This window comes from Scardinius erythrophthalmus (assembly GCF_964197995.2).
Source record: "Scardinius erythrophthalmus genome assembly, chromosome: 2".
In the NCBI taxonomy this organism is placed as follows: Eukaryota; Metazoa; Chordata; class Actinopteri; order Cypriniformes; family Leuciscidae; genus Scardinius; species Scardinius erythrophthalmus.
In genome coordinates this window covers 69,293,188-69,365,276 of record NC_138222.1, presented here as the reverse complement: position 1 = coordinate 69,365,276, position 72,089 = coordinate 69,293,188, and the positions used below count along the sequence as shown (strand labels likewise).

General features: G+C 39.8%; 3 protein-coding genes across 4 annotated transcripts in view; 1 reads left to right on the top strand and 2 right to left on the bottom strand.

Moving 5' to 3' along the window:
- LOC308706007 (dynactin subunit 1-like) overlaps positions 1-7,606 on the top strand; it is a gene marked incomplete at its 5' end in the record, with an annotated part of 12,652 nt that extends 5,046 nt beyond the window's left edge. Inside the window, 13 exons of the mRNA XM_081391378.1 lie at positions 117-285; positions 362-430; positions 842-1,054; positions 1,777-1,938; positions 2,153-2,284; positions 3,415-3,540; positions 4,169-4,311; positions 4,395-4,558; positions 5,133-5,263; positions 5,336-5,513; positions 5,991-6,064; positions 6,155-6,244; positions 6,332-7,606. Of these exons, the coding sequence (XP_081247504.1) occupies positions 117-285; positions 362-430; positions 842-1,054; positions 1,777-1,938; positions 2,153-2,284; positions 3,415-3,540; positions 4,169-4,311; positions 4,395-4,558; positions 5,133-5,263; positions 5,336-5,513; positions 5,991-6,064; positions 6,155-6,244; positions 6,332-6,469 (1,789 nt within the window). The 3' untranslated portion in view covers positions 6,470-7,606. The remainder of the gene's footprint in view (positions 1-116; positions 286-361; positions 431-841; positions 1,055-1,776; positions 1,939-2,152; positions 2,285-3,414; positions 3,541-4,168; positions 4,312-4,394; positions 4,559-5,132; positions 5,264-5,335; positions 5,514-5,990; positions 6,065-6,154; positions 6,245-6,331) is intronic.
- Positions 7,607-23,514: 15,908 nt separating this feature from the next.
- Positions 23,515-37,409, bottom strand: LOC308686885 (ependymin-like). Its single transcript, XM_081358959.1, has 6 exons — positions 37,203-37,409; positions 28,842-28,876; positions 28,036-28,170; positions 26,049-26,235; positions 24,648-24,735; positions 23,515-23,821 (listed from the first exon to the last, which is right to left on the bottom strand). Exons 1-6 carry the CDS (start codon positions 37,291-37,293, stop codon positions 23,701-23,703), a joined length of 657 nt encoding a protein of 218 aa, XP_081215085.1. The 5' UTR covers positions 37,294-37,409; the 3' UTR covers positions 23,515-23,700.
- Positions 37,410-38,170: 761 nt separating this feature from the next.
- LOC308682174 (alpha-protein kinase 1-like) lies at positions 38,171-56,435 on the bottom strand. 2 transcript variants are annotated; one of them, XM_081351683.1, is made up of 14 exons: positions 56,222-56,417; positions 55,534-55,631; positions 54,802-54,956; positions 54,515-54,713; positions 52,599-52,658; positions 52,432-52,518; positions 52,165-52,241; positions 51,966-52,061; positions 48,087-48,191; positions 41,854-43,873; positions 41,425-41,572; positions 40,103-40,265; positions 39,362-39,545; positions 38,171-38,832 (listed from the first exon to the last, which is right to left on the bottom strand). In XM_081351683.1, exons 2-14 carry the CDS (start codon positions 55,628-55,630, stop codon positions 38,642-38,644), a joined length of 3,582 nt encoding a protein of 1,193 aa, XP_081207809.1. In that variant the 5' UTR covers position 55,631; positions 56,222-56,417; the 3' UTR covers positions 38,171-38,641. The 2 variants fall into 2 exon arrangements, 1 of the variants encoding a protein (XP_081207809.1); XR_014029114.1 differs by having other exon boundaries at positions 38,513-38,832; positions 39,362-39,505; positions 56,222-56,435.
- Between the last annotated feature and the right edge of the window lie 15,654 nt (positions 56,436-72,089).

Genomic DNA, 72,089 nt, shown 5'->3' with positions numbered 1-72,089 from the left:
CAGTGATTACTGGGTTTTAAATCTTATTGTGAAGTGTTACCCGATATCTTCTGCTCTGAAGAAGACCCGTGACCATAAAGGATGCAGTTGCTCATGTGTGTGTGTGTGTTTGTCAGCGCTCTGGGCCAGTGCGGGGTGGAGGTGTACAAGCGCTTGGGCACGCTGTACTCGGAGATGAGCGTTCACGAGCGCTCGCTGGACTTCCTCATCGACCTGCTTCACAAAGACCAGCTCGACGAGACCGTGCAGGTGGAGCCGCTCACCAAAGCCATCAGATTCTACCAGGTGCGCACACACACACATATATTACACATGTGATCAGTGTAGTGTGTGTTTCAGTGCTGAATGTTTGTTCTTGCAGCAACTGTACAGCGTTCACCTGTCCGAACAGCCTGAGGACTGCAGCACACAGCTGGCCGACCACATCAAGGTGCGTCACTGACATCATCACCTGCATCAGCCAATCACTGAGTCAGAACCACCTGCATCATCACCTGCATCAGAATTGCTCTGCTCTAGTTGCTCTAGTGAACATATTTTTATGTATATTATAATTTTAGTTTTTTTTTTTTCAATTTCAAATGCCTATAAAGTTCTTATTCATTTTTATTTCAGCTTTAGTTTTGGCAATTTTGTTACTTCGTCAAACTAAAACTAGCTTATTTTATTTCAAGAAGCAAAATATATTTATCCTGTTCAGAACTTTTTTCAACTTTTTCATCTCATATTCATGTTTTATTCTATTTCAGGTTTATCCTAGTAATAGTTTCAGTTTTAATAACGATAAGACCTCTGCTAAAAGTGAAGGTTTGTGAGTGTGTGTGATCATCTGTGCCTGTAGTTCACCCAGAGCGCGCTGGACTGCGTGGGGTCAGAGGTCGGGCGTCTGCGGGCGTTCCTGCAGGCGGGACAGGAAGGGGCGGGGCTTACGGTGCTCCTGAGGGACCTGGACACTTCCTGCGGGGACATTCGCCAGTTCTGCAAGAAGATCCGGCGGCGAATGCCTGGAACCGACGCCCCTGGGATCCCCGCCGCGCTCAGCTTCCAGCCTCAGGTACGCCAGGGCACAGAAACATCATCGAAAAAACTAAAAAAACGTGTGTAATGGTGTATAAAGACCTTATATAAAGCGTTGTGTGTTTATTAGCTTAGAACGAGGCATTTCTCTCTACACACACCGCGGGTCCGCTTACATCGACATGTTTCTACGGTGGCCCTGAACGGACAAACGCGTTTCGTCACTGTGTTGTTCTTCGTGTAAAGAAGCGAGCTAAAGTCAGCGAATAAAACACTGACACAATGATGAACAAGTGACAATAATATTTGCAATAACATCGTTTTACTGAATAATTAAGTACACATCATTTCTTGATTGATCTTTGTAAAGAAACCTCACTTCCTGTCGGCCACCGTAACGTCTGTTGGGTGTAATTCACAACCTCACCACTAGATGCCGCTAAAATCCACACAGTGCACCTTTAAGAACAGTTGTTTCAAAAGTTTAAAAAGTGAATGTCATTTCATTTCAATAAAAGATGCGATGCTTGATTTGGTTATATTTGCTTATCGCTCGCTTGCGCCCTCTTGTGGACAGAGGAGACAACACAGCACTTTATTCCTGGAACATTACGTATTGCCTTTAGAATTCGAATATTGATTAGAATTTTGCCAATATTTACAAAAGAAATTTTAATTGAGCTTTTCAGCTGTTTTGACAGCCCTACCGCACACCGGTGTCCTCAGAGCGGCGCTCCTCATGGTGAGTGTGTGTTGCAGGTGTGTGAGGCGCTGGCGGACTGCAGGAAGCACCTGACCCGCGTGGTGGCCGTCCTGCAGGAGGTGGCGGCGGCCGGGGCTCAGATGATCGCGCCAATGCCCGAGACCGAGGGACTGGCGGCTCTCACACTCGAGGACGTGACGTTTAAAGCAGTGGAGCAGGTACACGACCCGCATCATCACCGTCTCACGCTCGCCGTTAAAAATGCAATTACATGTTTACAATAAGACTAAATGTGAATGATATCTAAGTTGTTGTTTTTTCCTCACCTTATTGGAATCGGAATTAGAAAGGATAATCGATAAGCAGAATCAGAATCATTAAATTTCCCACGATCCCCAGCCCGAGTAACAGTGTGTGTGTGTGTGACGGCAGGTGTACGGCTCTCACGGGCTCGACGCGTACGAGTGTTTACGCCAGTCCTGCAGCGCCGTCATCGCCACCATGAACAAGATGGCCACCGCCATGCAGGAGGGAGAGTACGACGCAGAGAGACCACAGCGCCCGGTACACACACACACACACTCACTCTTACACACTCACACACTCTCTCACACACTCGCACACACACACACCATCACACTCACACTCTCACTCACTCACTCTCACACACACACACACACACACTCACACACTCTCTCACTCACTCACACTCTCTCACACACTCGCACACACACACACTCACACACTCTCACACTCTCTCACACACTCTCACACTCTCTCACACACTCGCACACACTCGCACGCACACACACTCACTCTCACACAAACACACACACCATCACACACACTCTCACTCACTCACACACACAAGCGCACACACACCATCACACTCTCACACACTCTCATACACACACACACACACACACACACACACACACACACACACACACACTCACCATCACACACATACACCATCACACACACTCACACACACACACACCATCACACTCTCACTCACTCTCACACACTCACACTCTCACTCACTCTCACACACTCTCACACACTCACACTCTCACACACACACACACACACATTCACACACTCTCTCACACACTCTCACACTCTTTCACACACTCGCACACACTCGCACGCACACACACACCATCACACTCTCACACTCTCACACACTCACTCTCACTCACTCTCACACAAACACACACACCATCACACACACTCACACACTCTCACTCACTCACACACACACGCACACACACACCAACACACTCTCACACACTCTCATACACACACACCAACACACACATACACCATCACACACACTCACACACACACACACACACACACACACACACACCATCACACCATCACACTCTCACTCACTCTCACACATTCACACTCTCACTCACTCTCTCACACTCTCACTCTCACTCACACTCACACACACACACGCACACACACACCATCACACTCTCACTCACTCTCACACACTCACACTCACACTCTCACTCACTCTCACACACTCACACACACGCACACTCTCACACACACACACTCTCTCTCTCTCTCACTCACTCACACACACACACACACACACACACACACACACACACGCACTAACCCGACCCCTAAACCTACCCATCTCATCTGGTGTGTGTGTGTGTGTGTGTGTGTGTCAGCCTCCGCCGGTGGAGCTGCGTGCGGCTGCGGTGAGAGCCGAGATGACGGACGCCGAGGGTTTGGGAAATAAACTGGAGGACCGAGAGACCGTCATCAAAGAGCTGAAGAAATCCCTCAAGATCAAGGTCAGGGGTCACTCTGTGTTCGGCTCTCTGTCTTTAATATACGCGAGAAATGTTATAAAATGTTATTCAGACACCTTCAACATTTCTCACACTGATAGTTAGTTACACCAGACACCAGATATCATGTCTGATATTGTTTCACTAGTGTGTGCAGGACACTATAGTTCATTAGTGTGAGAGAGGAGAGCAGAGTAAAGTAAACTGAGACATATTACACCCAAACACTCTTCATACAGTGACTACCTGTGACATTTCAGACCAATAATGATTCAGACACTTTGAGCTGATCATGTTCTGCTGAAGTGTGTTGTCTTTAATTGCTAATGCTCTTTTCACACACAGACTGAACACAATGAAGCATTGCTTGGTGATTGGTTGAGCTAAACTGGTATTATCTAATTGTGTAGTTAAATTTACCAGCTGGGTAAATAACAGAAGGATAACAGAAGGACGGACTAAACCAGTCAAATATCAGCTGAGTTCTGCTCATATTTTATTACCATTCTCTAAACTATAGCGAATAAACTGAGATAATGTGAGGATTGAGGAATGTTGAAGGAGTCTGAATACATGTAGGTTTGACTGTATATAACAGTGTGTGAGTGTGTGTGTGTGTTGTCTGGCTCAGGGCGAGGAGTTGAGCGAGGCCAGTGTTCGTCTGAGTCTGCTGGAGAAGAAGCTGGACACGTCCACCAGAGACGCAGACGAGCGCGTGGAGAAGATCCAGACAAAACTGGACGAGGCGCTCAGTCTCCTGAAGAAGAAGGAGAAGTGCGAGTTCGCCATCGGATATATCACATGATCATCTCACAGCGAATGAGCTGAACCGCATTAATGCATGTCTGCTTCTGCAGGGAGTTTGAGGAGACCATGGACGCGCTACAGGCGGATATCGATCAGCTGGAGTCAGAGAAGGCGGAGCTAAAGCAGAGGATCAGCAGCCAATCACGAGCTGGCGAAGGCGTGCGTGGGCCGCCGGCGTCTGGCATCGCCTCCATCGTCACTGGAACCGTCGCAGGTGCCACACTTTTACACTTTTACAGGTTTACAGGTTTACACTTTTACAGGTTTTTTTGTTGTAGTTTTTACTTTTTACAGTTTTTACTTCTTTTCTTTTTTACAGTTGTTACTTTTTTTTGTCTTTATATTTTTTTGTAGTTTGTACTTTTTTTTAAACAGTTTTTACTTTGTTTTTAAAAATATTTACAGTTTTTAAACTTTGTAAATTCAAATTTTAACAGTTTTTACTTTTTTTACAGTTTGTACCTTTTTTACATTGTTTTAAGTGTTTAATTTTTTTTGCAGTTTTTACTTTTTTTTGTTAGTTTTTACATCAGCTTTATAGACCAAAACCACTTTTTGTAAGCATGTTTGTCTCTGCTGTAAAGCTGGGTATATTAACACAGGGGTTTATGGGATTGAGTCTCTTCTGCTGCCGGCCTCTAGTGGCCAGTGGATGAACTGCAGTTTAATCACTTCAGTGTTGGACTCAAGAGAGAGACGGGAAGGTCACACAGATTCCCATCGCTCTGAGCCACTGAAACCTGCTTTACAAACACTGCGATGTGGAACCGTTGTGTGTTGTGTTGCAGGGGGCGTGTCTTCCGGTGTGGGCGGAGTCTCGGGTGCGGTTCAGGTCGTGGACTCTCCTCTCCTCAAACAGCAGATCGACGTGCAGCGACTCGCAATCAAGCAGCTGAAGAGCGAGAACTACAGGCTGAAGGTCATTATAACCCTCCATTACAGCGCGAACACAGGTGCGGCATGACCTCTGACCTCTGACCTCCGCCCTCAGGCTGAGAAGATGCGTGTGCAGCTGTCGTCGCTGCCGCCGCTGACGGTGCCGAACATGACGGGAGAGGCGGGAGAGGGGGCTTCAGGGTCTCTGTGCCGTCGGACGGATCTGATGCTGGTGAACCTGCTGAAGATGAGCGCCGGACTCAGAGTGGTGGACATCAGCGGCAAGAGCTCAGGTCGTCCGTCACACTAGCTTTTACTGCTTTTACTGTTTTATACTTTATACTTGTACTATTTTTACAGTTTTTATTTTTTTGTACTGTTAAAAAAAAAAAAAAGATTTCATTTTTTGTACAATTGTAGGTTTTTTTTAAACAGTTTTTGCAATTGTAAATTTTGTTACATTTACTTTTTTTTACAGTTTCAATGTTTGCTTTTTTAGTTTTTACTTTTTTTACAGTTTCTATATTTTTTAAATTAAAAACAAATTACTTTTCTTTTTACAGTTTGTACATTTTATGTTTTGTTTACACTTTTTACATTTTTTGATGTTATTTATATTATTACAGTTTAAAATAGCTGTTTTCTATGGAAGTCAAAAGAACAGCATTTATTTGACATAGAATCTTCTGTAACATTATAAATGTCTTTCCTCTTGCTGATCCTCACATTTAAATGAGTCTCTGTGTGTGTGTGTGTGTGTGTGTGTGCAGCGAGTGCGAGCGCTCAGTTGCTGGAACAGACGGCCAGGCTGAATTCTCTCAGTGACGCGCTGGATAAGCTGAAGGTCAGTGTGTTGGTGTGTGTGATGATCACTCACAGGTGTGTGTCAGCGCTTCCCTCATCGTGTGTGTGTGTGTGTGTGTGTGTGTTTCAGGCTGAAGTGTCGCAGCACGTGGTGTCTCAGCGGCCCGGAGCGCGTGTGCCGTCAGACTTCGCCACCTTCCCGTCACCCTCGTTTGTCAAGGTCAGAGCACTCACACACACCACACACATCAGTGTGTGAACCTTCCCATGATCCTCTCTCATTAACCTTCCCATGATCCTCTCTCAGGCGAAAGAGGAGCAGAAGAGCGGCTCGCTGCTGGTGGGGAAGGTGATGATCCCCTGCGCTCGCGGTCAGGAGCAAACACACTCCCTCGTGCTGTCCCAGCATCAGCTGCAGTGTGTGCACCGCCTCCTCATGACATAAACACACACACACACACACACACACACACACACACACACACACACACTCCCTCGTGCTGTCCCAGCATCAGCTGCAGTGTGTGCACCGCCTCCTCATGACATAAACACACACACACACACACTCCCTCGTGCTGTCCCTGCATCAGCTGCAGTGTGTGCACCGCCTCCTCATGACATACACACACACACACACACACACACACTCCCTCGTGCTGTCCCTGCATCAGCTGCAGTGTGTGCACCGCCTCCTCATGACATACACACACACACACACACACACACACTCCCTCGTGCTGTCCCAGCATCAGCTGCAGTGTGTGCACCGCCTCCTCATGACATAAACACACACACACACACACACACACACACTCCCTCGTGCTGTCCCTGCATCAGCTGCAGTGTGTGCACCGCCTCCTCATGACATAAACACACACACACACACACACACACACACACACACACTGCCTCCTCATGACATAAACACAGGCTCAGCCAATCAAACGCTCACGCCGCCTCAGGAACCAATCAGGCTCTCAGACTGACCGAGCCAAAGATCGTCTCCTCCAGAAGCCATTCAGACCAGAGCTGCGTTTCTCCTGTGTTTCTCATTAAGGAAGCCAGAGGAGTACATTAAAAATGTCTCCCATGGAATAAAATTTAAAAAGTAATAGCGACTTTTTATCTCACAAGATAAAATATAGTTTTTTGAGTGGCAGAAAGGCTTCCACATGAATTCCTGTCATCAAACACCCTGAACTTAAAGCTTGCGATATTTTTTTGCATCTATGCTTCGTTTTCCTATTTAGTCTAATGTTTTAGAAACTGGTCTCACATTTCACGTGTGTGTTTGTCATGTTTAGAACGAAGGCTTGCTTGGGTGAAGAGGTTAATGTACTCACACTAGCAAAGCCCACTCCTAATACTGTAGGAAACCAGGAGTCTCTGAGAAGGCAGTGCTAGTTTAGTAACACTCCTGTATCAGCGCTTGGCTAGAGATCCACTCAGAAGTGTGTTCTTCACTATAACATGATCTCTGGTGGATTTACATTTATTCACTTGCTTCAATGTTTTTAATAGTTTATGCATATTTCACATGTTTCTTGATGGAGACGACTGCAATAAAGATGGGAAAATTGTATTTTAGTGTTTGACTCTTTTTCCACACTCGTTATCTCTTCCCGTGGGCTCACCACCTGCAGGAGGGACCGTAAGGGGCCGGTGCTGAGAGGATCGGGCGGCAGTCGAAGGTGGGGGCCTCGACAACCCGATCCCTGGACACGGAAACTAGCTCTAGGGATGTGGAACGTCAGGGGAAGGAGCCTGAGATTGTGCGTGAGGTTGAGAGGTTCCGACTAGAGATAGTCGGGATCACCTCCACACATGGCTTGGGCTCTGGAACCACACTCCTCGAGAGAGGATGGACTCTTCACCACTCTGGAGTTGCCCATGGTGAGAGGCGGCGGGCTGGTGTGGGTTTGCTCATAGCCCCCCAGCTCAGCCTCCATGTGTTGGAGTTCACTGGACAGCTGGACAGACTCTGCAGACCCAAACGTACTGTAAGGGTCTGTTGGGAATGTTTGGCCGAGTCTCCTGTCAGAGAGATCTTCAACTCCCACCTCCGGTGGAGCTTCGACCAGATCCCGAGGGAGTCTGGAGATATTGAGTCCGAGTGGACCATGTTCTCCACCTCCATTGTCGAAGCGGCCACTCGGAGCTGTGGCCGTAAGGTCTCCGGTGCCTGTCGAGGCGGCAATCCCCAAACCCGGTGGTGGACACCAGGAGTAAGGGATGCCGTCAAGCTGAAGGAGGAGTCCTATCGGGCCTGGCTGGCTTGTGGGACTCCTGAGGCAGCTGATGGGTACCGACGGGCCAAGCGGACTGCAGCCCGGGTGGTTGTGGAGGCAAAAACTCGGGCCTGGGAGGAGTTCGGTGAGGCCATGGAGAAGGACTATCGGTCGGCCTCGAAGAGATTCTGGCAAACCGTCCGGCGCCTCAGGAGGGGGAAGCAGTGCCCTACCAACGCTGTTTACAGTAGAGGTGGGCAGGTGTTGACCTCGACTGGGGATATCACCGGACGGTGGAAGGAATACTTCGAGGATCTCCTCAATCCCACCATCACGTTTTCCATTGAGGAAGCAGAGGCTGAGGCCTCAGAAGCGGACTCGTCCATCACCCGGGCTAAAGTCACTGAGGTAGTCAAGGGACCGGGGTGGATGAGATCCGCCCTGAGTACCTCAAGTCTCTGGATGTTGTGGGGCTGTCTTGGCTGACACGCCGCGTGGCGGTCGGGGACAGTGCCTCTGGGCTGGCAGACCGGGGTGGTGGTCCCTCTTTTTAAGAAGGGGGACCGGAGGGTGTTTTAACGTTTAAAGCTTTATTGATCCCCGTGGGGTAATTAATTTAAGCTTACATGGTGCTTCACATAAAAACACTTAACATCTACATATATACACATTTTAACACATAGAACAAGTCAAATTTAAACTGACTGATAAGTTTTTGCCCCAACGTAACAGGTTGCAAAAGATTAAATGCAGATGAAAAATCTACAAACAAAAGCCGGGCAAAAGCTCCGCTGTTTTCCAGATGACGACTAAGAGTATTTATCAAAAACAGTTCTGCATGGTCTACGCCTCTTCCATCGTGATATGCAAACTGCAGCGGATCTAAAAGTGGTCCAGCAACTGTCATTATATACCCCTTCATCTCTTTTTCAAAAATCTTCATAACTAAGGAGGTCAAGGCGATTGTACGGTAGTCGTTCAAAGAATTTGGTTTAGTTTTTTTAGGTATTGGTACAATGATTGAACTTTTCCACAAATCAGGTACCAACCCTTGATCTACGGAGGACTGAAAAAGTAACTGGAGAACTTCACTGAGCTTGTCAGCGCCGTATCTCAGTGTTATACTACATATACCGTCTGGACCTGGGGCCTTAAGAGGTGTGGCCTTCAGCTGTCTTGATATGTTAGATAAATTAATTTTAAAATTATTAGAAATACTCAAGGTCTTTTTAAAAATGGTTATCTCATCAGTGACCGAGGATGTATCCAAACGAGAAAAAAAGTCATTAAACTCTTTAGATAGGATTAAATCATTGTCAGTGTTTCCAATTGGTATATGTTGCTTTGGTACTAATGTACTCACTGCAGCCATACTCTTAATTCCTTTCCAGGCAGCTTTAAGATTACCTTGCATGAACACATCCTCAATCTTATTTTTATAATTATTTTTAGCGATTTTAATTGCTCTTTTAACTTCCCTATTTATCTGTTTTTTTCTCCTCATTGGTTCCCACAAGAAATATTCTCTTCTTCTCGTTCAATATACATTTTAACTCCTTTGTGATCCAAGGTTTATTATTAGGATACAGAGTGATCTTTTTCGTAGGTATAACAGAATCAACACAGAAAGTGATATATTTAGAAATGGTAGCCACCTGATCGTTCAAATCAGAAGATGTATTCAAAAACATATTCCAATCGGTGCAATCTAAACAACCCTTCAAAACTTCAATATTAGAAGGTGTCCATTCTTTCACATATCGTATTTCTTTCTTCACTTGCTTCACAATGGGAATGTATACAGAAGTCAGTAAAATCATATTGTGATCAGCTGAACCAAGAGGAGGTAAAGACAGAGACCGATACGCTCCCGGGATGGGACCATAACATCTGTCCAAGACTTTATCACCGCGAGTAGCGCAGGTAACCTATTGATGGTAGCCTTTTAGATGTTTGTCCATAATACAATTGTTAAAATCCCCTAAAACAAATTTGGGTGCATCTGGGGATAAATTATCAAGTTTATCTAGGGTGTTTTTAAAAGTCTCAAAAGCCACATCAAAGTTGGCGCGTGGGTGAGTATATACCACAATAAAGTTGGTGTGCTCCAACTACAGGGGGTCACACTTCTCAGCCTCCCTGGGAAAGTCTATGCCAGGGTACTGGAGAGGAGAATACGGCCGATAGTAGAACCTCGGATTCAGGAGGAACAGTGTGGTTTTCGCCCCGGCCGTGGAACACTGGATCAGCTCTATACCCTCTACAGGGTGCTGGAGGATTCATGGGAGTTTGCCCAACCAGTCCACATGTGTTTTGTGGATTTGGAGAAGGCATTCGACTGTTTCCCTCACGGCATCTTGTGAAGGGTGCTCCGGGAGTATGGGGTCAGGGGCCCTTTTCTAAGGGCTGTCCGGTCCCTGTACGACCGGAGGAGGAGCTTGGTTCGCATTGCCAGTAGTAAGTCAGACTTGTTCCCAGTGCATGTTGGACTCCGGCAGGGCTGCCCTTTGTCACCGGTTCTGTTCATAATTTTTATGGACAGATTTTCTAGGCGCAGCCAGGGGCCGGAGGGGGTCAGGTTTGGGGACAACACGATTTCGTCTCTGCTCTTTGCGGATGATGTCGTCGTGCTGGCCCCATCAGACCAGGACCTTCAGCATGCACTGGGACGGTTTGAAGCCGAGTGTGAAGCGGCTGGGATGAGAATCAGCACCTCCAAATCCGAGGCCATGGTTCTCAGTCGGAAAAGGGTGGTTTGCCCACTTCAGGTTGGTGGAGAGTTCCTGCCTCAAGTGGAGGAGTTCAAGTATCTTGGGGTCTTGTTCACGAGTGAGGGAAGGATGGAACGGGAGATTGACAGGCGGATCGGTGCAGCTTCTGCAGTAATGCGGTCGATGTACCGGTCTGTCGTGGTGAAGAAAGAGCTGAGCTGCAAGGCGAAGCTCTCGATTTACCGGTCAATCTACGTTCCTACTCTCACCTATGGTCATGAGCTGTGGGTCATGAACGAAAGGACAAGATCCCGGATACAGGCAGCCGAAATGAGCTTTCTCCGCAGGGTGGCTGGACGATCCCTTAGAGATAGGGTGAGAAGCTCGGGCACTCGGGAGGAGCTCAGAGTAGAGCCGCTGCTCCTCCACATCGAGAGGGGTCAGCTGAGGTGGCTCGGGCATCTGTTCCAGATGCCTCCTGGACGCCTTCCCGGGAAGGTGTTCCGGGCATGTCCCACTGGGAGGAGACCACGGGGAAGACCTAGGACACGCTGGAGAGACTGTGTCTCCCGACTGGCCTGGGAACGCCTCGGTGTCCCCCCGGAAGAGCTGGAGGAAGTGTCTATGGAGAGGGAAGTCTGGGCATCTCTGCTTATACTGCTGCCCCCGTGACCCGGCCCCGGATAAGCGGAAGATGATGATGATGATGATGTTATCTCTTTCCCTGCCAGTGTTTTTTGTAAAACGTTTTCCATCCGGCGGCATCATTTCTGATCATTTTCACAAAAGTGTCATGGTGCCCAGAATATTTTGAATATCTGAACATTCAGTATGTTTGAGAGCGCTCATGGCATCATTAAAGACACCTGACTAACCCAGGTCACTCTCTGTTGGTGTTAGTTCGGTCATTTTTACTGACTTCATTCATCAAAATGAACAAATCTTGAAGAAAAAAAAAATTGGCTTTAAATATTACACTTTTAACAGGCAAATTCCCCGAGCACATCCACCTACGCAATCTTGATCATATTCTGAATTAAGAAATGATTATAATGCAGTAAAAAATAATTGACAGGGAGCACAAAAAATTACTTAACCTTCCGAGACTTTCGTTCAGTTGTCACGTGACAGAAGCAATGAATGAATCGTTCACGAATGACCCATCACTACCATCTATGATCACTACAAACTGAACCGAACAGAACCATCAGAACACGGACATTATCCGATATCTGTACAAGCTCTAAATGCCACATAACATAAATGCTAATTATTATTTATTTATTTGCACTGTTTACATTTACATTCTGTACAATTTGTTAACATTAGTTTATATTTATGTTTTTTGGGATGTGTGTGTGCACTTTTCGGATGAGCGATTAAGGGTCTGTTTACACACGACACCGTTTTCAACTAAAAACGTAAAACGCTTTTTATGCGTTTTGGCTGTTTTTTGTTTTGTTTTGTTTTTACATGACGACAGCATTTTAAGTGCCTGAAAACGCGAACTTTTGAAAACGGGTTTCAAAGTGCAAGTTTTTGAAAACGGTCTACGTGTAAACAACAAAAACTCAAATCTCTGAAGACGATGACGTCATGCACATGCGTATTACGTGTTCAGTCTGTAGTGTTTCATCGCCATCTACTGGCCTGGCAGCAGAACACAGCGGTTTTAGTCTTTTACGTGGAGCCGTGTGAATGGGGATCGTTTTGACAGTGGTGTCTGTATGCTGGAAAACTCACAGGAAAAACCTCTCAAGCATATCATCGATATAGAGGACTATTATTAGAATATTAGAAATCTAATATTCAAGCTGTTTTCTCATTTTTCTACTCTTATTAAATAAAATAAAAACGACTGAACGATTTTTTAAAACTGGATATTTGCAGTCTTAATTCAGGACAAAAAAAAACAGGTGTTTGAAAATACATGTCTATAAAATTCAGCCATAAAAAAAATGTATTAGTTAAATTTCAAATGTTCAATGTTAGTTTAAAGAAATCAAATTCAGAACTATTTAAAATTCCACATAATATTCAGTTTTGTTAGATGACACTTTTCAATAATTCAAATGTACACAATTCAATTAAAATCATTTTGTCATATTATAAGCTCCAGGTGTGCACACAGAATACAGCGCGTCGTCACTCTTATTCAGATCTATCATATGTCTGCTCTTCTCTTTCTGCAGACGTTTACTTTTTTTTTTTTACGTTTTATGATCAAGCGCAAGCCAACTCATGTCCGCCATTTAGATCAGCGCGTTACAATTCGCATCTACCACAAACGCATCAGTCAGATCGTCCCTACCGAACATTTTCGTCTAGTTTTTATTCGTTGACTAAAATGTCAATAGATTTTCGTCATAGTTTTTGTCATTCAAAATTGGGTTTTATTTAGTTATTGTCTCGTTTTCGTCTGTGAAAAAAATGTTGTTGACGAACATTGAAGAAAATTATTCGTCAATGAAATGAACACTGACGTAACCGAAACGTTTTAAAGGGGTCATCAGATGCCCATTTTCCACAAGTTGGTATTATTCTTTAGGGTCTTCATGTAAAGTTTGTAACATACTTTCATTAAAATTCCCCAATGGTTGTGTAAAACAACACGCTTTTACCTCCTCAAACACAGCTCTGCTCACAGCGACCCGTTTCAGTGCGTCTCTTTAAATGCTAATGAGCAACTTCTATGCAAACACCTTATAAAAGTGAACCAGAGCCCGTCTACGGAGAGCCTGGTCACTCCCTATTAAGTCCAATTGTACCGAATGTTGGTTGTAGTTCCACCAGAGTTCCACTGGGGGCGATCGCCCATGAGTGCAGAATGAATGGGAGTCTAGATGGCTAAATTTGTCTCTTTCACCCGATTGCCGTTGAGAAATCTCAGATTTGATTGTAGGTTTTGCAAGTTCAACATGGGTTATAGGTCGACAGTTGAATGAACGAGTACTTATGTCCTTTCGATTTCTTGCAGGTTGAGTTGTTGTTGCCCATAACACGCTAGCATTCTGCTAATGAACGCTGATTGGTCAGTGAAGGACTGATTACGACCAGAGATACTGCTTGATGGTCTTTTAAAACAACAAAACAAAAACTCTTCCAGCATGTGTATTTACCTGTGTCAGCTGTGTTGTGTGTTTACCTGTGTCGGTTGTGTTGTGTGTTTACCTGTGTCGGTTGTGTTGTGTGTTTACCTGTGTCAGCTGTGTTGTGTGTTTACCTGTGTCAGCTGTTGTGTATTTGCCTGTGTCAGCTGTGTTGTGTGTTTACCCGTGTCGGCTGTGTTGTGTGTTTACCTGTGTCAGCTGTGTTGTGTGTTTGTCTGTGTCAGCTGTGTTGTGTGTTTGCCTGTGTCAGCTGTGTTGTGTGTTTGCCTGTGTCAGCTGTGTTGTGTTTGCCTGTGTCAGCTGTGTTGTGTGTTTGCCTGTGTCGGCTGTGTTGTGTTTGCCTGTGTCAGCTGTGTTGTGTGTTTACCTGTGTCAGCTGTGTTGTGTTTCCCTGTGTCAGCTGTGTTGTGTGTTTGCCTGTGTCAGCTGTGTTGTGTTTGCCTGTGTCAGCTGTGTTGTGTGTTTGCCTGTGTCAGCTGTGTTGTGTTTGCCTGTGTCAGCTGTGTTGTGTGTTTGCCTGTGTCAGCTGTGTTGTGTTTGCCTGTGTCAGCTGTGTTGTGTGTTTGTCTGTGTCAGCTGTGTTGTGTTTCCCTGTGTCAGCTGTGTTGTGTGTTTGCCTGTGTCAGCTGTGTTGTGTGTTTCCCTGTGTCAGCTATGTTGTGTGTTTACCTGTGTCAGCTGTGTTGTGTGTTTACCTGTGTCAGCTGTGTTGTGTTTCCCTGTGTCAGCTGTGTTGTGTGTTTGCCTGTGTCAGCTGTGTTGTGTGTTTGCCTGTGTCAGCTGTGTTGTGTTTGCCTGTGTCAGCTGTGTTGTGTGTTTGCCTGTGTCAGCTGTGTTGTGTTTGCCTGTGTCAGCTGTGTTGTGTGTTTACCTGTGTCAGCTGTGTTGTGTGTTTGCCTGTGTCAGCTGTGTTGTGTTTCCCTGTGTCAGCTGTGTTGTGTGTTTGCCTGTGTCAGCTGTGTTTTGTGTTTGCCTGTGTCAGCTGTGTTGTGTGTTTGTCTGTGTCAGCTGTGTTGTGTGTTTGTCTGTGTCGGCTGTGTTGTGTGTTTCCCTGTGTCGAATGTGTTGTGTGTTTCCCTGTGTCAGCTGTGTTGTGTGTTTGTCTGTGTCAGCTGTGTTGTGTGTTTGTCTGTGTCAGCTGTTGTGTGTTTACCTGTGTCAGCTGTGTTGTGTGTTTCCCTGTGTCAGCTGTGTTGTGTGTTTGTCTGTGTCAGCTGTGTTGTGTGTTTGTCTGTGTCAGCTGTTGTGTGTTTACCTGTGTCTGCTGTGTTGTGTGTTTACCTGTGTTGTGTGTTTGCCTGTGTCAGCTGTGTTGTGTGTTTGTCTGTGTCGGCTGTGTTGTGTGTTTCCCTGTGTCAGCTGTGTTGTGTGTTTGTCTGTGTCGGCTGTGTTGTGTGTTTGCCTGTGTCAGCTGTGTTGTGTGTTTCCCTGTGTCAGCTGTTTGTATGTTTGTCTGTGTCAGCTGTGTTGTGTGTTTCCCTGTGTCAGCTGTGTTGTGTGTTTGTCTGTGTCAGCTGTGTTGTGTGTTTCCCTGTGTCAGCTGTGTTGTGTGTTTGTCTGTGTCAGCTGTGTTGTGTGTTTGTCTGTGTCAGCTGTTGTGTGTTTACCTGTGTCTGCTGTGTTGTGTGTTTACCTGTGTTGTGTGTTTGCCTGTGTCAGCTGTGTTGTGTGTTTCCCTGTGTCAGCTGTGTTGTGTGTTTGCCTGTGTCAGCTGTGTTGTGTGTTTCCCTGTGTCAGCTGTGTGTTTGTCTGTGTCAGCTGTGTTGTGTTTGTCTGTCAGCTGTTGTGTGTTTACGTGTGTCAGCTGTGTTGTGTGTTTACCTGTGTTGTGTTTGCCTGCGTCAGCTGTGTTGTGTGTTTACCTGTGTCAGCTGTGTTGTGTGTTTGTCTGTGTCAGCTGTGTTGTGTTTACCTGTGTCGGCTGTGTTGTGTGTTTACCTGTGTCAGCTGTGTTGTGTGTTTACCTGTGTCAACTGTGTTGTGTTTACCTGTGTCGGCTGTGTTGTGTGTTTACCTGTGTCAGCTGTGTTGTGTTTACCTGTGTCGGCTGTGTTGTGTGTTTACCTGTGTCAGCTGTATTGTGTGTTTACCTGTGTCAGCTGTGTTGTGTTTACCTGTGTCGGCTGTGTTGTGTGTTTACCTGTGTCGGCTGTGTTGTGTGTTTGCCTGTGTCGGCTGTTTGTGTGTTTGCCTGTGTCGGCTGTGTTGTGTGTTTGCCTGTGTCGGCTGTGTTGTGTGTTTGCCTGTGTCAGCTGTGTTGTGTGTTTGCCTGTGTCAGCTGTGTTGTGTGTTTGCCTGTGTCAGCTGTGTTGTGTGTTTGCCTGTGTCAGCTGTGTTGTGTGTTTGCCTGTGTCGGCTGTGTTGTGTGTTTGCCTGTGTCAGCTGTGTTGTGTGTTTGCCTGTGTCAGCTGTGTCGTGTGTTTCCCTGTGTCAGCTGTGTCGTGTGTTTGCCTGTGTCAGCTGTGTTGTGTGTTTGCCTGTGTCAGCTGTGTTGTGTGTTTGTCTGTGTCAGCGTGTTTCCCTGTGTCAGCTGTGTTGTGTGTGTCAGCTGTGTTGTGTGTTTGCCTGTGTCAGCTGTGTTGTGTGTTTGCCTGTGTCAGCTGTGTTGTGTGTTTGCCTGTGTCAGCTGTGTTGTGTTTGCCTGTGTCAGCTGTGTTGTGTGTTTGCCTGTGTCAGCTGTGTTGTGTTTGCCTGTGTCAGCTGTGTTGTGTGTTTGCCTGTGTCAGCTGTGTTGTGTGTTTACCTGTGTCAGCTGTGTTGTGTGTTTGCCTGTGTCAGCTGTGTTGTGTGTTTGTGTCAGCTGTGTTGTGTGTTTACCTTTGTCGGCTGTGTTGTGTGTTTACCTGTGTCAGCTGTGTTGTGTGTCAGCTGTGTCGTGTGTTTACCTGTGTCAGCTGTGTTGTGTGTCAGCTGTGTCGTGTGTTTGCCTGTGTCAGCTGTGTTGTGTGTTTGCCTGTGTCAGCTGTGTTGTGTGTTTACCTGTGTCGGCTGTGTGTGTTTGCCTGTGTCAGCTGTGTTGTGTGTTTGCCTGTGTCAGCTGTGTTGTGTGTTTGCCTGTGTCAGCTGTGTTGTGTGTTTACCTGTGTCGGCTGTGTGTGTTTGCCTGTGTCAGCTGTGTTGTGTGTTTACCTGTGTCAGCTGTGTTGTGTGTTTTCCTGTGTCAGCTGTGTTGTGTGTTTGCCTGTGTCAGCTGTGTTGTGTGTTTGCCTGTGTCAGCTGTGTTGTGTGTTTGCCTGTGTCAGCTGTGTTGTGTGTTTGCCTGTGTCAGCTGTGTTGTGTGTTTGCCTGTGTCAGCTGTGTTGTCGACGCCTCGTCACTGAATTTTTAAAAGACTTTTTAAAGCAAATAAGTGACTCTAAAAAATCTAACTCCTTTCGAATACAACATTCAAATTACTAGACAAAAAATTATATCCTGAGAAAAGTGGATTTTGAGTGGGGAGAAAAGTGGGGTATACTTCCGGCTTCCGGGTAAGCCGGAAGTTTACTGAGGGTGTATTCACACCTGCCTCGTTTGGTTCGATTGAATCGAACTCTAGTTCGTTTCCCCCCTTGGTGCGGACCTTTTGGGCAGGTGTGAATACAGCAATCGAACTCGGGTGCGGACCAAACAATCGAACCGAGACCCAGCTGAAGAGGTGGTCTCGGTATGGTTCCAAACGAACTCTGGTACGGTTCGTTTATGGTGTGAACATGAACCGACCCAACTGCAGAAAACTGCGTCTTTTTATTTGACTGCTCTTATGAGGATACTTAACAAAACGGACATTTTGGCATAATCATGTCTAAAGCGAGCGAGCAAGAGCGCGCGCACGGCAGAGAGAGGGAGCGAGAGACCTTGCGTGTGTGTGCCGTGCCTCACGAAGCACATGTAAAGACCCAAGTCAGTGCGGGCGGGTTTTTATCTATACCATATAGTTTCTTCATATTGCGTTTGTAGAGAATAACACCAAATCAGTAAAATAACAAATATTACATTACGAAATATCTCCATGCTGAGCCTGTTTGTGCACTTCCTGCTTTTCCCTGCTTGAGAATTCCTGTCCAATGAATGGACGACCTTAGCACACGTGTGGTTTTGTTTACACATTTTGGTTCACTTGCAAAAAGAACAGTGTGAAAGCGAACCGTACCAAACAAAAAAAATCAACATTCTATTTGGTCTGGACCAAAGCAAGTGAACTATCGGACTTTCAAGTCAAGTCAAGTCAACTTTATTTATATAGCGCTTTTCACAATACAGATTGTATCAAAGCAGCTTCACAGTATTAAATAAAATAGTACATCAGTGTTTGTTTCTGGTGTAAAACATCCACGTTTGGTAATGCAGATCAATAGCACTGTTGAATCGATTAATCAAATTAAGTATCCCCAACTGAGCAAGCCAAAGGCAACAGTGGCAAGGAACCGAAAAACTCCATCAGGTGACCTAATGGAGAAAAAAAAAACCTTGGGAGAACCCGGGCTCAGTCGGGGGCCAGTTCTCCTCTGGCGTTTATGAAGTAGAGACCGGATTTAACTGTAAGATTAAAAATATTATATGAATGCCTGGCTGAATAGATGCGTCTTTAATCTAGTTTTAAACTGGGAGAGCGAATCTGAGCAACGAACAGTATCAGGAAGGCTATTCCAGAGTTTTGGTGCTAAATGTGAAAATGCTCTCCCTCCTTTGGTGGATCTGGATATCCTAGGTATGACCAGAAGCCTCGAATTTAGTGATCTTAAAGAGCGCGATGGATTATAGGGCGATAGAAGATCCGTTAAATAAACTGGAGCTAAGCCGTTTAGGGCTTTATAAGTCAGTAGCAATACCTTGTAATTAATACGGAACTTTATAGGTAACCAATGTAGTGATGATAAAATTGGTGTTATATGGTCAAACTTTCTTGATCTAGTAAGAACTCTAGCGGCGGCATTTTGGACTAACTGTAGCTCGTTTATTGAGGATGCAGGACAACCAGCTAATAAAGCATTACAGTAATCTAGTCTCGAGGTCATGAATGCATGAACTAACTTTTCTGCATCAGAGACAGATAGCATGTTACGTAATTTAGCAATATTTCTAAGGTAAAAAAATGCTGTTTTTGTAACATATGAAATATGATTTTCAAAAGACAAGTTACAATCTAATATAACACCCAGGTCTTTTACTGTAGAGGATAAAGTAACAGGACACCCTACTATGTTAAAGTTGTATTGTGAGAGGTTTTGTGGGCGGTTTTTTGAACCGATAAGTATTACCTCTGTCTTATCTGGATTTAATAAAAGAAAATTGTGCGTCATCCAATCTTTTATATCTTTAACACACTCTGTCAATTTGGATAATTTAGCGTTTTCATCCGGCCGTGATGAAATATAGATTTGAGTGTCATCAGCATAACAATGGAAACTAATTCCATGTTTCCTTATAATATTTCCAAGTGGCAGCATATATATTGAGAATAATAGAGGGCCTAACACAGATCCTTGCGGCACTCCATAGTTTACTGGAGTTATGATCGATTTTTCTCCGTTTAAATAGACAAAATGGTAGCGGTCAGATAGGTATGATCTGAACCAGCTTAATGCTTGTCCTTGAACACCGGTATAGTTTTGTAGCCGATCTAAGAGTATTGTGTGATCTATAGTATCGAACGCAGCACTAAGATCAAGTAAAACTAGTATTGAGATACAGCCTTGGTCAGAAGCTAAGAGTAAATCATTTGTGATTTTAACGAGCGCAGTTTCAGTGCTATGATGCGGCCTGAACCCAGACTGAAACTTTTCATAGGTGTCATTTTCTTGCAAGAAAGAGCCCAGTTGAGCGGACACAACTTTTTCTAATATTTTGGACATAAAAGGAAGATTTGAAATGGGTCTATAATTTGCTAGGTTATTTGGGTCTAATTGTGGTTTCTTAATTAGTGGTTTTATAACTGCCAATTTAAATGTTCTTGGAACATGACCTAAAGATAAAGATGAGTTAATAATATTGAGGAGAGGCTCTTCCACTACAGGTAACACTTCTTTCAATAGTTTAGTTGGTATGGGATCTAATAAACATGTTGTTGTTTTAGAGGAAATGATAAATTTATTTAACCCGTTTTGTTCTATAGTTGTAAAGCACTGTAATTGTTCTTGCGGGGTGATAATCGAGGCTGAATTATAAGGCGCGATTGAAGATTGAACGTTTACAATTGTGGATCTGATGTTTTCTATTTTCTCAGTGAAAAAATTCATGAAATCATTACTACTAAACTGTAACGGAATATTTTGTTCAGGTGACGCTTGTTTATTTGTTAGTCTAGCCACGGTGTTAAATAAGAACCTAGGATTGTTTTGGTTATTTTCTATTAGTTTGCGGAGATGCTCAGCCCTGGCCGCTTTTAGGGCCTTTTTATAGCGTGACGTACTGTCTTTCCAAGCGATTCTAAAAACCTCTAAATTAGTTTGTTTCCATTTACGCTCTAAATTACGGGTTTCTCTCTTTAGAACACGAGTAGTATTGTTGTACCATGGTGCTTTAATTTTCTCTCTGACCTTTTTTAGTCTCATAGGTGCAACAATATCCCATTTTCCAGAGAGAACGGTGCTCATAGTGCTGGTTAGTTCGTCTAGTTCATCTGTTTGTTTGGGTTCAGGCAGCAGCTGAGACAGATCCGATAAGCAATTTGAAAAATTATCTATGGTGGATGGAAGGATTGTTCTGCCTAATCGATAACGCGGCGCAGCATGATATATTACAGGAGTACGTAATATGCAAGTTACCATGTAATGGTCAGTTACATCATCACTTTGTGGAATGATATCTATATCGGTTGGATCGGTTCCATGTGATATAATTAAATCGAGTGTATGATTAAAACGATGAGTTGGTCCGGTAACGTTTTGCTTAACCCCAAAGGAGTTTAATAAGTCTATAAACGCAGCCCCTAACGTATCATTTTGATTATCTACGTGTATGTTAAAATCTCCAACAATTAATATTTTATCGACATTGACCAATAGATCTGAGAGAAAATTAGCAAATTCTTTTAGGAAATCAGCGTAAGGCCCTGGTGGTCTATATACGGTAGCCAAGGCTAAAGATAATAGGGATGTTTTTCTATCATCTAAGAGCGTAACATTTAGTACAAGTACTTCAAATGAAATAAACTTATAACCCGTTTTCTGAGTAACATTGAGAATATCTCTATAGATAGTTGCAATACCGCCGCCACGACCAATCAGACGGGGCTCGTGCTTATAGGAGTATCCTGATGGAGTAGACTCATTTAGACCGAAATAATCATTTGGTTTAAGCCAGGTTTCAGTAAGGCAAAGTACATCTATGCTATTATCTGTGACTATTTCATTTACAATAACTGCCTTAGGTGTGAGTGATCTAATGTTTAAAAGACCTAGCTTTAGAAATTGTTTTTGTTTACTAATAGCAACATTTTCTGTTTTAATAACAATTAGATTTTTCCTAGATCCTGCAGTAGATTTATTATTTGATCGCACTAAACGAGGAATAGACACAGTTTCTATGCAATGTTCTACACTAGTATTTATATCAGTTAATTTGGTGCAGCAGAGACTATGATTTGGACTTTTGTTTACTAGTCAAAAGGTATTTAACATTTTGGAGATGTTATCTGACAGAAGATCCGATCCGAATCTGCTTGGGTGTAAGCCATCAGCACGGTATAGCCTAGGACGCTCCCAAAACAGATTCCAATTATTTACAAAGAGCAGTTTCTGCTCATTGCACCATGACATTAACCATTCATTTAGCGCGAATAATCTACTAAACTTGTCATGTCCTAGACGGTACGTGGGAAGCGGTCCTGACACAATGATCATTATATCAGGCGATGTGCTGCGTACCGTATCGATCAGATTCCTGAAGTCTTTCTTCAGAACTTCCGTCTGGCGCAGCCTGATGTCGTTCACTCCCGCGTGCAATACCAAAGTTCCGACGCGCTCGTTATCGTTCAGAATCTCGGGAACGCGAGCAGCGATTTCAGAAACACGAGCACCAGGAAAGCAGTGACTGTGCACCTTATTTTTACCTGATGTAGCATGGACGTGCCGAACAATGGAATCACCGATGATCACAGCATCGCGTTCTGTTTCGCGAAGAGCGGAGAAGCGGTTTTGTGTAGATAACTCGAAAACCGGGAGGGTCGGAGAGGGTCTTGGTCTAGACCTGACTCGCGTCTTCCGCTGCGGAAATATCCAGGCTTCGTGGTGGCGTGTTGGAGCCGGAGTGAACGAGACCATGGCTGATCGCGACCTTGGCGCTCGGGACCGATGCCGAGTAACGCACGGAGTAGACGAGGTCGGAGTCAGCCGGTTAGTAACATTAATCTCTGATTTGTGAGCATCAGCGCGTGATGTTTCGAGAGCCAAACGCCGGTCTCTCAGCTCGGCCTGTCTCACTAAAAGGTCGTGGATCTGTTTCTCAACAGCTTCCAGCTCAGACTGTACCGCGTGCAGCTCAAATGTGTCCTCACCTGCACCAAAAGGTAGACTACTTGCATCTGATATATTCGCCATTTTAACAGATGGACAGTAAGTTAGCAACGACACTACCAGTGATGCTATCAATTAATACTAATTTCTGACAAGCGTCTTAGATATAATCCGTCTTTTAAGTGGTACGGGTGTAGAGTAGACGCACGATAGGTGAAAAATGTTTGTGAGTGAGTGTTGAGAAGACGCGTTCAGCCGTGATCCCCGGGAGTAACCTATAAGAGTATCCAGCGTAGAATCACTAACAGGCTTGAGACACGTCTGCTCAACAGTCCGCGTTGTAACTATGAGGTTTGAGCAGTAGTGCTTCTCAGTGAGGAAAAGTAGAAAATGTTTGTTGTAAGTAAGTTTAAAGAGTAAAATCAAGAATTATAAATCAAATCGATAGAGCTCCAAAGACAACAACGCGTTCAGACGCGACGCATGCGCATTCGACAACAGGAAGTCGTGGCTCACATAGCAAGAGAATAGGTTGCAAAAAACTTTCCTGGTGTGAATACACCCTGAGAGTGGAAGTTCTCCCCTTATTAGACATTCTCTGAGTGAACTTTGCATCCGATGACCCCTTTAAGGAGAAATACTCAGCAATGCTGTCAACTTATGAATTTACACATGGTTTGTCTTAAAGCATATTAAAAACACCACATAGACACATAAACAACATTAAAAGCTGGATTTACACCACAGGGACTTTAGGATAACCTAGATCGCACTCCTTGCCATTTTTGCCTTTGGCTTGCTAAGTTGGGGATATTTTGGGGATATTTAATCTTATTTTATCAATCAAAAAATTCCACTAGAAACAAACCTTGCTGTATTATTTTAATTTAATACTGTGAAGCTGCTTTGATACAATCTGTATTGTGAAAAGTGCTATACAAATATATTTGACTTGACTTGCTGTAACGCTACAGCTGACAGTCAGAAAGACGACGCAAGAAAATACTGAAAGATAAAACCTTTATTTTCCCTTTTTTTAATTGATTAAAGTGCTTTTGATTGACATGAACCGTAGATGAATTAAGTGAGCAAATCATAAAGAGCAGCATCAGCAATTAAAAAGAAATGTGCAAACAAGGTGTTTACGTAAAAAAAAAGCATGTGAAAATCCTTCAAATGCGATTAAAGCCCGTTAAAGACTAAAGAATCCGCTGAAGAAGTCGAGGTTCTCCTCTTCGGTCTCGACGCCATCGCAGAACGAAGGAGGAATGAACTGCTCCGGGTCCTCGATCCCCGTCACGGCGTTAAAGTAGCTGGAAAACACACGTTCATTACTGTTAATGTGCTGTTATTACTGTCCGAGTCAAACTACTGTGTGTGTGTGTGTGTGTGTGTGTGTGTGTGTGTGCTCTGCCAGAAGCGAGCGAGGTAAACCTCGGATTGGAATCTTCTCCAGACTGAGATGAAGATAAAAAAATTAGTGTCTTGTCATCAATTTAAAATGTTGCATGTTTTTGCACGGTTTTATGTTTTGTTTATGTGTTTTTATTTTTATTTATTAAAAAATATATATATTTATGAAAAAAATTTGTATGTTACTAGGGCTGGGTTTCGATTCAGATGTTCCAATTCGATTCTCGATTCTAAATTTGATTTTTTATTTCGATTCTCGATTCGACTCAGTGAATATAGATTTAATTTCAAGTCCTATGTTTATTAAAAAGAACAGTGAACATAAGTTTACAAGTGGTTAATTAATAAAAAGAACTCTTAAACTCTTTTTATTTTAGGAACACTTGGGCACATTAACACAGAACCCAACTCTACATTTCAAATGCATTCAATGAATCGACAGGATTTTGATGGAAAGATGAAAATTGTCCGATCAGACATGATCAGGTTATTGATGTCTAAGATTAAACACGCGTAAGATCTCCCAGCATGAGCTGTAACACGCAAGAACAGCGGAGGAACACTAACACTGGCTTTTGGGTGGTAGATCAATAAATGTGGAAAAAAAATTGATTTGTGGCTTTTGAGAATCGATTTTGAATGGACCACATTAAACTATGACGAGGGCTGCACCGGAACATCGACTGATTTGTTGTGTTTGTGTGTGTGATCTGAAGCGTGTGTTACCTGGTGACGACCCAGCCGGACTGTGGCGTGTAGTAGAGCGTGGACACCGGGATACAGCCGAACTCCGTCACCGTGGCTATGTATTTACCTGGAGACGACAAGCACTGTTAAAGGTGTGTGTGAAACACTCTTCACTGCAGCTTTACTCTGAGGAACTGAGGAGAAATGTGGGATGAGACGGGATTTACTGCTCAGGAAAAGGTTCACATCTGCATGAAAAAAGATATTAAGATGTTGTTTCACTTCACCTGACAATATATTTGTTTCAGTTTTATGGTCACATCAACTAATAATGAAAAATACTTTATTACTGTGTATTAATCTCAGCTAATGTTAATTTCAACATTCACTAATCCATAGTTCAAATCAAAAGCTGCATCTCTTAATATTATTCAGTGGACCTGAAATCAAGTTGTATTTTATTAACTAACACATTTAATTTTTTTATACCTAACTTTTTATTTCTCATTTGACTTCATGATTATTATTTATCTTTTTTTTATTTAATTTTTTTATTCCTTTATTTCTATTTATCATTTAACTTCACGTTTATTATTTTTGTTGCATTTAAAAAAAAATTATTCCTTATTTAACTTCATTATTATTATTTTTTTATCATTTCCTTTTTTCATTTTTTAAATACATTTTAAGTTGTCATGCCTTTTTGTTTCTTGTTTAACTTAATAATAATAATAATTATTATTATTATTATGAATATTTTTATTAGAATTTTTTTTTAATTTATTTTAAATAATTTTTATTCATTTTTATTTCTTATTTAATTTTATTATTATTTGTAATCACTTTTAAGTAAAGCACTTCTGTGTTTCACTCTTCAAAATAAAGCTTCTTTACTGACATCGACGTTTCATTGTTTCCTCAGAGTGAAGAATGTTTTACGGGTATATCTGAGGCAATAGCCATTTTATGGGTCAAAATTATCGATTTTTCTTTTATGCCAAAACTCATTAGGATATTAAGTAAAGATCATGTTCCATGAAGATATTTAGTAAATTTACTACCGTAAATATATAAAACATTTATTTCTGTGAGTGAAAGCTGCACAATCGCCAATTTAAATGAACAACTTCAATGTTTTTGCACCCTCAGATTCCAGATTTGCAATAGTTGTATCTCGGCCAAATATTGTCCTAAATGTACCCGTGTGACTGGTTTTGTGGTCCAGGGTCACATACTTATGTACTTAATATAAACGCCCTGCGATTGTACTTTTAGTATACTAAATTTGTATATTTAAAGTCTGCTAAATGCGAAGTAATTTAGTACTGAATGCACTTCAGTTATCCGGAAACAGTGTCAGCTTTCGTGTGTGTGTGACAGGGTCACATGTGGATGTGAAGCGTTCCTCTGACTCTCGGATGGGACTGAGCTTGGAGTCACCTGCGGTCTCCGGCACGTCTCCGGTCCAGGTGTTGACCAGCAGCCCTTCTCCCGGCGCCGACGAGCCTCCCAGAACCACCTGGGCCAGCCAAGAGGCGTTGCGAGGGATGTGGGACGGGTGGAAGTCGGAGTGGAGAGGATTCTTCTGACAGGTTCTGTTCTTGTAGTCCATGGAGTACACCACATGCTGAACACACACACACACACACACACACACACACACACACACACACACATCAGCACGGTCCATCTCAACACAATATCAGATGCTTTCCCACACAGCAACACAGTGTCGGCCCAGATCCGGCCCACACCTGAAACACGCGGATTCCACACGGCCGGATCTGGGCCGGATCTGGGCCGACACTGTCTGGGTTTATATAAGTTAAATAAAAAGTAAGGAAAAAATATGTATTACTGTATTTAATCTATTAAACATTTTTTCAAATAAAATCAGAAACGACACTGTCTCCTGTGTCTCATGTTAGATGTTTGATCACTGATTCTGTGTGAAATCAAGACTCGACACACACACACACACACACACACACACACTGACTGTCCTTCTCATCGCTCCAGATCAACCATAACTGTGTGTGTCGGTTCAGTTAACATCTGCTGAATTTAGCCCGTTTTTATTTAGACACTTTGACTTTCCATTGAGTAGAATATTGACAGAGAACTCGTACTTCAATCTTAGCGCAGTTTCAGGATTTTCCAGATCAGTGACTGACCAAACCTGTGTAGAGACGGTCCCACACAGCAAGGTCCGGGACACGCATTTACTCCTTTCTATTATTATTATTTTAAAATACTTTTTATTTTTTTATGTAACTTCATGATTATTATTGTTTTTATTTAGCATTTTATATTTATATTTTATCATTTAAGTTTATCATTTTATTTTGATTCCTTAATTTTTGTTTCTTATTTAGCTTCATGATTATTATTATTATTATCATTTTATTGATTTGATCAGCATTCTCCCCTAAAAGTGTTCGGCCAGACCAAACCGTGAGTTGTAGACACGTGACCCAAACAGCAACACAGTGTCGGCCCAGATCCGGCCCACATCCGGTACACATGGATCCCACATCCGGGCCGCATCTGGGCCGACACTGTGTTGCTGTCTGGGAAACTTTGAGGGCTGGTGGTCTTCACTCGGCCTGACGGGGGCGCTACAGCGGGGAAAACTACAAACCCGCTCATAACTCCTAAATCGTGTGTCTTTTGATTTTATAAAGAACCTACTTTTCCAAACTAGTTTTGTTGTTTTTTCCAACCGATTGGAACCAAACCAGTGCAGACAGTTTCTCTGGACTCTGAATATCAATAATTATCAACAAAAATAAAAAGTGTTTTTATGTATGAGACAGGACGCAAAAAAGGTTGAAATGGGCATGGCCACTCTTACTAAAACGGCTGTAACTCTTGAACGGAATAAGATAATTTCACCAAACTTGGTACACGTGTGTACGGGCTCGCTCTGTGGTCGTGTGAAAAAGGACAAGGCGACTGGCCACTTGGTGGCGCTATAACAGGAAAAAAACACAAAAAAACTGGCAATAACTATGCAAGTCAGACTGACTGGCATGCGGTGTCTCGATCCACATAAATCATTAAAAAAACATGTATTTCCCATGGTAAATTGCCTGTATTGGCTGTAAATGGTCTGGTCTTGGTCCATCTATGATGTAAGTGGTTACAAGCTTGCATAATAAAACATAATGCCATTTTCCGCATGTGCTTAAAGGCCTTAAAGCGATATATATTCTCTATAGATTTGACACTGTCCAAGTTAAAATGCGTGAAACAAACAAACTCTGTCTCTGAATGTGATCTTCTGACAGTATATTAAAGCTGTATTCAGTGAGGAGTAAATCATTTCTGGCCAGTTTCTGTTCCTGTAGGGCTGATATTTCACAGGTTTGGGTTTCAGTACGTGTGCAGGAGAAATTATGCTAGTTCCTCAGTGATTGTGGTTCACCTCTCGAAACAGGAACAACATGTTCAGATGGAACGATTTGCTCTCATAGGTTCCGAATTCCCACACACGGATGCGCTGACCAATAGCATCGTAGCGATATTTAGCAAACGCCCAGTCCTGACCTTCCCGAGCGCTCTGAAACACACACAAAACACAGTAAAAACATCATCTGTTTTCTATGTGAATACACAGTAAAGTGTAATTTATTCATGTGATCAAAGCTGAAGTTCAGCATCATTACTCCAGTCTTCAGTGTCACATGATCCTTCAGAAATCACTCTAATATGAGGATCTCATGCTCAAGAAACATTTATGATTATTATCAGTGTTGAAAACAGTTCAGATTTTTGTGAAAGCTGATACATTTTATTTCTCAGGATTCTTTGATGAATGGAAAGTTTAAAAAAACAGAATTTATTGGAAATAGATTTTTATAGAAATACTAGAAATATTTGTAAATATATATGTGTAACTTAGAGAAAAGCTTCAGTGAGTTCTATACAGAACAGAAAGATTCCATATAAGAAATGTCTTGCATGATTGTGCAATAATTTCATGTTTAATAGGTTATTTTACTTTTTTCTTGTGATAAAGTATGCCGTTTAATTCATAAAATGAAATAAATAAATACAAATTAAAACCAAATTAATTAGTTAACACTAAATCCATAAAATGATCCCATGATGGAAGCAATAAAAGCTTCTGTATTTGAAGCGTCTGGGCTTTTCTTATGAGAGCTGATTGAGTCAATAATATGTTAGAATCATCATAATCATAATCATAATCAGTAATGTGTAATAACTCACCACGCTCATACTGCCGGACAGCAGCGGCGGAGTGTCTGTTAAAGCAACATTACAGCATTAATAACTCATGTGAATCTGCTTTATGGTTCATATCATTCATCAGTCCAGCGGTCATGAGGGAAAGAGCGGCGGTCTCCAATCATACGGCGACGGTTTCTGCGCGGCACTGTCTTTCCTTCTACGCAACACAACAAGATTAAATGAAATACATTTTCTCATATGTATTGCCTCGTTATTTCATCGAACTCCATAAATGAAAAGGGTTTTAATGATATCTGAGCATCATTAAAAGTGAGCGAATGTTTGATTATATTTTTAATAATTTTTTATAATGTTTTACATCCTCTCCACATCACAGGCTAACTTGAGTTACAAATCGCCACAAATCACATTATGAAATAAATGTTTTTCTCCAAAACACGCTGGCCATAATTGTTGGCACCCCTAGAATTTTTTATGAGAAAAATATCTCTTAAGTATTTTCCCATTAATATTTACCTTCATTTACCACACCAGCGTGACTAGGAACATGAAATTGTCCAGCTATGACTTCTTGTTTCACAGGAGTTTATATATGAGGAAACACAAAGGCCAAATTCCCTCCAATCATCCATCACAATGAGTAAAACCAAAGAATATAGTTCTGATGTGCAGCAAAAGATTGTTGAGCATCACAAAATAGAAAGTGGCTGTAAGAAAATAGCTAAAGAATTGAAAATCCCCATTTCCACCATCAGGGCAATAATTAAGAAGTTATAATCAACTAAAGATGTGACGAATCTGCCAGGAAGAGGACGTGTGTCTATATTGTCTTAATGGACGGTGAGGAGGAACGTTTGAGTGGCCAAAGACTCTCCAATGATCACAGATGGAGAATTGCAGAGATTACTGGAGTCTTGGGGGTCAGAAAGCCTAAAAAAAATGATCAAACAACCCCTACATCACCACATGTTGTTCGGGAGGGTTTCAAGAAAAATCCTCCTCGCTCCTCCAAAAATAAACTCCAGCATATTCAGTTGTTAGACATGACTGGATCTTCAAAAGGGAGCAGATTCTGTGGGCAGATTAAACAAAAAAAGGGCTTTTAGGCAGCAAACCCACCAGATGTGTTTGGTGCAAACAGGGATGAAGAGTCCCCCAGGCCTACGGTTAAATATACTGCTGGATCTTATGTGTTGTGGGCCTATTTATTTGCTGGAGGTCCTGGACATCTTCTTCAGAAACATGACATCATGGATTCTAGCAAATACCAACAGATAAAAACCTGATGAGTGGGCTGAACTGAAGAGAAGAAGCACAAACATGGATCTGGGAATCTGAAGGATCTGGAGAGATTCTGTATGGAGGAATGGTCTCTGATCTCTTGTCAGGTGTTCTCCAAACTCATCAGGCATTATAGACAAATCCGGTGAAACACGGAAGTAAAGCAGCGCCGCCATTACTGCGTGCCTTGCTGCTAAGGAAGTAGTGTTGGTCCCGTAAGCGGCTGTAGCAGATGTAGCTGTACGAAATGTTATTTTTATCTATTCATCTTTAATTTTGTACAGTCGCCCTGCTGTATGGCTACAACACTTCCCTCGGCCGGCCATGCAGTCACTCACTACTTCGAGAACTTTGCAGTTTTCTCTCTATATTGTTACTGACACATTATGGTACGAGTTCACTGCCTGTGAAAACCGCACAACACCTTTTAATGTGAGCTCATCTGCGAAGGTATGCAGTATCTGGCCAATCCATCCGGAGCTCATGTAATTCTGACCTTCAATCAATGCCCTGTACGTTCTGAAGCTCGCATGCCAGATGATTAATAAAATAATGTTGAATACCTGTAAGCTGCCAACTCTCACGCTTTCACCGTGAGACACACGCAATTGACACTTTTCACACGCTCTCACGCCACACATCCATTTTCTCACGCACAGAAAAATCGCGAAGCAAAGAGGACACGGAGACCGACAGACTAGACAGAGCAGGTTACTTATGATATGAAAAAAATCTCAGATTCTGTCAATTTTATTATGAAATTCAAACAATAAATATTTTGGCGTTTGTAAATGTGACGTGACAGATCCCTATGGCACGTGAACCGATCATAATTTAATAGTAATTAAACACGAATGAACAATGTTAAAAGAAACAGTAGCATAACCTACCGAAATGTATATTCATCATACATAATATCGATCAATCAGTGTTTTTTTAACCGCGGAAAGGGTCAATAAAACAGCTGGAAAACAATTATGTCACATAACATTTACCTCAGGAAAGAAAAAAAGAGCTATAGAGAGTATTTTGCTAAATATGTGTACTATATTACATATTTATTATATGTTTTCTTATATCATTAAATAAAGTTGTTATTATAATAATAATAAAAAAAAAACGTATTATATTTAATTTGAGTTATTTTTAACCTTAAATAATACTGCCAGCTGATAAGGCTCTCTGTATGTTTAACTTACAGCATTAGGTGAGAATTTTTTTTCTTGAGAAAAATTAACGCCTATCTTGTGTACCTAATATTTATCCAAATTAGTCAATATTAAAACAAATCACAAGAATTGAACTGAATTGAAATCCTGACATTGTTTCAAGCAATAATAAAAAAAAACGTACCAGAAATTGTACCATATAATATAAACATTGCAACATGTTGTCACTAAACCTAATAAAATTCAGTTTAGTAACTAAAATGTTTTGACAATCACAATATTTAAGCCCCAGGATCCGCTTTCATTGAAATGTCATATTAACCCCTTTTCCACCAAGGCAGTGCTGGTGCCGGTTCGGAGCCGGTGCCTACTCGCGAACCAGTTCTTTGTGTTTCGACAGCCAAAGAACCGGTTCTCGGCCAGGAAAATTGGTTCCAAAGCGGCACCAACTCTCTGCTGGACTAGAACCGTTCTTTATCCACGTCATGCTGGAGGCGGGGTTATTGTTGAACTTCTTCTCGAACGTAGCCTAACCTCCGTCCGAACAGCACAAATGTGTTCTAAACGTCTTGTTCTGACCCCAATATAGGATCGCAAAGCAAGGAGAAACATTTGCAGAAAGACGATGTATTCCGCCATTGTAATTGTTATGTTTGAATTTGGCGCAAGTGTTTCTAGGAAAGCTAAAGGGGGTCGCACACCGGACGCGCAGCTCAGCTCAGCGCCGCGCCGCGTCTTTTAAATTCGAACGCATTATTCTCTAGAAGTGTACACACACCGGCGGTGCCTTTCGGCGTCTGTCCGCGGCGCCCAGCAACGGCTCAGGACCGTGTTCAAAATCCTGTCGCGCAACAGAGCGCCATTGAACCGACGTTACATAGTTCTATATTAAATTTGCATGTGTCTCATATCGTAGTTAATGTATACTGACTTCACCCTGTGCTGCAAGTTTTATATTAATTTTCAGAAATCAGAAAATTGCTGATGTTCTTGGATTTTCAGGTGGTGTACACCCCCTTAAGACGTAGCCTATGGCAACGTACACAGTGACGACGTCGTTCGCTGGGCTCTCTAGTCAGTGGAAAAACAAACAGGTCCTGAGAAGGTTCGCAAGTTGAACCAACTTTGAACCAGCACCAGTTCCGAACCAGTTCTTTTTTGGAGGAAAAGGGGTATTAGAGGCAGTGGCGTTTTCTTGCGGAGGCCAAGGGAAGCCAGGCTTCCTCACTTTTTCAGAATATAATCGTCATTTAATAAACACTTTTGTTTTCACAGTTTACGCAATCCTTCTGTCATCTCCTCATCGTCTCTCTTCATTCATTACTGAGCGTTTTATGATGTGTAAAACAGCGCCCCTATAAAAGTGACATGGTGAATGAGCGTTGAAAACATGGTACTGCACCCTGTGTCTGTGAGGAGGCCAGGCTGAGTTGGCATCCCTTGATAGAAAAAAAAGAATGATTAACCAATCAGGTGACGCTATTGTCACGACACTGCTCCCCTGTGATTGGCCAGGACAGTGTCAAGGGAAGCCATGAACTTGTTGGCATCAGGCCAATCACATCACGTTATCATCGTCAATGAATGAAATAGCGGAAGATTTGTGGATTTGTGTTGACATCTTGTTTAGCTAGTTAGCTAAAATTATTAATTGTAATTATGGAGGGTGGAGATTTGGAGTATTTGATAAATAAATATTTTACTAAACTGCCTCTACAGCAGCAGTGTGTGAGAGAGAGCGAGAGAGAGCGTCTGGTCTGTACTGCCCATTTAGCGATGTGTTATTTTTTTTAATGTGATTATAGTTCTTCTTACTGTTTCTTGCGTGCTTTGACTAAGCAGCATGTGAGTGCACTTTGTTGTTTATTGTTGTGTATTATCCTTACATGAGCGTCACACCGATTTAAGGGTGTATTAAATGAAAAAGGTTATCTTCTTGTTGCTTACCGTTGGCGTTTCCTATCTGCGAATGTTTTAATAAAAATCACCATGAAAGATGTTTAAGAGGACTGACTGTGTGTGTGTGTGTGTGTGTGTGTGTGTGTGTGTGTGTGTGTGTGTGTGTGTGTGTGTGTGTGTGTGAGAGAGGGAGAGAGAGAGAGAGAGAGAGAGAGAGAGAGAGGGAGAGGGAGAGAGAGAGAGAGAGAGAGAGGGAGAGAGAGAGAGAGAGAGAGAGAGAGAGAGAGAGAGAGAGAGAGAGAGAGAGAGAGCGTCCGTGCTCAAAGTGTTGGATTGTAACAAGCGTAAGTCCCGGTAAGATGATGCTGGGCGCTCTAATAGTTCATCCAAATAGCAACATATAAATGGTAACGTATGATTTTCTGCCCCCACCCCTTAAAACACACAGCTTAGAGAGGTTGTGTCTTAATTGGCTTCCTCAGAAATATTTCCCACGCCACGCCACTGATTAGAGGACACCGGCAAGTGTCACACCCTCACACTTCGCAGGCACGCAGTAATGGCGGCAGGCAAGATGGCGGCGCCCATAGAGTTTGCGGCGGATTTGTGTATAGGAGAAGACTCAGAGCTGGTATCTTGGCAAAAGGAGGTTGCAAAAAGTATTTAATAACAGGGTGCCAACAATTATGGCCAGCATGTTTTGGAGAAAAACATTTATTTCATAATGTGATTTACCCCCACTTTCAATTCTTTTACTTCAATGAAAGGTTAGATTTTTGTGTTTTTTTTAATGAAAGATCAAAAGGATAAACAATGCAGATTTATTTTTTACAGCCATTTTTTATCATATTTATCAGGGGTGCCATCAATTTTGAAGCTGCGATGTGCGATAACATTGTTTAATATTGCGTGTGACGGCACGCGATGACTGGTCGGAAAGCAACGTGTAGTCTGACATGTTTCTTGTCCATGACACAACAAGATTTTAGGAGTCAAAAACGAGTAATCTGACACCGTGACTATCGTAACAGACACAAAAATCTTGTAATCTGAACCAGGTGTTATTCATCGTGTCAGGCTGTCTGTTGCGATGTGTTCATCGCGCGAGTTCATATCGCGATGACGATGAAAATTCGATGTATCGTTCAGCCCTAGTGTAGAGCAAGTGAAATAGCGCTGCGTTACCTCTAGGGCTGTCAAAGTTAGCGCGTTAATAACGCGTTAACGCAAAATCATATTAACGGCACTAATTTTTTTAACCCGCGATTAACGCAGCGCGTATTTTCTGTTTGACCCGTGGCCCAACCCCTAGTTGGAGAAATGGAGATACACAGTGTTGCCAACTTAGCGACATTGCAGACCCCTTAGCGATTTTTTTCCCTTCAACAAAGCGCCCAAACCTTATTTAGTTTCTGAGAATCTCCCGGTACCGCCGGTACTGCTCTCCCAGCACGCGCGCGCGCCTCTCTCTCTCTCTCTCTCTCGCGCTCTCTCTCTCGCTCTCTCTCTCTCTCTCTCTCTCTGCATCTCGCGCGGAGGAGCAGCTCTTTAATTCACAGATATTATGTTGCTTCTCTAATTTTACAAGTATAGCCGAAATCAGAGCACAGATATTGTCTTTATCTTATGTGTATTTGATTTCACCAGACGACGGCTCGATTATCAGAATTTTTGTGCAGATTAACTTAACATCTTAGAAGGAAGAGCTGGTTATGTCTTAATGGGTCACGTTTCAGTCACCTTTTCAAATCCATTCCGTTGACAACAGAAACAGTAAAATATACCAATGAAAGCATTTTTATTGAGAATTTAGCTTCATCAAAATGGGCACAGAGAGAGACAAACTACAATGTAATAATAAATAATTAATAATTAATGTAGCCTACATTTAGCATTTTTAGAAGAGCTGCCCCTGTCATGCAAAAATCTAAACATGTTTGTGTTAGTAAATTGCTCAGTGCAAAGAAAGAGAAGTAATGGTAACCTGGCATTTTTTTGTTCTTTCTACATGTCTAATAGACATGAACAAGTTCTTTGAAAAACATCTATGACCTTTGAAACATGTCTCGTCTTCATGCTCTATATTGACTATGGTTTCAATAATAAACATACATTTGCATAAAGCATCTATATTTATCCATTCCCACGTTGATTAGAGTATTACAAACTTGAAAAGTATTAATTTAAGGAACATTTAGAACAAATAAAAAAACGTGCGATTAAATGCGATTAATCGCGAGTTAACTCATGACAATCATGTGATTAATCGCGATTAAAAATTTTAATCGATTGACAGCCCTAGTTACCTCACAAGTTTAATTCGTCTAATAAACTGCCCTGTGTGAGTATTAATTCAGCACTTGCGGGTAAGTTAGTTCGGTAGAATGAAATGTCCTCATTCCTTTATATCCGCGGGACTCGCGTGTGGCGCTGATATCAGTCTCTCATTAGCAATCGCAACCTTCATTCACAGTCATGTTAAAAACATCAATGCATTCACTCATCCATAAACATTATTAGATCCTTCGGCATGACAGCAAGTTCCATAATTCCGCTTATGCGTCATCAACCGACGCCTTTGTTATTGTAAGAGGTTAGCGACCGCTAGCGGCAAAGAAAATTACATATTGTAGCTTTAATCACCGTCAGACTTACTGGAGGCAGAGGTTGATTTACATGGAAACATTTGCTAATGTTGGGAATTTGCATCGAGTTTACACCTTTGAGAACAGGATGCCATAGCCTGGAAGACACACCCTCCTCTGTGCGCGAGTTATCTCTAAACTCGTAATACCTTATTACCTTTTGGTTTACTTCTTTGGGAATGAGACCTTTGTACCAGTCGCACTGAGACATTTCAAATGATACCAGACATGTGTAATACTTAGTATGATAATTATTCACATTAAACCATATAGATTCTTGGGTGAATGTTGGTGATCTCAGCTTGAGGGAGAGGGAGTGGGGGAAGAGGGGAAGAGGAGTAGATTAGGAGGATTCTGAGGAGAGACTTGCGTCTCGAGAGCGCACAAGACTGAGTTCACATGTTCAAGTTTCCCTCTCTTCCAGTTCTTCCAGTCTTCCAGTTTAAATGCTGAATCATTCTCACGTGGGATTTTGATTAATAAACTACATTTAAATATGCATGTCAAACTGCATGACCATCTAAATTACCTAAATTAAATGAATTGCAAATAAATAAATATAATAAATACATTTGTTTTAAGCATAACCCTCACTGAATTCAGTTTAACTTATGATATACACATAAAAGAAATCTGAAATAGTGACTTGCGTTCAGAAACACACTTTTGACGAATAGAAATAATTGAATCTCTTAATTATAGTCATTTTAACACTGTGTGAACAAACATCAACATTTCCAGAACAGGGTTATTATTGTTAAGTAACACTAAAACTGTACAGGGGAAAAATCATTGAAATAAAATAAACATTAAATGCCATAAAATAAAAGTACTAAAATGACTCAAACTAAATAAACTACAACTAATAACTAAAACTTAATCAAAACTATAGACATTTAAAAACAGTAACACTTCACAATAAGGTTCCATTGCTTAATGTTAATTAAAGCATTAATAACATACTAATAATGAGAAACACATTTATTTTACAGTATTTGTTCATCTTTATTAAAGTAATAAAAAAAACTGTTCATTGTTAGTTTATACCCGTTCAGGTCCATTATATAATATTAACAGATAGGCTACTTTTGATTTTAATAATGCATTAGTAAATGTTGAGATTAATTAACTGAGATCAATAAATGCTTTAGAGATATTAATAAATATTTAATAAATAATTGTTATTTCGAATAATGTTAAGAAATGAAACCATATTGCAAAGTGTTTTGTTTTGTTTATTTTTCAGACATGTACCATGGTATACTCTTCAGAGCACCTGTGATCCGCGTAAATAAGATGATACATGATTATAACAATCACGCAGTAGCATGTTATTATGATTATGCAGATGATTATTACAGTACAGGTCTGAGTAACACACTTACGGCATCGCCTCGGTCTCTGAGCGGAACAGCTTCCGGTCCAGATGAGCAGCAGAACCAGCGAGAGAAGAAGGAGAGACTTCATGACGTTCATGATAAACCAGAACCTTCAGTGTGTGTGACCTTCAGTCGCGAGGCTCTCGGTATAAACACACACTCCTGAACTTCCTCATTCACTGACACTCTCACTCAGAGTTCAGTCCGTAATCCGGTCGCCGGGTGACAGTATAAACCATAGGGATAAACCATAGGGATAAACACACTCCTGATCCTGAACTTCCTCATTCTCTCTCAGTTCAGAGTCCGGCATCCAGTCGCCGGGTTTTCCCTGTCAGCGAGTTTACATTACAAACCTGATCCACGAGTTTTAACCTGTAATTACTGGATCAGGATTATTTGATTTTATTTATATTAGATATACTTATTTAACTAATAACAGAGATATTAGCATAACTAGAATAATGTTTATATCTAGATAAAAAAAAATACACGTGTGTGTGTGTGTGTGTGTGTGTGTGAGCGAGAGTCTATAGCACGTCTATATCATAAATTAAACTAAATTCAGTGAGGGTTATTCTTAAAACAAATTTATTCATCGAAAAACAATTTCTTAAAAAGCATCTCATATCTCCCTTTGCTCTGAACTTTGAGTGTTGTAACTTTGCAGATGTTGTTTATTACACACTAACTAAAGTTAGAAAAATCAAATCATACTCAACCACCCCTTTAAGAAAATTGTGTGTGTATGTGTGTGCTATTCTTAATAAAATTGTGAGTATGTGAGAGTGTTTGTTATTCTTAATAAAATTGTGAGTGTGTGTATATGAGTGAGTGTGTGTGCTTGTCTGAGTGAGTGTTTGTGTGAGTGAGTGTGTGTGTTCTTAAAAAAATCGTAAGTATTACAAGTATTTTCATGTTACATTTTATTTTTTCATTATTATTATTTTATTATTAATATTTTTTTTATTATTGTATAGTGTTATTAATGCTTTGGCAAAAAGCAAAACAGATTTATTTCACCTTGCCAATAAAGCTATTTGAATCTTGAGAGAGAGAGAGATTGTATCCTGTGGTCGCGTGTGTGTGTGCGTGTGTGTGTGTGTGTGTGTGTTCTGAATCTCTGTAATGGAGTTCTTCTGGTTTCAGTCACATGATGCATTAATGATGTCACTGTCATATGACTCTGTTATTGAGAGTGACCCACATATTTCACAATGTGGAACTGGATGTATTGAGTCTAAAGGTTGTTGTGGTCTGACTGATGATGGTCAGTTCCTCATTTCTCATACAGAATCAACACTGTAATTCCCCATATATTGCAGTAAACAAAACACATTTTTAATTTTATAGTTGGGTGAATTCAGCTATTCAGAATTTGAGTTAGTCTCATATTTGATGAAGTTTGCATCACTGATCATGACTGTTAATCATTGCTTTGATTATTACAGTGTATGTGGTGTAATGTGTGTGAGGCGGGCGGCTCGGCAGATCTCGTTGCAGTCGTCTCCGTGCTGATGTTTGATGAAGTTGTTGATTCCCGTCTGCTGGAAGTTGCTGGATCTGGGCTTTCTGAGCGAGTGAATCTGAGGGTCGGTCAAGTACGTCAAACCTTTCCCGCTGGCCGTGATCCATCCTGAGGAGAAAACGGGAACGTTTTTCAAACACACTCTTAAAGATGATGTGTTCAGGCTCTACTAGAACAGGTTTTCCTGCTGTAATGTTGATTATTCTCCTCATATTCTCCATTGTTGCGGCTCCTCTCTTCCCAGTCTGTCAGTAACGCTCTGTTTACTTCCTGTCTCTATGAAGCCCCTCCTTCTGAAAAGCACACTGTGCTCTGATTGGTCGGCTAGAGCAGTCTGTTGTGATTGGTCGAGCGCTTCGAGTGTGTTTGGGAGATGCCCCACCCCTTTCCATAACCGCCAGTTTAACACACTACTAACTAACTCAACCAGGCCCCGCCCCTTTATTCTGCGCATTAATTATTATAATGAGGAATATTGTGACGTGTTCGTTCCCGGAAGAAACTCAAGATACAATGGAGGTTTTTTGGGGGTTAACATAAATTAGTTTTTTTAGGGTTAACATAAAAAAAATTTAGGTTTAACATAAATCGTTTTTTTAGGGTTAACATCATTTAGTTTTTCAGGGTTCAGATGTACCTTGCAGATCCACCACCACCTCCTGACGCCCGGAGAACTCGTAGGTGAAATGACTGAAGGCGATGCCGTACTGGGTCGCGTCGGTCTCCGCTTTACCTCTTGCGTTGTTGGTGAGTTTTACAAACGTCCCAGACATGAACGGCTCTGCAGATAAACAGGTCACGATACGGTGCGACTCCAGAACCTGAACTCGCATTTTACAAGTTAAAAGTCAATAAACAAATATATTAGTATTCCAATAATACTATTAAACTATAAACAATAAGTATTTAATAATAATAATTATTATTATTATTATTATTAATATTATTTTTATTAATATTTTTTTATTATTATAGTTTGCATTTTATTATTAAAATTCCTTAAACAAATATATTAGTATTCCAATAATGCTATTGCATGGTAAAATAAAAACTGGTATTTACTATTAATAATATTTATTATTATTATTATTAAGATTATTATTATTCAAAATATTTTATAAAAATGTAAAAATCAATAAACTTAAATATTACTACTCGAATAATACTATTGTACTGCAAAATTCTAATTCAAATAATTTATTAATTATAATAATAATAATAATAATAATAATAACTTACCTACTGATTTACCACCATAATTAATTATTACACATACAGTCTGATGCATCAATCATGTTGCGTTCCGTTTACAGCCTCTCTAAATGTGCGAGACATATTTGGCCATTGTGATCAAATATTAATAACATGTTGATCTCACCAGCAGCACTTCAGAGGGGATGAAGAAGATCTGGGTTGTGATGTTATTATCATACAGGCGTTTATTAAACTCGGTGACGTAGTATTGTGCCGTCATCTGTCTCTCCACGTCGTCCAGGTGCGCATGAAGACCTTTATTCTTCAGGTACTCCTTCCCTACATAACTGAGCAGAGAATATGATTATTAGCATTACATTTACATTACAGTCAGGCATGAGATCGACTGAGGACATTCTTTTCTCTCATTTAATATGACTATACAACAACAACAATACTACTACTACTACTAATAATAATGATAATAATGATAATCATAAAAATGAAATTATTGTTATTATTAAAATGTTAATTTATTGAATATAATTAATAGTTTAAAAAAATGTAACAAATCAAAGACATTTCCTATAATACAAAAATATATAATATATTAACAGCAATATATTTATATATTTCTTTTGCAATAATACTATTACAATAATTAATTAATAATTTGTTACATTTATATAGCGCTTTTCTAGGTACTCAAAGCACTTTACATGAAAGGGGCTATTGTACTGCAAAAGGAAAAAAAAAAGATGATTATTATTATTATTATTATGCAAAATAATATTAATAAAATAATAATAAAAAATATTACTATTGAAATAATATAATATTGTACTGTAAAAAACAAATATATAATTATTAATAATAACTGCACTCGTAAATATAACACCAGTTAGTTAACACTGTAAATCGTAAAACACTATACTTTGTTTTATTACCTTAAAGTCCCCCTGTAGTCAATAATTGTATCTCTTAAAACTCATCTTTGATCACCAGAATGACATATTTAAAAAAAAAATCCTTTAAAAAAAATTCTTCATGCCTTAAAATATCTTGAATGTAACTCGACACCCTTGCCTCATTTAGTATGCGCGGAGGTTCTATGAATATGCAAATGAGCCCCGCCTCCACTCACTCACTCAGCTCAGAGATCCACTGGTTGACGATCACACGTTGATCTGATTGGTTACAAGGTAGTTTGTGACGTCAGAAACACCAGCGATTTCAAAGCGTGTGTTTGAGACTGTCTTTGGTTCACTGCAGTTTTAAGGAGGAAATACTCAGCAATGGTGTCGACTTATGAACTTACACATGGTTTGACTTAAAGCACATTAAAAACACCACATAGACACATAAACAACATTAAAACCTTTGTTCTCACTACAGGGGGACTTTAATATTTTATTTTCTCTCTCTCTTCCGATGATAACGTATCCGTGTGTGTGTGTGTGTGTGTGTGTGTGTGTGTGTGTGTGTGTGTGTGTGTGTGTGTTTGACCTGCTGAGAAGCTGCTCCTGGTGCAGGTACTGAAGCTCAATGGCTTGTCTCTGTTTGCCTTTGACTCCCATCGGTTTCCCAATATAAACGCTGGTTTCGCAGCCCGTCCAGACGCCAGAGGCCTTCGAGTACTTCAGGACGATGGCATCTGCAGAACACAAGAAGACCGGAGACATAAAGTGACATTTCTGTCTTGTTTTCCAGGATAAATATCTAAAAATTCTTCAATTTAAGATACAATTAGATTCACACTCACTCACACACACACACACACACACACACACACACACACACACACATTTGTTTTGCTATACTTGTGAGGACATTCCACAGGCGTAATGGTTTTTATACTCTATACTAACCCAACCCCTAAACCTACCCACACACACACACTCACACACACACTCACACACACATGTAGATTCCTACCGTAGGGCTTCTCCAGCTGCGTGCGGTCCAGGGGTTTCAGCGGGGTGTTCGGGAGCCGCTTGACGAGGCAGCGTTCACAAACTCCAGCCTGGAGCGCTCGATAGTCCCGCCCCGTCAGAACGCCACTTCCCATGATGCAGTTCCGGAAGCATCCGTTGCACGACAGCTCGTCGTCTCCCGTAGAGTCCGACAGATGCTCAAACCCCAGCTCCTCGAACGGGTCGCTCTCGGTGGTCGTTCCTGGGCCTTCCTGAATCTTCTGCGGGAACGCTTTCTTCTTGTCCGTCAGTTCAAGGCGCTCTACATTAGCGACGGGGCTCACGGACAGTTTTTGCCAAGATGAGTGCGATCCGAAGCTATCGCACAGGGAAAACGAGGAAGTGCTCCCTCCAAACTTGGCACCTTTATTTATTTCGTTGCCGTCATGGGAAGGATCTTCAAAGTCCTCCACGGTTTCTACGCCGCTCTGGGATTGTCCCGATACGCGTTCCCATGAGGAACCACTGCTGAAGGAACTCGATGACGTTCTCGCTTCCAGGTTCTTCCGAACGTCTCTCCGTTGGGGACCCGATGTATTCGTTAGGTTGTCCTCAACGTCTTCAGTTGTTACGGGTTCTGTCTTTGGTTGGGATTGAGTTTGGGATCCTTTGTGTCTAAAGCTGTTGGGAACGCTTGGAGAGACGACGTTTGCTTCTCGACTTCCATTACTATGGTCATCAAGACCCTTATAAGATCCGAATCTGCTTTGCTCCACATCATCATCTGTGGTTTCTACGCCGCTCTGGGATTGTCCTGATCCGTGTTCCCAAGAGGAACCGCTGCTGAAGGAACTTGAAGACGTTCTTGCTTCCAGGTTCTTCCTAAGGTCTCTCCGTTGGATTCCTGATGTGTTCGGTGCGTTGTCTTCTTCATCTTCAGTTGTAATGGGTTCTAGCTTTGGTTGGGATTGAGTTTGGGATCCTTTGTGTCTAAAGGTGTTGGGAATGCTTGGAGAGACGACGTTTGCTTCTCGACTTCCACTGCTATGGTCATCAAGACCCTTATAAGATCCGAATCTGCTTTGCTCCACATCATCATCTGTGGTTTCTACGCCGCTCTGAGACGATCCCGATACGTGTTCCCACGAGGAACTCGAAGACGTTCTTGCTTCCAGGTTCTTCCGAAGGTCTCTCCGTTGGGTTCCTGATGTATTTGCTACATTGTCCTCAACACCTTTAGTTATGACGGGCTCTAGCTTTGGTTGGGATTGAGTTTGGGATCCTATGTTGTGTCTAAAGCTGTCGGAAATGCTTGGAGAGACGACGTTTGCTTCTTTACCTCCATCAAGAGCCTCAAAAGATCCGAAACTGCTTCGTTCATCACAACCCTGATCAACTATAACTAAAGATCCGCTACTAGATGGATTCTGTTTGGAGGAAAGCGGATTCGAATGATCGGCCGTTGGGAGAACTTCTGTGGCCGTCTGAAATGCTGTTATGCATTGAGAATGAGTCGAACACGGATCGCCTCGAACGCCTTTCTCGAACGCCTCACAAACCGACTTGTGGTGCTTCTCAAAAACATCCAACGCCTTGGCAAAATCGCTGAGCGCGAACAAAACAGGACCGAACTCCATTGAACGGTAGCTATCGGGAATAAAAGAGCGTGCATCGGAATTACGGAAGGGTTCAACTTTCAACAAGGACTTAATCTGCTGCATCCTCACCATGATCTCAGAACACAAAGAGGAATCCGCTCTAGCACAATACTCGACAAATAACGCCAAGGCTTCCCGACAGACACTGGTCGCCGCGAGGACTGCCTTGGATTCGCCGCTAATCCATCGGTGTGTCGTGGCTAAGCAATACGCGGCTTTGAGGAACGTGTGCAACTCCAGCTTGCTGGTGACGGCGTCTCCTGCAGTCTTTGTTAACAAGCCGATCTCAAAGGCCTCCTTGGCCAAAGCCAGGTACGTCTGCTGATCCTCCATGGGGCATTTCTTGGAGAAACTGTAGGATAGTAAACACACGCCCTGGGCGACCTGCAAAAGAGCAATGGGAGGGGGAAATGAAAACACATCTAGTGTTAATGTCGGGAATAACAGCACGCTATAAACTGAGGGGCTGTTTCCACGACACCGTTTTTGACTAAAAACGTACAACTTTTTATGCATTTTGGCGGTTCGTTTACACGACAACCGCATCTTGGGTGCCTGAAAACGCAAGTTTACATGTAAACAACAAAACCGCAAATCTCTGGAGAAGAAGATGTCATGCACATGTGTAATACATGTTCAGTCTATAGTGCTTCATCACCATCTAGTGGCCTGGCAGCAGAACACAGGGGTTTTTATTTGTTTCCGCGGTTCCATGTGAATGGGGATCGTTTTGACAATGGTGTCGTCTGTACGCGGAAAACTATCTCCGTTTTAAGCATATCGTTGTCGTGTAAACGCACCTGCAGAACAGATTTCGCATGAAAACAGAGCAAATGAGTGAACGGTGAATGAACACAGTCATGCATATTTATGGATGCTCATTTCCACCACATAAAAAAAACATTGTGCTTTGGTAAGTCATAACTATGACATAAAAAATTACAAAATTACTTGCTATTATTATTTTGACTTTTTGTCAATTTCATCTAATAATTTATATTTCTTTAATCATAATTTATGACCATCATAATCTTAGCCTTTTATAGACCTTGAGTGTCCAGAAAGGCGCCAAATAAATAAAATGTATTATTATTTATATTATTATTATTTATATATAATCCATTTTTTTTTATGACTCAGTATGTCATAATTATTTTTTTTATCTTAATCATGACTTAATGTCATTATTTTGACTTAGTCATAATTATGACTGTCATAACTGACATCCTGTCAACTTTTTATCATAATGACTGTCATTATGGCTTTTTGTCATAGTAATTTTGCCTTACTATCTCATAATTGTGAGACTTTTTGATTTATGACATACGTTTTTATTTTATTTTAAAATTTTGACCTCATAATGTTGACTTTTTTTAATCATAATTATGAGTCATAATTCCGACTTTTGGTCTCATAATTTACTTTTTATCTCAATTATGAGTGACATAATTAAGACAACCATAGCTTGTCAATTTTGACTTCTAATAATTATTACTTTTTATAATAATTATGAATGTCATAATCAATTTTGACAATATATCTCATGATTTATGACTCTGTCACATGCCTGTCCTGTCTTGTGCTGCACATGGGTGTTTTTGTTGTTTGCCATGTGTTCTTGTTTATTGTCTAGCCCCTCCCATCTTGTTATCTGATTATTTGGTTAATTTGTCCCACCTGTTGTGTTCGTTACCCTCCTTTGTTTGTTCCCCTATTTAGCCTCCTTGTGTTTGTAGTCTTGTGCTGGCTCGTTGTCCGTGTTACCTGTATTTGATGTTCCTGTGCTGTTGGTATCTGAGTTCTGAGTTTTTGTATTTTGTCTATGTTTGTTTATTAAATCTTCTCTGCACTTGAATCCTCGTCTCTCGTTCAGTGTCCCGTGACAGAACGAGCCAGCACAAGACTACAAACACAAGGAGGCTAAATAGGGGAACAAACAAAGGAGGGTAACGAACACAACAGGTGGGACAAATTAACCAAATAATCAGATAACAAGATGGGAGGGGCTAGACAATAAACAAGAACACATGGCAAACAACAAAAACACCCATGTGCAGCACAAGACAGGACAGGCATGTGACATTCTCAGTTTGTCATAATTCCTGCATTTTATCAGGTTTGACTTTTTATCTCATAATTATACTGATTTTTTTTTTGTAAATTTTTTAGGGCTGGGGGAATTAACGCGTTAATCTTTGCGATTAATTTGAAATGTTTAACGCGTTAAAAAAATTTAACGCATTTAACGCAGCACACTTTTTTTGCCTCGTTTTAATGATTTCCTGTTGCGGCTGCTATTGAAAAGGCCGTCCCGCCACTCCGTGTTCGGCGATCACGTTTCATTCTCGCGCAGCTTTCATGAGCTGGTCTTTTCCGCTCCGTGTGTGTGCGCCGCGCTGTGTTCCGCGTGTGTGTGTGTCGGCGCACTCTGTCGTTAAAGGGTTAGTTCACCCAAAAATGAAAATTCTGTCAGTAATTACTCACCCTCATGTTGTTCCAACCATGTAAGTCTTTCGTTCATCTTCGGAACACAAATTAAGATATTTTAGCCTACGTGGTGACGTGCAACACAGACGCGCTACGCAAAAACACTACGAGGCCCAGAGAGAAGGAATTGAATAGTGGAATAAAGTCGGTATTTTTGTTTGTTTTTGCGCACAAAAAGTATTCTCGTCGCTTGATATACTTAAGATTGAGCCACTGGAGTCACTTGGACTATTTTAACAATGTTTTTAATAACTATTCTGGGCCGGTGAGTTTCGGTCACACTGGAAGCCTATGGAAGAGTCAGAATTCTGTCAGATTTCATCAAAAATATCTTAATTTGTGTTCCGAAGATGAACGAAAGACTTACATGGTTGGAACAACATGAGGGTGAGTAATTACTGACAGAATTTTCATTTTTGGGTGAACTAACCCTTTAACGGCCCAGCGGCGCGCTCTCCGTTCCGTGTATGTGTGTGTGTCACGTGTGTGTGTGTGTCCGCGGCTCTGTCGTTAACGGCCCAGCGGCGCGCTCTCCGTTCCGTGTATGTGTGTGTGTCACGTGTGTGTGTGTGTCCGCGGCTCTGTCGTTAACGGCCCAGCGGCGCGCTCTCCGTTCCGTGTATGTGTGTGTGTCACGTGTGTGTGTGTGTCCGCGGCTCTGTCGTTAACGGCCCAGCGGCGCGCTCTCCGTTCCGTGTATGTGTGTGTGTCACGTGTGTGTGTGTGTCCGCGGCTCTGTCGTTAACGGCCCAGCGGCGCGCTCTCCGTTCCGTGTATGTGTGTGTGTCACGTGTGTGTGTGTGTCCGCGGCTCTGTCGTTAACGGCCCAGCGGCGCGCTCTCCGTTCCGTGTATGTGTGTGTGTCACGTGTGTGTGTGTGTCCGCGGCTCTGTCGTTAACGGCCCAGCGGCGCGCTCTCCGTTCCGTGTATGTGTGTGTGTCACGTGTGTGTGTGTGTCCGCGGCTCTGTCGTTAACGGCCCAGCGGCGCGCTCTCCGTTCCGTGTATGTGTGTGTGTCACGTGTGTGTGTGTGTCCGCGGCTCTGTCGTTAACGGCCCAGCGGCGCGCTCTCCGTTCCGTGTATGTGTGTGTGTCACGTGTGTGTGTGTGTCGGCGGCTCTGTCGACAACGGCCCAGACGCTTCAATCATGTACCGAGCACTGGAAAAGTAAAGTCCACTCAAATAACGTGAAATTCTGTTTGCTGAGCTGGTATAGCCATGCTGGGCAGCAATGGTAAAATTACCTGCTCTGATCACATGCTCTGGTAATAATAGCTTTGTAGGACTATATTTTATTTTGATAATTAGTTAAAAAAAATAATAATCTGTTAAATTGATTATGTTGATTGATTATTGAAAAAAAATATTGATATTGATGTTTAATATAGGGCTATTTTCTGTTCCTTTTTCCCCTGTGTTGTTTAATTAGGTGATTCTGAGTTAAAAGGAATAGTTCACTTTAAAATTAAAATTCTGTCATCACTCACCCTCATGTTGTTTTAAACCTGTATGAATTTCTTTCTTCTGCTGAACACAAAGGAAGATATTTAGAAGAATGTCAGTAATCAGACAGTTTCCGGGTCCCATTGTCTTCCATAGTAGGACAAATATATACTATGGAAGTCAATGGTACCAGAAACTGTCTGGTTACTGACATTCTTCTAAATATCTTCCTTTGTGTTCAGCAGAAGAAAGAAATTCATACAGGTTTAAAACAACATGAGGGTGAGTGATGACAGAATTTTAATTTTAAAGTGAACTATTCCTTTAAATATTGATGATTACAAGCTTGGGGGAAACACAATTAATTGCAATTAATTACAGAAATTGTGCAATTAATTAGTTAATTTTTTTTAATCGATTCCCAGCCCTAAAATTTTTACCTCATAATGGCGACTTTTTATCATAATTTTGAATATCATAATTCTGACCTTTTATCTCATAATTTTGACTTTTTGTATGTTTGGACTTTTTTTAATCTCATAATCACATATGTAAAAGAAAATTAATATATAAATGTATAAAATGTGCATCAGGACATAAAATACTTAATATTAAGACAGTAAAAGGCAAATAACGGTGTTTATGTTGAGACAGGGTGGACTCACCACATTGGTCAGGACGTACAGAGACCCATACTGACTGAACACGACGGCCATCTTAGCGGCCCGCGCCGCACACAGCAGACGGTGCCGGGTCTCTCCCAGGAAACCCTGGAGGAGAGAGAACACCTGACGCTCAGCACACGCACAACCCGACTCAGGACATCTCAGACTGTCTTGACGGAAGTTCTGAAGAAAGACTTCAGGAATCTGATCGATACGGTACGCAGCACATCGCCTGATATAACGATCATTGTGTCAGGACCGCTTCCCACGTACCGTCTAGGACATGACAAGTTTAGTAGATTATTCGCACTAAATGAATGGTTAATGTCATGGTGCAATGAGCAGAAACTGCTCTTTGTAAATAATTGGAATCTGTTTTGGGAGCGTCCTAGGCTATACCGTGCTGATGGCTTACACCCAAACAGATTCGGATCGGATCTTCTGTCAGATAACATCTCCAAAATGTTAAATACCTTTTGACTAGTAACCAAAAGTCCAAATCATAGTCTCTGCTGCACCAAATTAACTGATATAAATACTAGTGTAGAACATTGCATAGAAACGGTGTCTATTCCTCGTTTAGTGCGATCAAATAATAAATCTACTGCAGGATCTAGGAAAAATCTAATTGTTATTAAAACAGAAAATGTTGCTATTAGTAAACAAAAACAATTTCTAAAGCTAGGTCTTTTAAACATTAGATCACTCACACCTAAGGCAGTTATTGTAAATGAAATAGTCACAGACAATAGCATCGATGTACTTTGCCTTACTGAAACCTGGCTTAAACCAAATGATTATTTCGGTCTAAATGAGTCTACTCCATCAGGATACTCCTATAAGCACGAGCCCCGTCTGATTGGTCGTGGCGGCGGTATTGCAACTATCTATAGAGATATTCTCAATGTTACTCAGAAAACGGGTTATAAGTTTATTTAATTTGAAGTACTTGTACTAAATGTTACGCTCTTAGATGATAGAAAAACATCCCTATTATCTTTAGCCTTGGCTACCGTATATAGACCACCAGGGCCTTACGCTGATTTCCTAAAAGAATTTGCAAATTTTCTCTCAGATCTATTGGTCAATGTCGATAAAATATTAATTGTTGGAGATTTTAACATACACGTAGATAATCAAAATGATGCGTTAGGGGCTGCGTTTATAGACTTATTAAACTCCTTTGGGGTTAAGCAAAACGTTACCGGACCAACTCATCGTTTTAATCATACACTCAATTTAATTATATCACATGGAACCGATCCAACCGATATAGATATCATTCCACAAAGTGATGATGTAACTGACCATTACATGGTAACTTGCATATTACGTACCCCGGTAATATATCATGCTGCGCCACGTTATCGATTAGGCAGAACAATCCTTCCATCCACCATAGATAATTTTTCAAATTGCTTATCGGATCTGTCTCAGCTGCTGCCTGAACCTAAACAAACAGATGAACTAGACGAACTAACCAGCACTATGAGCACCGTTCTCTCTGGAAAATGGGATATTGTTGCACCTATGAGACTAAAAAAGGTCAGAGAGAAAATTAAAGCACCATGGTACAACAATACTACTCGTGTTCTAAAGAGAGAAACCCGTAATTTAGAGCGTAAATGGAAACAAACTAATTTAGAGGTTTTTAGAATCGCTTGGAAAGACAGTACGTCACGCTATAAAAAGGCCCTAAAAGCGGCCAGGGCTGAGCATCTCCGCAAACTAATAGAAAATAACCAAAACAATCCTAGGTTCTTATTTAACACCGTGGCTAGACTAACAAATAAACAAGCGTCACCTGAACAAAATATTCCGTTACAGTTTAGTAGTAATGATTTCATGAATTTTTTCACTGAGAAAATAGAAAACATCAGATCCACAATTGTAAACGTTCAATCTTCAATCGCGCCTTATAATTCAGCCTCGATTATCACCCCGCAAGAACAATTACAGTGCTTTACAACTATAGAACAAAACGGGTTAAATAAATTTATCATTTCCTCTAAAACAACAACATGTTTATTAGATCCCATACCAACTAAACTATTGAAAGAAGTGTTACCTGTAGTGGAAGAGCCTCTCCTCAATATTATTAACTCGTCTTTATCTTTAGGTCATGTTCCAAGAACATTTAAATTGGCAGTTATAAAACCACTCATTAAGAAACCACAATTAGACCCAAATAACCTAGCAAATTATAGACCCATTTCAAATCTTCCTTTTATGTCTAAAATATTAGAAAAAGTTGTGTCTGCCCAACTGGGCTCTTTCTTGCAAGAAAATGACACCTATGAAAAGTTTCAGTCTGGGTTCAGGCCGCACCATAGCACTGAAACTGCGCTCGTTAAAATCACAAATGATTTACTCTTAGCTTCTGACCAAGGCTGTATCTCAATACTAGTTTTACTTGATCTTAGTGCTGCGTTCGATACTATAGATCACACAATACTCTTAGATCGGCTACAAAACTATACCGGTGTTCAAGGACAAGCATTAAGCTGGTTCAGATCATACCTATCTGACCGCTACCATTTTGTCTATTTAAATGGAGAAAAATCTATCATAACTCCAGTAAACTATGGAGTGCCGCAAGGATCTGTGTTGGGCCCTCTATTATTCTCAATATATATGCTGCCACTTGGAAATATTATAAGGAAACATGGAATTAGTTTCCATTGTTATGCTGATGACACTCAACTATATATTTCATCACGGCCGGATGAAAACGCTAAATTATCCAAATTGACAGAGTGTGTTAAAGATATAAAAGATTGGATGACGCACAATTTTCTTTTATTAAATCCAGATAAGACAGAGGTAATACTTATCGGTTCAAAAAACCGCCCACAAAACCTCTTACAATACAACTTTAACATAGTAGGGTGTCCTGTTACTTTATCCTCTACAGTAAAAGACCTGGGTGTTATATTAGACTGCAACCTGTCTTTTGAAAATCATATTTCATATGTTACAAGAACAGCCTTTTTTCACCTTAGAAACATTGCTAAGCTACGTAACATGCTATCTGTTTCTGATGCAGAAAAGTTAGTTCATGCATTCATGACCTCGAGACTAGATTACTGTAATGCTTTATTAGCTGGTTGTCCTGCATCCTCAATAAACAAGCTACAGTTAGTCCAAAATGCCGCCGCTAGAGTTCTTACTAGATCAAGAAAGTTTGACCATATAACACCAATTTTATCATCACTACATTGGTTACCTATAAAGTTCCGTATTAATTACAAGGTATTGCTACTGACTTATAAAGCCCTAAACGGCTTAGCTCCAGTTTATTTAACGGATCTTCTATCGCCCTATAATCCATCGCGCTCTTTAAGGTCACTAAATTCGAGGCTTCTGGTCATACCTAGGATATCCAGATCCACCAAAGGAGGGAGAGCATTTTCACATTTAGCTCCAAAACTCTGGAATAGCCTTCCTCATACTGTTCGTTGCTCAGATTCGCTCTCCCAGTTTAAAACTAGATTAAAGACGCATCTCTTTAGCCAGGCATTCATATAATATTTTAATCTTACAGTTAAATCCGGTCTCTACTTCATAAACGCCAGAGGAGAACTGGCCCCCGACTGAGCCCGGGTTCTCCCAAGGTTTTTTTTTCTCCATTAGGTCACCTAATGGAGTTTTTCGGTTCCTTGCCACTGTTGCCTTTGGCTTGCTCAGTTGGGGATACTTAATTTGATTAATCGATTCAACAGTGCTATTGATCTGCATTACCAAACGTGGATGTTTTACACCAGAAACAAACACTGATGTACTATTTTATTTAATACTGTGAAGCTGCTTTGATACAATCTGTATTGTGAAAAGCGCTATATAAATAAAGTTGACTTGACTTGACTTGACTTGTCTTACCAGGTCGATGTGTGGCTTTTCCTGAAGCGCAGTGAAGTCTCCATCGTTCATGGAGGACAGTGTGTTGGCCAGGAGCCCGAGGGACGTCCCAATGCCCTGGAAACAACGACAAAGAGCATGACTGGTGTTCACACACACACTTCTGAGCTAAAGCAGAGATAGAGGTTAACAGTGTCTGTAGTGTAAAGTGTGTCCAGACCTTTTTATCAGGTTGTGGAAGAACGTAGAAGCCGATCAGAGACACCCATATGAGTTCAGCCGCCTCGAGCCACAGACCTACAACACACACAAACTTTACATTTGCAGTAACACACACCCATTCAAACCTCTAACAGCAGAAAGACTCGTGAAGCTCGAGCTGAAGGAGGACGTTGATAAACGAGTCTGAACTCCCGATCACAGTAGCACTGGAGGAGATTGGTGGAGTTTTGATCGTGTGTTAATCAGGTCGATCTTGATTCCTCACCGAGTGTCTGAAGCACTTGTCCTCGCACCTGAAGACTGACGGCCTGAACCAGCGTCCGGTCGCTGGCCTTCTGATACGTCCAACAGCCTGAATAAGAGTGAAGCGTTCAGAAACAGCACAGCAGAGATGGACAGATCAGGAGGAAGAGGAATGAAAGCAAACGGTACCTGTCGAAGCTTTATTACTGATCAGACTGCTGAGAATAAACTCGGCCTTCTGCAGTTTACCTGCGTCGCAACAACACCAGACAACCTGTTAAAGCTCAATCCAGCCAACAGGGAACGTTCTCTCAACGCTATGAACACGTTCTACCAGTAACATTAATAGTACGTTCAGTCAATGTTAATGTTCTCAAAACGTTTGAAACATTTCATATGGATGTTCATCTAACATTTTTTTAAATGTTTCTACTTGTTTCAGAGAACATTCAAAAGTAACATTCCCATAATGTTTGAAGAATGATACAATGTAATGTTCCCTTAACCTTCACATAACATAAGGAAAAACGTTTTTGGAACGTTACTATTTTTTTCGGATGGTTAATGAAATGTTCAATATAACGTTCCCATTATGATACTTTAACTACGAGCAGCAATTAACAGGGTTCAAGCGTTTAAGGCCTTTAAGCAAATTCTTAAAAAGATATTACGTTTTATTATGCAAGCATGTAACCACTGACATCATAGATAGAAAAGACAAATTACCATAGGAAATTAATGTTTTTTTTAAAGCTTTTTAACAGTTATAGCGCCACCTATGGTCCGATCTCCTTACATGTTTGCATGCTTGTTTAGAATCATATGTCGCATGTGCTCACTTAATTCCGTGAAGTCCCGAGTTTTCGTTTAGGAGTTATAGGCTTTTGTGGGCATTTGGCCACACCCATTTCTGAATTACCCTCTTATAGCCACTCAAAGGGTAAAATTCAACATTTTTGGATAATTATTGATCTGGAGTGTCCAGAGAATTGTACTGCGTTGGTTTTATTCATATTGAGCGAAAAACCTTGGACTAGTTCGCAAAAGTAGGTTTTTTATATAATTGTGAATATTTAATGAACGATTTGATTGACAGCAGTGGTTCTTGAGGCAAAGTTGTTCAGTGATCTATCACATATACATATTGTGTGGAAGTGTGAAACATCACGTGATTACAGAGGCGTAAATATCCCGTTAGCACCGTTAGTGGCTGATTTCTTTCAAAACTCTTACAGACCTCTAGGGCTTGAACATGCCCATCAAGTTATTCTAGTCTAATAGGTGCTCAAACTTCATTGGCCAATGGCGGCCATGTTTTTCGAGATACGCCAATGTCCTCATAAACATACATGGCACTTTGAACCAAGACACTGCATGCCAATTTTCATGTCAATCGGACTAAGAGTTGGGGGGTTATAACCATTTTCATGTTTATTTTCATGTTATAGCGCCACCAAGTGTCCAATCGCTGTGTTTCTTTAACTGTGACCTCAGATTGAGCTCGTACATGTGTACCAAGTTTGGTGAAAATATCTAATATAGTTCTCAAATTATAGCCATTTTAGTAAAAGTGGCTCCGCCCACTTCAAATGCTTTGCCGCCCTTTAGCGACCGAGAATCAAAAATAAAATTAAATTCAAAAATATTTACACATATCAAGGGGATATTTCAGTAAAAGCTGAAAATCCTCTTAGATTTTTGCAGTGATCCAATCAGGACAACAAAGATTATAACTAAAGAATCATATCATTAGAGAATAATAATATTAGTTTATATGACTCATGATTTACAAGTCTTCTGAACCCAGTCTTTTTGCCGAAAAGTTGTCGAACTTCATTCATGTCCATTATATTCAAATTTGTCCAGGAGTTCATCTCTATTTTCACCTGCTGTCCAGCAATATTTCTTTCTGCACAGGTTTGGTTTCGTTTGGGCGAAAAACCTAGGACTAGATCGCAAAAAGTAGGTTTTGGACAAAATTCAAAATGGCCGACTTTTTTTTTCCAAGCGGAAATGAAATCGAACGTTCGGAGAACATTTTCATAGCTTAAATATTTTAGTTCTCTGGGAATACACACACACTCCATGAATGGAGATGAGCTCACCGGTGTTCAGATAGACCCGAGCCTGTCTAATGATGACCTGGGGGGCGATGGGAACGTCCGGGTAACGTTTGTGCAACGCTTTAGCAATCTTCAGCAGGACATGCGATCCGTCCATCCAATACAGAAGCCGGTCGAGCAGAAACACGACGGCGACGGCCAACCGCGGCTCGCCAGATGTGATGCTGTCTCTGAGGAACACCTGGAATCACAGCAGGACTCGGCATTATTCCATAAGATAAAGATAAACCGGAATGCACTGGAATGATTATTAATATATCCGTCATTACCAGTAACTGAGGCAGATGCTTCCCGACGAGGTCCGACGTGTTCATCTTGTCCTCAGACGTCACGGACTGCTTGTACTGCCATTTCTCCTCCACGAACGGCCACTTTCTGTCCGCCGCCTCCTGTAGGAGCGTGTGCAGGTCATCGGGAAACGACCCTGGGGGTCAAAGGTCAAGCCTTATTCAATAGGAATATCTCTTTCCTGGCTCGGTGTTTTGTTTAGGGATGCCAAATCAAAACATTCTTCATCAACAGTTAAGTTATTTGTAATAGGCAATGTCACTGTAAAAAAACAAACAAAAAAAACATAGCTTTAATGTTGCTAGCTACTTGTTCATAGCAACTAGAAGGGTAGTTTGATTGTAGTTTAACTACTTTAACTTATGAGTAGTCAAGCTATGGTTTCAGAGTAGCTTCCCCAGCATTATAAATAAAAACACTATAAAATAGTGATGGCAATTTCAAAACACTGCTTCATGAAGCTTTGAAACCTTTACGAATCTATTGTTTCGAATCAATGGTTGGGAGCGAGTATCAAACTCCGTCACGTGACTTCAGTAAACGAGGCTTCATTACGTCACAGCTGTTCTGAAACGGTTTCACCGCTGATAACGAGGAGTCGCTGAGAACCAGTGAACCAGTGTCAGTGGGTTTACCTGATCTCTGATAAACACTATAAATATAAAACAGATTAACTTGTATGCACAGGCCTGCCTGAGTCATTGCGTCATTACCGCGGGGGTGCGGGAGCGGCACGGTGTCTCCCTGTGGTCCGGTGACTGCGCCCCTCAGACACTCCTGGAGCAACAGCGACACCTCCTGGCCACTCATGCTGTTACATCAGGACAACACGTCAGTTTAATACAGTAATATAATATATAATATAATATAACAATAATCATGCCTTGGTAAATCTTAATGACGACATAAAATGTCGCAATTATAACATACTAAGCCATAACTATACGTTTTAAAAAGTCGGAATTAGGCTATGAGAGAAACAAAATAATAGTGTTATAATTATGACTTGTCATAAAAGTTATTGTTATTGTCATTTAGCCTATGCCATAATCTCGACTAATTAACTTTTAAGTCATATTTTACTTTTTGTGTCATAATTTCGACTTTTTAATGTCATAATTAATACTTTTTAATTCACAATTTCTACTGTCATAATTTATATGATTTACAAAAGTATGTTTTTTTTCAAGTATGTGGCGAAAATGGGCTTTCATTATGTATTTTACAGTCGAATGCTATCAAAATAAATCACTGTTTCATATTACTTTTAAACCCGTTCAAACTTCAAATCACGCGTTCCACGACATTACATTACAAATAACGTGGAAACGGATCATTTTTCAATAAAAAGGAACGGGTAATAAACGACTTAAAGCAACATATGCATGCAAATATGTTTACCTTCAACAAACCCAGCCGGTTCAGTCAAACACACGTCAGCTAAACGGGAACTTCCATAAACCCGCCCTCGTCCCGCCGATAGAGTTACAAGTGTACCATGTAATAATCGTTGTTTGTAAACCTTGTTTATTTATGTTAAGAAGTTAACAATGTAACATATCAGAGAATGTCTAATAGGAAGAGAATTGGCACTCTCTGCTTACTTCCGGGTTCTGGATTGGTTGCAGTAACACGTCTCTGTCCATGCGGGGGCGCTCGCGAGCGAGTGCAGAATGAATGGAGGTCTATGGCGAAATACCCCTCAAAACCCACTTTTCTCAGGATATAATTTTTTGTCTAGTAATTTGAATGTTGTATTCGAAAGGAGATGCAAAGAAATTACACATTGCTGGGTGTTAGATTTTTTTAGAGTCACTTATTTGGTTTAAAAAGTCTTTTAAAATGTCAATGACGTCAGAATGCTGACGTCATTAGCAGAATGCTAGCGTATTATGGGCAACAACAACTCAACCTGTAAGAAATAGAAAAGAAATAAGTACTCGTTCATTCAACTTTCGACCTATAACCCATGTTGAACTTGCAAAACCTACAATAAAATCTGACATTTCTCAACGGCATTTGGGTGAAAGAGACACATATAGCCGTCTAGCCCCATAGACTCCCATTCAGTCTGCACTCGCTCGCGATCACCCCCAGTGGAATTCTAGTGGAACTGCAACCAAAATCAAAACAATGGGGCTGAATAGGGAGTGCCAAGGCTCTCCGTAGACGGGCTCTGAACATATCAATATCGGACCCGTCTCATGTTCCTGTAGTGTCCGTGTGACGTGACGTTAACCAGCGTCTCAGCCAATCACAGCACGCACTGGCGACACGAGACTGGACACTGGACGCAAACATGCGGATCTAAAGCAACATGTAAGATATTAATATTTCTAACGTTAGAGATCAATAAACATTTAAGATACAAAAACGCAGAAAACACACATCTCAAGCGTTACACAGTGTCGATGCGCAGAATAATATGTGTAATATTCAGGGCGATCAACAGGTGGCTCCGTGGCGCAATGGATAGCGCATTGGACTTCTAGGCGAATCTAGTGAAGTGATTCAAAGGTTGTGGGTTCGAGTCCCACCGGAGTCGCACTTTTTTTTAAAAATGTTTTCTTTTTTTAAATTTTTTAAATAAAAATGTATTTAGAATTATTTTTATTCTATTTATTTATTATAAAATAATAATACTATAACGACGCATCTACACTGGTATACTTAAGATATTTAAATATAATAAAGCTTGATTAATATTTGTTAGACACCAGCTCAAATAACTCCTCATTGTGATTCTCCGTGCAAATAATTCCTTTGCTGTTTCTGCATTTGAATAAACACATCAGATGAGCATCATTAGCTGAACACATTCATGTGCCTCAGCCAGGACAAAACAAATCTCACTAAAGAATCATATCATTAGAGAATAATAAATAATATTAATTTATATGGACTCATGCATTACAAGTCTTCTGAACCCAAAGGACAGACAGAAAGTAATTTGTTTAATCTGTATTTTCACCTGCTGTCCAGCAGAGGTCAGTGTGTCCTGACAGACTCTTAATTTTAAATAAATAAATACAATCTATATAAAATATAATAAGCTACAAATTAAATAAAGAAAATATGCTTAAAATAAAATAAGTTAAAAATAAAATAAAAATAAGCTTAATTTAAAAAAAAAAATCTAAAAAAAAGCTTAAATTAAAACAATTTAATATCGTCCCAATAAAAATAAGCTAAAAACAATCAAATTAAGCTTAAAATAAAACAAGCTAAAAATTAAATAAATAAAATAATTAAAATAAGCATACAAAGACATGAGCTTAAAATGAAATAAAATAAGGTTAAACAATATAGGTTATATATTTTATTAATTAAATAAATAGACAGGTCAATAAATCAATCATTTATGAATTATGCATACAAATGCATACATGCATACAAAAAAACAAACATTTATGATTGTTCATAAATTATGTTAATATTTTGACTATTATGACTATTATTATAGGTGTATAATTTATAAATATATATATATATATATAATTTATTTATGCATAAGTATTTATGCATTATGTATCCCTGCTTAAGAATCACATTTCAAAGTCAAAAGTTATTACTACAACTCTATATTTATAAATTCTGGCCAATAAACAAAAAGTTAAGTACAGTACAATATTTTACATATAAAAAAAAAAGCCCACATACACCAAGGTTACTGTACTGATAGAAGAGAAAGATTAAGGTTGAGATTTAGTTTGAAGCACATAGAGGAAGCTCTCTCTCTCTCTCTCTCTCTCTCTCTCTCTCTCTCTCTCTCTCTCTCTCTCTCTCTCTCTCTCTCTCTCTCTCTCTCTCAGCTGTATATTCTGCTTTGCTTTCAGTGGTTATTACAGTGTTCACACAGAATCAGAAGCTCTGATATTATACTCTTGAAAGACGTGTCCGTTCGGCTGCTGTCTCCATTGCAGGTTTGACATCTCTGGCATTCCCTGAGAGATCAGTTTCTGCTGGATCTGAGGAAACAAACACAGACTCATGTGTGCTGGACAAACACTGCAGTTAGTTAGAAAACAGCAACACTACACTCTCAAATCAATCAGCTCTCAGTTAGAAATCCTGTGTCGAGTCGGGAAGTCTGATTCATTTTAGAGAGTCGTCCAGATGGTTCATGTACAGTTCACATAAGATTCATCAATAAAATAAAAGAATCACAGTTTAATTTGTGTCCCTGAAAAGCTGTTTTTTTGTGAATGTTGTCCTTGCTAAGTTCAAGAATAAAGATGAACTAGAAAAAAAAGTTTGTTGAGACAAACTTTAAGTTGGCTTGAGAAAGCCGGACCAGAGAGTTTGAAAAAGTTAAAAGTAGTTAGAAGTTTGAAGTAGTATGAAGTTTAAAGTAGTTTAAATTTTGATTGATAAATTAGTTAGAAAGAAAGAAAAAATATTAGTTAGAAAGAAAAAGAAAGATAGATTAGTTAGAAAAAAAGATTAGTTAGAAAGATAGATTAAAAGAAAGATTAGTTAGAAAGAAAGACAGATTAGTTAGAAAGAAAGAAAGAAAAAAGAAAGTAAGATTAGATAGAAAGAAAGACAGATTAGTTAGAAAGCAAGAAAGCAAGAAAGAAAGAAAGAAAGAAAGAAAGAAAGAAAAAGAAAGAAAGAATGGTGGATTAGTTAGAAAGAAAGAAAGAAAGAAAGAAAGAAAGAAAGGTGGATTAGTTAGAAAGAAAGAAGGAAGGAAGGAAGGAAGGAAGGAAGGAAGGAAGGAAGGAAGGAAGGAAGGAAGGAAGGAAGGAAGGAAAGAATGAATGGTGGATTAGTTAGAAAGAAAGAAAAAGAAAGAAAGAAAGAATGTTGGATTAGTTAGAAAGAAAAAAGAAAGATTAGTTAGAAAGAAGAAAGAAAGATTAGTTAGAAAGAAAGAAAGAAAGAAAGAAAGAAAGAAAGAAAGAAAGAAAGAAAAAAGAAAGATTAGTTAGAAAGAGAAAAAGAAAGATTAGTTAGAAAGAAGAAAGAAAGAAAAGTAAGTAAGAAAGAAAAGAAAGATTAGTTAGAAAGAAAGAAAAAGAAAAAAGAAAGATTAGTTAGAAAGAAAGAAAAAAGAAAGAAAATTAGTATGAAAGAAAGATTAGTTAGAAAGAAAGAAAGATTAGTTAGAAAGAAAGAAGAAAGATAAAAAAGATTAGTTAGAAAGAAAGAAAGAAAGAAAGAAAGAAAGAAAGAAAGAAAGATTGGTTAGAAAAAAAGAAAGAAAGAAAGAAAGAAAGAAAGAAAGAAAGAAAGAAAGAAAGAAAGATTAGTTAGAAAGAAAGAAAGAAAAAAGAAAGATTGGTTAGAAAAAAAGAAAGAAAGAAAAAAGAAAGATTAGTTAGAAAGGAAAAGAAAGAAAGAAAGAAAATGAGTAAGAAAGAAACATTAGTCAGAAAGAAAGAAAATGAGTAAGAAAGAAAGATTAGTTAGAAAGAAAGAAGAAAGAAAGATTAGTTAGAAAGAAAGAAAGATTAGTTAGAAAGAAAGAAAGATTAGTTAGAAAGAAAAAGAAAGAAAGAAAATTAGTTAGAAAGAAAGGAAATTAGTAAGAAAGAAAGATTAGTTAGAAAGAAAGAAAGAAAGAAAGAAAGAAAGAAAGAAAGAAAGAAAGAAAGAAAAAAGAAAGGTTAGTTAGAAAGAAAGAAAGAAAGAAAGAAAGAAAGAAAGAAAGAAAGAAAGAAAGAAAGAAAAAAGAAAGATTAGTTAGAAAAAAGAAAGAAGAAAGAAAGATTAGTTAGAAAGAAAGAAAGATTAGTTAGAAAGAAAGAAAGAAAGAAAGAAAGAAAGAAAGAAAGAAAGAAAGAAAGAAAGAAAGAAAGAAAGAAAGAAAAAAGAAAGGTTAGTTAGAAAGAAAGAAAGAAAGAAAGAAAGAAAGAAAGAAAAAAGAAAGAAAGAAAGAAAGAAAGAAAGAAAGAAAGAAAGAAAGAAAGAAAAAAAGAAAGATTAGTTAGAAAAAAGAATGAAAGAAAGAAAGATTAGTTAGAAAGAAAAAAAAGAAAGATTAGTAAGAAAGAAAGAAAAGTAAGAAAGAAAGAAAAGTAAAAAAGAAAAAAAGATTAGTTAGAACGAAAGAAGAAAGAAAAAAGACAGATTAGTTAGAAAGAAAGAAAAGTAAGAAAGAAAGAAAAAAGAAAGATTAGTTAGAAAGAAAGATTAGTTAGAAAGAAAGAAAGAAAGAAAGAAAGAAAGAAAGAAAGAAAGAAAGAAAGAAAGAAAGAAAGAAAGAAAAAAAAGTAAGCAAGAAAGAAAAGAAAGATTGGCTAGAAAGAAAGAAAGAAAAAAGAAAGAAAGATTACTTAGAAAGAAAGAAAAAAGAAAGATTTGTTAGAAAGGAAAGAAAGATTAGTTAGAAAGATTAGATAGAAAGATAAGTTAGAAAGAAAGATTAGAAAGAAGAAAGATTAGTTAGAAAGAAAGAAAGAAAGAAAGAAAGAAAGAAAGAAAGAAAGAAAGAAAGAAAGAAAGAAAGATTAGTTAGAAAGAAAGAAAGATTGATTAGTTAGAAAGAAAAGAAAAAAGAAAGAAAGATGGATGGATTAGTTAGAAAGAAAGAAAGATTTGTTAGTTATAAAGGATAGATAGATAGATAGATAGATAGATAGATAGATAGATAGATAGATAGATAGATAGATAGATAGATAGATAGATAGATAGATAGATAGATAGATAAGGTTTGAAGATAGATAGATAGATAGATAGATAGATAGATAGATAGATAGATAGATAGATAGATAGATAGATAGATAAGGTTTGAAGATAGATAGATAGATAGATAGATAGATAGATAGATAGATAGATAGATAGATAGATAGATAGATAGATAGATAGATAAGGTTTGAAGATAGATAGATAGATAGATAGATAGATAGATAGATAGATAGATAGATAGATAGATAGATAGATAGATAGATAAAGGTTTGAAGATAGATAGATAGATAGATAGATAGATAGATAGATAGATAGATAGATAGATAGATAGATAGATAGATAGATAGATAGATAGATAGATAGATAGATAAGGTTTGAAGATAGATAGATAGATAGATAGATAGATAGATAGATAGATAGATAGATAGATAGATAGATAGATAGATAGATAGATAAGGTTTGAAGATAGATAGATAGATAGATAGATAGATAGATAGATAGATAGATAGATAGATAGATAGATAGATAGATAGATAGATAGATAGATAGATAGATAGATAAGGTTTGAAGATGGATAGATAGATAGATAGATAGATAGATAGATAGATAGATAGATAGATAGATAGATAGATAGATAGATAGATAGATAGATAGATAGATAGATAGATAGATAGATAGATAGATAGATAAGGTTTGAAGATCATTGAAGTATCAATGGCTTCTAGCAGTTTACATTAAACATAGTTCAAACAGACATGGACCTTTGGTCAATGAAAGTCTATGGGATTTTTATGATTTTTAATATTAATTTTTAAGAAAACCATAACTCAAACCAGTCTGAAAAGATATAGCACACTAAGTCAGAACAGTATGAAGGTCTGACCCGAGTTTGGAGTATGTAGCTTGAACGGTCTAAGAGGAGTTAGTGTCCAAAAATTTGCGGTCAGAAAAATAAGAAGAAGAAGAAGAAGAAGAAGTTTAAATAGGATTTCAGTAAGTTGGCTTTCTCAAGCCAACTTAATTAATAAAGACGAGTGTCTCTCACCTCCTGGAGGATGCTCGCCCTCACATCAGGATCGTTCACATTCTGATCCGATTCCAGCTCCAGTCTCAGGACCTGTTTAAACACTGGGACTGTGGGCGAAATGCACGTTAGCAAAACAGGTTACGACTGTAACTGTGGTTCCCTGAGAAGGGGAACGAGACACTGACGCTATGGGGACGCCACCAGTGTCTGAAGCATGTGTGAAAACATTTGTAATTCTATGTTTGCGGTCGATATGCGCCCTCGATGCGCACGTTTGCTGAGCCTGCATGATGTGAGCTCTACAGCAGACTTCTTCCCGACAGTCAAAGTGGCGTTTCCTCACGAAAGTGCGGACTCGAAGGAAGACCGCGAGTGTTTAGGGTACCATTTGGGACAGGGCCATAGTACACACACTTTCCTTACCTTCATCAACCAGATCCAGCACATCGCTCAAGCTCGTGATCAAGGCGCGGGAAAGAGCCAAACCTTTCTCAAAAAATACTTGGCGAGCTCGAGCTGTGATCCCCACGACTGAAGCCTCCGCTTCGCCTCGGTAACTGCGGGGCAGATTCATGCTCCTCTCCCAAGTGTGACCCCTCAACGCAAGTCCTACTCGCCCCGCTCTGTGTTGGCCTCGAACCCGGGTCTCCGGCGCGGGAGTCGGGCGCTCTAACATCGAGACTAAAGACTGCAACCGCTGGACATCAGAGGAGTGAGGTTTACTCGCACAGCGACTACTAGCAATAAACACACAGGTCATGTGTCAAAACCCTGGGACACTGAGGCCCACACTTCCTAAAATGCTTGCTTGGATTTTCCATGATCCTCCCTTTACCACGCGTTAACTATAATAACGGCTCCTGAGGACAAAAAAGCTGATGACGAGCCTCTTGTACTTACGGACGCTCCGCTAATGACGTCACGGACTGTCGCCAACCAATCAGATTGTAATGTTTTCACACATGCTTCAGACACCGGAAACGCAGTCCATCCAAGACGCAGTGTTGAGTTACCATCGGAAAGGGAAAGAGCCCCAAAACAGAGAAAACTGTGATTGTTCACTGTATTGTTCTAGTCATCCAAAGGAGTCTTGCTTGCACACATTAAACCTGCCTATACCTCAAGCTCGACATAAAATTTTATTAGTTCACGCATGCAGTGTTGGGGAATGTTACTTTGAAAAGTAATGCATTACAATATTGCGTTACTCCCTTAAAAGTAACTAACTGCATTACATAGTTACTTTTTTATAAAAGAAATGCGTTACGTTACTTTTGCATTATTTTTTTTCACCTGGGCTGGGCTTGTTTTTTTATAACAAAAAAAAACCTTCAGCTGTTATTCTGGATAACAGAAGAAGAGATGCAGGAGAAGAAAGTTAACAAAAAAAAATCTATAGTCATTTTTGCTTATGGTTTAACTGAATCATTCAGGCCAGAAGAAAGTACATTGGTCAATAAAGTGAGATTAAATGCATAAAAATTTATGTTTTATTTAACATATTTAGTTATTGGAGGTTTGCAAGTATTCTGATTCCGCATTTCAGTGATTTTATCCATTTTGAGGAATACTGAATCTTTTTCTGTGCAAGTGAGATGAGTAAATGCTCACATTTAGTCGAGAACTACAATAACCATCATGTTCACACACACACACACACACACACACACACACACTCACTCACAACGCTTCTGCACTTCAGATTGTCTCAACATGAATGTCAATAAATAAATGGGAAAACAAAGTAACTTGCGTTACTTATTTGAAAAAGTAACTCAGATATCTTGTAAATTTTAAAAGTAATGCGTTACTTTACTAGTTTCTTGAAAAAGTAATCTGATTACGTGACTCAAGTTACTTGTAATGAGTTTCCCCCAACACTGCGGACATGTTTAATGATCACAACGTGACTGGTTTAAATATGAATACGCACACATCCAAAAATGGTTGATAATTTCAAATAAACATGCAGAACGCGTTAATACATTTGTTTTAGATTTCAAATTTCATCGCTATGAAAAAAACAACAACACTGATTTCGGACCGTGTCACCTGACTGACATGCGGCTTTATATAGCCAAAATAAATCAGAATTTTAAACCACAAACTATCTTTATCTCTATCATCAGACATTGAAAACACACTCACTCGCATAGCAGAAGAAAGGTCTGGGACTGCTGCACGCCTGATCCTCCCACAGTCTGGGATCCTGAAGTTGTTGAGCCACACATTCTCCCGATCCATCCGGCTGATTCGAGTCCCAGTTTCTGAAGGAAGACGTGTTGCTGTCGGACCAGGCGAAAGCGTCTCGGAAGAGGCCGATATATGTGACTTTTCCTGCGGGAATGAGCCGCTGGATCTGAAGGTTCTCGTCCGGGTTCCTGACGCTGACCAGATCTGTGTGAAACTGCCGGCAGTAACTCTGAGCTTCTCTCCATGACTTCTGCTCATTAATCATGATGTATTTCTGTTCATTATTCTGACCTAAGAGATAGAAAAAGAGAAGAGTTGAATTTGCAGCAATCAACTGGTTGGGCATAGGGCTAACGACACCATGTCATGGATTCAAAGTTTATCATGTTACAATATTATAATATATTATTTGCCAGACAGCAACATAGTGTCGGCCCGGATCCGGCACACATCCGGGCCGTGTGGAATCCATGTGTAGCAGATGTGGGCCAGATCTGGGTTGCTGTTTGTGTAATATATAGTATGTAATACACAAAACTTTTGAGTTATTTGCAGTTAAACACAACAGTTTGCGAGTCTCTGCGTTTACAGCTTATTTCAGTCTTTTCAAATGTCATGTTTACTTAAATGTGTTACCTGCCATTTCTTTGTAATTAATTGTGAAATTAACTAGCAGTTTAGGAGTGAAAACAGGAGTGCGAACATACAGTTTCTCAGCGAACGCAAAAGTTTTGCGAGCGAAGCATTGAGATATAATTTCGCGTCCCATCTCTTTTATTAACGTTAATCTCCACCATGATGACTCTTTAGTGGCTCCGCAAAATAACCATCGACAAAAATGCATAAATGTAAATGCAATACCAGTAATTAATTACCATCGTAGCATATGAAGGTCCTAGCCGTCCCACACGTCGTGTCACGTAAGTTCCCCTTATCATCCATCACTGAACAACATTCACCATCTCCGTTATTTGGTTCTCCTGGTCCCCAGTTTCTGTATTCGGTTTCTCCGTCCTTGTAAAACTCTTGATCGGCCAGAGCCCATTGCCACAGCTGGCGACTCGAATTTCTCAGTCCAATCCAGGCGGATCCAGCGAACGTGAAGTTTCCGAGAGCAAAGAGCTCTTCCACTCCTGCCCGGTCCCAGAGAGTCGCCAGGTCGATGTACGTGTCTCGGCAGTATCGCTGAGCCTCGTCGAACGCTTTGGTTTGATTCACGAAGAGGAAGGTTTTAGAGGGATTTAAAGTGCCTTGAAAAATACATACTTTTTTGTTATAATTGCCATTTAAACTGCAGGTGCAAATACACTATATTATTCGTGGGTCTCTCCCTACTTCATGAGGATGCATACTACTAACGTAAAGTGTAATAGTGTATATCTCACCTATAACACGGTATATACCGCAGCTCATGAGGACGAGAAGCAGCATCTGACCCATGGCGCCTGTCAACAGCAAATATGACAAACTCAAACAATACTAAAACCATTAAGCAGATTACAAATCTACCAATGAGGTTAGAAAAATAAACTTGTTTCCCTTTGAATTAAGTTTATTTGACTGATGTATCTTCTTGTTTTAAGCATAAACTTACTTCATTTTTATTTTAATTTCACTTCATGTCATTTTGCTTCTCCAGTTGTTGTATCTTGATTTAACCCTCAGGTGATGTTCGGTGTTTTTGACCAAAATTTTTATTTTACTTTTTATAATTTTTTACTTCATCGGAATGGTACGAAACTTGGTAAAGGTTTTGGCACTTGCTATGTGAAAACTATTTAAAAAAGTAGTCACACTTTTGCTCCTCGCAAAAATGAATGGGAGACAAATTTAATCTAGTGAAAACTTTTGGTTCTGCCTTTTGGAATCAACCTCAAATTTGGAACAATATGTTTAGATTTTGGCTTTGATTTTCTTTAGAGAAAAATGTGTTTTGGAAATTAATATTTCAAATAAAAATTTAAATATATTAAATAAAAAAATGTTTGACTTCAGCAATAATCTGCCAAGTGTCGTCTTTAAAGGTCCCGTTCTATGCCCCTTTTCACAAGATGTAAAATAAGTCTCTGATGTCCCCAGAGTGTGTATGTGAAGTTTCAGCTCAAAATACCCAACAGATCGTTTTTTACAGCATGTTTAAATTGACATTTTTTGGGGCTCAGAAAAACGAGCCGTTTCAGTGTGTCCCCTTTAAATGCAAATGAGCTGCTGCTGGACGACACAGGGGGCGGAGCTTCATGAGCTCGTGCTCAGTCTGTCAGGAAAAATTCATCTCACGGAATGATGATAATATCAGAAACTCTCAGTAACGGCGTTCATTTCGAGTCGGACAATAATGCCTACAGAGTCAGATTGCTGTATAGAGATGAAACAGGTATGGTTTAGTAGTTTAATTACGGTTATTATAACGTATTTGTCATCTGCTTGTAGGCTATGTATCCATGATTTATTAATAGCCTACAAGTCTGCTGTCTGAATGATGATCAAACATGTACTGATGAGTTTAATAAAGTTTATTGTACATCACACAAAAGATGAAGCGTCAGTTTTACTTCAGAAAATCACCGTAAGAGCTGAGTAAACACAGTAGGCTAAGTTATAAGAAGTGTGCAAGTAACGTTAGCCAGTAGAGTTGAGGGAGCATTCCTGTGGGCGGAGGTTAGTCAAGAAACGGTTCTGGTGATGTCACTAATGCAGGAAGTAGAGGGGTGTAGTCCAATCGAGCCGTTTTTTGTAGTCAACTTCTGTTAAATAAAATATCTCGCTTGGCATTGAACTTTGAGCTTTATAATTTTACAGATATTATTTATGCTCTAACAGCAACATTACACACTAACTAAAGTTTGAAACATGGAATCGCATGCAACGGGACCTTTAAGAGATCAAACTTCAGTCTGTCGCTTTAAAACATTCAAGATTTACGACAGTTTAAGTTGGACAAAAAATTATCAGGTCTACACTCAAAAGGTGAATAAATAGATTATAAATACAGCATAAATATAATTTAATACCATAAAATCCCCTAAAAATACAAAATATTAAAAAACATTATAGATCTAAAATATGGTACATTAATTTCATTTAAAAAAAAGAAGAATTGGTCATTTTTGACTGACATGCGAAGAGCACCAGAGGGTTAAGAATGCTTAGATAATGTGTGCTGGAATAATAATAATAATAATAATAATAATAATAATAATAATAATAATAATAATAAAGAAAGAAAGAAAAAAAGAAAAGAAAAGTTTTCTGAGTTCATGCTTAAAACAAGTACAAATATCTTGCCAATACCAGTAGGGTCAAAAAGATAAACTTAATTCAAAGTGAAAACAAGTTTGTTGGCAGATTTTTGTTCTCATTAATCTACTTAATTTATGACCTTTCTCAAAGATGACTCCAGTGTCATTGTGCATTTCCAGTAAATTCATCTTGATTTAAGAATATTTACACATTTGCATTCGTCATTTGTAAGTCTCTTTGGATAAAAGCGTCTGCTAAATGAATGAACGTAATCATCAGACGATTTATGAAATATGAAAACAAGCCTTAAGAACAGTATTTCTTCTGAGTTAACGTGACTCGTTTGAAGATATCATTACTGGAACACAACCCGTGAAGCGATAAAGCTTCAGGAAGACTCTTACCTGTGGTGTTGAGCTCAGAGATCTGTCAAAGCTCTCCTGGTTTAATGCTTCTCCTCGCAGCGTTCTGCTTTTCTGGACCCGTCTTAATGACACACGCTGATTTTCATCTGAATTTGCCTGAAACAAGAAGCCTTTTATTCAAAACACAATAAAGGAGGCACGCGATGGAACATCGTGACAGGCAGAAAGACGGTTTGGTACTTCAGTAAAGTGACTCAAATCAAGAAACATTTACTGAAGAAGCTAAATTAGTTCTTGCTTTCAAAAAAAGTATCAAAATGAAAGAACCGATATTTAACTAAATTAATGCAAACAAATGTATTTTTCTGACTCCATTAGCAGATATTTGCTCTTTTTTGAAGCACAAACTTCATTTTGATACATGACTTAAACAAGACTTGATATTTTAAGTCATTTGGCTTCTCCAGTAAATGTGTCTCGGTTTAAGAATGTTTTAGATATTTGTGCAGGAAAACAAGACAGAATCACATTTCTTTGCAGTGTATCGAGCTAAAGTCAATGTGATGGCAGCCTGATCTGGGGACAGTTTTATGAGAAATGTTTGAGTTCTTAAGCAAAGAAACACCTGAGATATTAAAGAAATGTCCGATCTAAAGTCCCAGAGAAACACTAAATTCTTCAACGTCCCTCGACTCAAAGCTTTGTTTCTGGAATCACTCAGAGGCCATTTTCATGATATTTGACTAAAGACCTGATGATCCCGACCGGATCATCTTTCCTATAAAAGAGAGATTGATGCTAGCTATATCATTCCTTACTCCTTAATCACTTCTGCTTGCATTATTGTTACAGTATTTTTGTTGTTGTTGTTGTTGTTGTACTAAGTATTTAAATGTCAGATGAAATACTTTAAAAACCACTTTATTTTAGCGCCCTGTTCAGCTCACACTCATCTGACATATTTTCAGCATCTTTATTGACATCACTATTGACATTTAGTCAACTTGAAATGTGAAGTTGTATTAACTTGGAAATTTGAGTTATCTCAAGAAGTTAATTCCGGGAAAGTTACTTTAATGCAAAATTTTAAGCTGTGATAGCTAGGTGCATAGATAATTGTAATAAGTAAAATAATAACATTCATAAAGTCGGAAGTGTCTTTGAAGCTGCGAATGCAAATATTTAATGCAAAGAAACTGAATTGAAAACAATCACACTGATGCAAACACTCACATGCTGACAATCATTATTATTTACTTGTGTATTTATTTTACAGAGAGCATTCAGATTTTAGTTTTCGGCCGTCTGACGCTCTTAAAATTAAAGGTTTCAAAAGGATTGTTTTTTCTTGCAGTGATTCCATAAAAGAACCATTTTTAGTTCCACAAAGAACCTTTCAGTGGTCATTTTCTCCTAGTGTGAGGAACCTTTGAACGATCTTAGGAACCTTTAGTAATTACATGGATGTTAAAGGTTCCTCACTGATGCCAATAAAGAACCTTCATGTTTAAGAGTGCTGTAAATTTAATATAAGCAGATTTCGGAAAAATTATCACAGCATGATGATATAAAACGTGTATTTGATTCTTTGTGCGTTAGCCGACTACATTAATGAACTAACTAATCTTAATTCTAAACACAATAAAAACTAGAAGTACTCTATTAAAGTTTGTTAATGGTAATATTTAATAGTCAAGTCAAGTCACCTTCATTTATACAACGCTTTAAGCAATATAGATGTTTCAAAGCAGCTTTACAGTGATAATAACAGGAGATTGCAGTAACAGATTGTTTTGGCTTTACAGCAGATCTAGAATAAAGTTATGAAGTTATAATAATAAATAAAGTTATAATAATCTTCTGCCCTTAAAGCTCTTCGTTCATGCCTGTTGATCTGTTCTTCATTTTTTGGAAAATCCTTCCATCGGGATGTTCCCGCCAGGTTAGCTTCACGTCGGCTGCGAGTCCCTGCGCTCGCAGACTCTGCTGGACCTGAGGAGAGGAGTTCAGGAACTTATGATTTATGGAAGACCATTTCTGCATCATTAGACAAAAATAAAAGATTTTGTGAATCATAATTACATTAAAAACTCTACATTATGGCATACTGAGTCATTATGATAAAAAGTCAAATAATTATTATTGTAATTATGACATTAAAGTTTAAATTATGACGTAAAGTAAACATTATGACATACTAATTTAGAATTATGAGAAACTAATTTGAAATTGATATCAATTATGAAAAAAAGTCAACATTATATGACATACTAATTTAAAATTAAGACAAACTAATTTGAAATTTACATCATGACAAAAAGTCAATAGTCAAAAGTCAAAAGTCTATTAATAATTATAACACAATAATTGACAATAATTTCTATTGTGTCATTTCTATTGTGAAACATAATATCTTTCTTTTAATCTCATAATTATGAATTTCATAATTATGATTATTTCATTCATTTGAATTTTCAGATCATATAAAGTCAACATTTTGAAACATTTTGAAAAAGGTTTTGATATACAAAGTTGAGATTATGACAAAGTCATAGAGTCACGAAATTATGACATAAAAATGTTAAATTATGACTTAAGTCAATTATGACAAAAAGTAAATAATGACAGTCATAAGAACAACTTTTCATCTCATAATCATAATATAGTCATAATATAATAACATAATAATCATAGTCATAATATGTCAAATATGTCATAATTTTGAATTTATTTACCATAGTTTCAACTTTTTGTCATATATTCACTTTTTGTCATCATTGTGGATACTTCATCTGAACTGAACTGGACGATGACGTCACGGTTTTCTCCAGAGCGGCTATTATATATATATATATAATGAACTAAATTCATACATTTTTACAACAGAAATGAAGCATCACTGAACTTAAGCTGGACTGTAACTCTATTTTCTTCTAGAAACAAACTTTGTTTTATTATTTTCCTGTTCTCTCTGTAAAGCTGCTTTGAAACACTGTACTGTAAAAAGACTTGACTTGACTCGACTCACCTTCTTCAACACATCAGCTGTAAACGCTTGATCATTGACATTATCTCCTGCTTTGTGTAATGTAAAATGTCTTCTAGAAATTTGGGGGGAAAAAACACTTTTTAATTAAATTCATTTCAGAACTCATATTTAAATACTGAGATATACTGAATACGGCATATCTAAAGTATTATCTTCTTTTATTTTAGATTAAGAGTTTTTTGGCTTGAAAATATATAAAGCTAGACAATGAAACAACAACAAAAATATAATGTTTAAAATAACTGTACTTGTCTGGCATAAGAAGAAGTTGGATGTTGAGCAGCTCTGATCATCAACCTGCCCGTAATCATCTAAAGCGCCACACATGTCTGCTCCAAACGAATTATCTGGTTGTCCTTCCGCCCATGGCAGAGGGAATCAAGGCTTGTCTGATTCAGCCACTTCCACGAGTCCCTGAACAGGCCGATCCAGGCACAAGGGTATTGTTGGATCATCTTGGTTAGCTGTAGATTCACATCACTGTTCTTCACGGTGAACATGTCTGAGTAGTTTTTCCTGCAGTAACTCTGAGATTCATTCCAGGACAACTGTGGATCAGTAACTAGTACCGGCTGTCCTTCTGTAAAACACCAGAATAACTACGATCAACTCAACAGGCCAATCTAATTTCATATGAATATTCATCCACACGATTCCATGTTTAACAGTGCAAGACATTAGGAAAATATGAGATGCGGATGTGCCGTCACATTACATTGCTAAAAAATGCTTTTTTCTAAAAGTTTTTCAAAAAAAAGTTTA

What these genes read in the sequence shown, in the direction of transcription:
- LOC308686885 (XM_081358959.1), bottom strand. Translation starts at nt 37,293, where the DNA reads ATGAACGTCATGAAGTCTCTCCTTCTTCTCTCGCTGGTTCTGCTGCTC. An exon ending in TGTTGTTCCTGTTTCGAGAG is followed by an intron (nt 26,236 to 28,035) that starts GTGAACCACAAT and finishes GTGTGTGTTCAG; the next exon opens with CATGTGGTGTACTCCATGGA. An exon ending in TCCGGCTGGGTCGTCACCAG is followed by an intron (nt 23,822 to 24,647) that starts GTAACACACGCT and finishes TGTGTTTTCCAG; the next exon opens with CTACTTTAACGCCGTGACGG.
- LOC308682174 (XM_081351683.1), bottom strand. Translation starts at nt 55,630, where the DNA reads ATGAGTGGCCAGGAGGTGTCGCTGTTGCTCCAGGAGTGTCTGAGGGGC. An exon ending in CAGGAGCAGCTTCTCAGCAG is followed by an intron (nt 40,266 to 41,424) that starts GTCAAACACACA and finishes TTCTCTGCTCAG; the next exon opens with TTATGTAGGGAAGGAGTACC. An exon ending in GGTGGTGGTGGATCTGCAAG is followed by an intron (nt 38,833 to 39,361) that starts GTACATCTGAAC and finishes TTTTCTCCTCAG; the next exon opens with GATGGATCACGGCCAGCGGG.